General features: G+C 31.7%; 9 protein-coding genes and 1 non-coding gene across 11 annotated transcripts; 8 read left to right on the top strand and 2 right to left on the bottom strand.

Moving 5' to 3' along the window:
* Positions 1 to 5,077: 5,077 nt before the first annotated feature.
* On the top strand, positions 5,078 to 8,395 carry LOC107920751 (GDSL esterase/lipase CPRD49). The gene is made up of 6 exons (XM_016850594.2): positions 5,078 to 5,409; positions 6,041 to 6,118; positions 6,309 to 6,449; positions 6,746 to 6,822; positions 6,914 to 7,063; positions 7,959 to 8,395. The coding sequence occupies exons 1-6, from the start codon at positions 5,299 to 5,301 to the stop codon at positions 8,170 to 8,172; spliced, it is 771 nt and encodes a 256-aa protein (XP_016706083.1). The 5' UTR covers positions 5,078 to 5,298; the 3' UTR covers positions 8,173 to 8,395.
* Positions 8,396 to 12,085: 3,690 nt separating this feature from the next.
* On the top strand, positions 12,086 to 12,439 carry LOC121225463 (B3 domain-containing transcription factor NGA4). The gene has a single exon (XM_041109780.1). The coding sequence runs from the start codon at positions 12,086 to 12,088 to the stop codon at positions 12,437 to 12,439; it is 354 nt and encodes a 117-aa protein (XP_040965714.1).
* Positions 12,440 to 16,344: 3,905 nt separating this feature from the next.
* On the top strand, positions 16,345 to 17,676 carry LOC121225541 (uncharacterized). Its single transcript, XM_041109883.1, has 3 exons — positions 16,345 to 16,664; positions 16,754 to 16,939; positions 17,017 to 17,676. Exons 1-3 carry the CDS (start codon positions 16,575 to 16,577, stop codon positions 17,143 to 17,145), a joined length of 405 nt encoding a protein of 134 aa, XP_040965817.1. The 5' UTR covers positions 16,345 to 16,574; the 3' UTR covers positions 17,146 to 17,676.
* A 2,638-nt stretch (positions 17,677 to 20,314) lies between these two features.
* Positions 20,315 to 22,970, bottom strand: LOC107920679 (putative serine/threonine-protein kinase-like protein CCR3). The gene has a single exon (XM_016850493.2). It carries the CDS (start codon positions 22,821 to 22,823, stop codon positions 20,409 to 20,411), a length of 2,415 nt encoding a protein of 804 aa, XP_016705982.2. The 5' UTR covers positions 22,824 to 22,970; the 3' UTR covers positions 20,315 to 20,408.
* Positions 22,971 to 35,474: 12,504 nt separating this feature from the next.
* On the bottom strand, positions 35,475 to 38,530 carry LOC107918365 (CTD nuclear envelope phosphatase 1). The gene is made up of 6 exons (XM_016847905.2): positions 38,065 to 38,530; positions 37,262 to 37,390; positions 37,066 to 37,186; positions 36,881 to 36,962; positions 36,062 to 36,215; positions 35,475 to 35,957 (listed from the first exon to the last, which is right to left on the bottom strand). The coding sequence occupies exons 1-6, from the start codon at positions 38,350 to 38,352 to the stop codon at positions 35,823 to 35,825; spliced, it is 909 nt and encodes a 302-aa protein (XP_016703394.1). The 5' UTR covers positions 38,353 to 38,530; the 3' UTR covers positions 35,475 to 35,822.
* Positions 38,531 to 45,784: 7,254 nt separating this feature from the next.
* On the top strand, positions 45,785 to 50,507 carry LOC107920459 (PHD finger protein ALFIN-LIKE 2). Its single transcript, XM_016850190.2, has 5 exons — positions 45,785 to 46,173; positions 46,267 to 46,299; positions 46,915 to 47,137; positions 49,611 to 49,731; positions 49,860 to 50,507. The coding sequence occupies exons 1-5, from the start codon at positions 46,086 to 46,088 to the stop codon at positions 50,106 to 50,108; spliced, it is 714 nt and encodes a 237-aa protein (XP_016705679.1). The 5' UTR covers positions 45,785 to 46,085; the 3' UTR covers positions 50,109 to 50,507.
* Positions 50,508 to 53,245: 2,738 nt separating this feature from the next.
* On the top strand, positions 53,246 to 56,253 carry LOC107919997 (zinc finger CCCH domain-containing protein 29). Of its 2 annotated transcripts, none has more exons than XM_016849468.2 (2): positions 53,246 to 53,669; positions 53,948 to 56,253. In XM_016849468.2, exon 2 carries the CDS (start codon positions 53,949 to 53,951, stop codon positions 55,989 to 55,991), a length of 2,043 nt encoding a protein of 680 aa, XP_016704957.1. In that variant the 5' UTR covers positions 53,246 to 53,669; position 53,948; the 3' UTR covers positions 55,992 to 56,253. The 2 variants fall into 2 exon arrangements, with proteins under 2 accessions (XP_016704957.1, XP_016704958.1); XM_016849469.2 differs by having other exon boundaries at positions 53,258 to 53,669; positions 53,955 to 56,253.
* A 4,399-nt stretch (positions 56,254 to 60,652) lies between these two features.
* Positions 60,653 to 62,465, top strand: LOC107918498 (uncharacterized). The gene is made up of 2 exons (XM_016848069.2): positions 60,653 to 61,528; positions 61,923 to 62,465. Exons 1-2 carry the CDS (start codon positions 60,701 to 60,703, stop codon positions 62,232 to 62,234), a joined length of 1,140 nt encoding a protein of 379 aa, XP_016703558.2. The 5' UTR covers positions 60,653 to 60,700; the 3' UTR covers positions 62,235 to 62,465.
* Positions 62,466 to 66,966: 4,501 nt separating this feature from the next.
* On the top strand, positions 66,967 to 69,027 carry LOC107918894 (protein ESKIMO 1). Its single transcript, XM_016848470.2, has 5 exons — positions 66,967 to 67,538; positions 67,621 to 67,792; positions 67,884 to 68,083; positions 68,173 to 68,331; positions 68,413 to 69,027. Exons 1-5 carry the CDS (start codon positions 67,021 to 67,023, stop codon positions 68,759 to 68,761), a joined length of 1,398 nt encoding a protein of 465 aa, XP_016703959.1. The 5' UTR covers positions 66,967 to 67,020; the 3' UTR covers positions 68,762 to 69,027.
* A 1,145-nt stretch (positions 69,028 to 70,172) lies between these two features.
* On the top strand, positions 70,173 to 70,245 carry TRNAA-AGC (transfer RNA alanine (anticodon AGC)). The gene has a single exon. It is a non-coding gene; the product is annotated as a tRNA-Ala (tRNA).
* Positions 70,246 to 70,881: the final 636 nt, after the last annotated feature.

Below are 70,881 nucleotides of genomic sequence, written 5' to 3'. Positions count from 1 at the left end.
TAGTTGTTATATTTTTTGAATTTTAAAATTCCGGTATTAATGCAAATAAAAGTAGTTAAATTTGTTAATTATTATTTTTAGTAATATATGAAAATAGTAAATTAACGTGACATTACACATATGATAATGTGTTTGCTACATCAAATTTTGAAAATAGCAGAATTGAATGAATTTAAAAGTTATCATTTTGTTGGAACTAAAATTTTGAAATTCTAAAAGTATAGGGACTGAAAATGACCATATTAAAGTGCAATGACTAAACTCGCAATCTATCTTTGGGTGTTTCTATTTTTATATTAGCTAGTTGGTGATAAGAAAAAAACAATTAAATAGTTGAGTGACCATGTTGTACATTTTCATAATTGAGTGACAAAAAAATATATAATTAGCTTACCATTATATTTAATATTTATATATCAAATTATATTTTAATTAATCCAATTGATTAAAACTATAATTCAAAGGTTTTGCCTTGGGTATTACTTTCCATTCAATGGCTAATAACTGGTGAATGTATTTGAGAGGTCCCTTTAACTATTAAATGGTTCAATTTAATCCTTGTATTGTTAAAAAAATAAAATAAAATAAAACCAAGTTGGAATAGAGCTAACATTTACTATTTTACAAAAAATCATTAACTATTTAGCAAAGTTAATATTTTTAAGTTTTTATGGTTGTGTAATGAATAATCTTGTTTGAAATTGAACTGCAATTAAAAAAAATTCAAGTTATTTTTTAGATCGTAAATGTTAACTCTGTTACAATTTGGACTGATTAATTCTTTTTAATAGTATAATGACTAAATTGATTCATTTAATAATAGAGAAACTATTGAATACAATCTCTACAATTAATGCAAAGTAACATTATTCAAAATAATAACTAATTAGCATAATTAATTCTAATACTAATTAAGTGATAATTAAGATGCTTTGAATTTTATTAAGTAATAACTTTATTTTAAATCAACAAAATTAGCCCAGCTTTTTTTTTACATCAAAATTTTTAACAAATAGTTGTAATTTAAATTATAATTATCAATTGTTTTTCTATATTTTATGATTAGAATATCCAAGTAATAATTCTATTTTAAAATTAGCACTAACTTTTTAACTAATAAGTGTAAATTAAATTATAATTATTTTTAAATGCGTAATTATTACAACTTATATCAAATTATAATTATTTTTAAATGTATAATTAGCAAAAAAATTATTTTTATTTCAAGTTTTTTTTATTTTTAAATGTGAATTTAATAATATAATAGAAAATAAAAGGTATTCTCGTTAGTTTAATTTTTTTTCTAAATTCATGATTATATATATTAGTTCCAATGTTACGCTTAATCACAATCAATTCCTTTTTTCAAATTCGGCTGCGGCTGCGGAGCTCTTCCCGTGTGCCATAAATGGCCCACAAATAGGAAGAATCCTAGAACAAAATGAGAGGTAGCTAACCAACTTCTCGGAGAGACATAATTAATTGCATTGATCTCAGTAGCTACGCCACCTGCAGAATTTAAAGACCCTAAAGGAGCATGCATCATATATTCCGCAAAGTGCCATTCTTGCCAAGGTTGTATGTCTTTTTTCAACCTACTTAAGTCCAAACTATTGGGACCTCTTAGAGGTTCTAACCAAGGAGCACACAGATCCCAAAAGCACATAGTTTCCCCTCCAAAAACGACTTCTCTGGTCGGGAACGCATTAGATATTTACCTAACTCAATAAGTCCTTAAGCGAATCCCACGTTAACCTCAAGACGTTGGTCTCTAACTAGAAAAGTAAATGCTTGAACTTGAGAATCTTCTGGTCCAGTGGGCCCGTAAAACTCATTAGGATAAGCGGTATTATTGAACCAGACAAAGCAACAAGCAATGAAACCAAAAATGGATGAAGCACCTAAACTATAAGACAAGAAGATTCTCTGTGTTTACTTTTTAATCATTAAATGACATGTTTTTATAATTAAAAATACTACTAATTAAATTAAAGTTTGTCTAATTCATAATAAAAGTTTATTAATTTTGAAAATAATTGAGAAAATAAAATAATATTTTAAAAGCAATGAGAATGAACAGGTGGAAAACAACTGATAAAAAAATATTAAATAATTAAATAAAATGACTTGTCATACAAATTTATTAAAATCAAATAACAATTAAACTATTAAATATCAGCTAAACTTTTCAAATAATAATGAAAATCATATCTTTTTTGGTGATCGAAATAGAACCCTAAAATATGATTTTTATTAATACTTCTTTAGATGTTATTTGAATGAAAATGTTTTTCTAATGCGTATATTTATAGTGTTAAATATTAGTTTTAACTGTTACATAACTTAACAATAATTAAGTGATAATTAATCTAGAATAATAAGTGTAATTTAATATGTGTTCGAAGTATAATTAAGTGATAATAACTATTGGGCAAAGTAAGGCCTATAGGCCGTTTTTTTAATTAATTAGGCATTTAGGCCCGTTTTAAAATTAATTAGGGAAATAGGCCAATTTAAATGGAAAGCGTGTCTAACTTGGCGAGTTTTCTGTATAGGTGTCAGGAAAGTTCTCCTCGCTGGATGCGCTTTCCAAAAAAGTAAAAAAATAAATATACCAACAGTTAAATTTTTTTTACCCTATAAATACTCCCAAATTTCATTTTTTTTATTTACATCCATCTCTTAACTCTCTCGACTCTCCCAAACCCTCTCAACTCTTTCAACTCTCTCGTTTCAAATTTTTTTATATTTTAATTTAAATATATATTTTTTAATTATCTCATTTTTATTCGTTCAAATCGATTTCTCACAAATGGCTGCCTCTCTAATCCACTTCGATTGCAAGCATATTTTCTCCGCTCAATTAGCAATGGTAAGCTGAAAATTTAAATTTTGTTAATTTCAATAATGTTAAATTTATTATTTTTTAATTTTAAATTGTTTTTATTGTGTAAATAGGTGGATGATCATGTTTCGGAGGGCTTCATTCATGATATGGGAAAGTCTGTGATCCTTGAAATTTGTGGCCACTTGCAAGCGATTGGATTCTTACATACGTCTCGCATGTCCAGGGGCTACAAACTCGATTTGACACTAATCAGCACATTGGTGGAAAGATGGAGGCCCAAAACATACACTTTCCACCTTCCATGCAACGAGTGTACAATTACACTCGAAGACGTATCACTACAAATCGGTCTGTTAGTGGATGGGCCAGCCATCACGGGATCAACGATTGTTCCAGGCAAAGTGGGCCTCTACAAATCATTGTTGGGCAAAGTCCCAGACAAGTTTGAAGGTGGTCGGATATTGATGAATTGGTTAAAGGATAATTTCAATGAGCTCCCTGAAGATCTTGAAGATAGAACGGAAGAGGTCATAACACAATGCACCCAGCTAGACGCGCTTTTCATTTCTCTCTCCTAAAATCGGCCTATTTCCTTAATTAATTTTAAAACTAGCCTAATTAATTAAATTAAACGGCCTATAGGCATTATTTTGCCTAACTATTACACTAAAAATCAAAACACTATTAATAAAATAATTATAATTATTAATAATTTATTATGAATGTAAAACCTATTTACTAGTTTCATATTCAATATTTAATAGATACATTATTAATAAAAAAATTACTATCATATTAAAATAAAATCATACTTATAGATTTAATTTTTATTAATTATAAAAAATATTTTAACTTGATATTTAAAATAAAACCATATCTACAGAAATTATATTTATTTAATTAAAACTTATAACTAAAAAACTAGGGTTTTATTATTTTTATTTTATTCGATTATATTCAATAATTTTATAGATTTACATTTTTATTAATTAATAATATATTATATTATTTTTATTTAGAAAATTTAAAAGATATGACCTAAATAATTAATTTCACATTTATTAATGTACTATTATATTAATTAATATTACATTTTTATTATCATATAACACTAATAAATGATCTTTAATGTCAATTTAGGATATGCTTGAACAACTCAAAGTGATTGAATAAAAATGTAATTATTAGATATGTTGGTTGACAGAGTGTAATTATATCGTAATTCCTTATGTCATGTTTGATAATACAAATTGTAATTACACAATTACATAATTTATATTTTACAGAAAATGTTAATTACTATAAAAATTATCAGTATGGTAAAAACAATTTCTAAATAAGTAACAAAAATTAAAATAAAATCATCATATATATTATGTTAGCCTAAAAAGTATGTAGTTAATAATATAATTACTAATAAAAATTAAAAGAAAAATGAACCTCATATGCAATTTTATCTAATTGTTTTAGTGCATATTTGTTGGGTTATCCCCTCTTTAATATTTAACATATGCTCATTATCCTCATTTGTTGGTCCCTGACTAAATTCATCATCATTTGAATTTGAATCCGTATCATTAAGATTATCAAGATATTTTTCTTCCATATACCCTTCGAAGTATGAATAATTTCAATTCCACCTATGATTCAAGTTTTGAAATATACGCTATGCTAGTACGATTCACCTTGGTTTTTTTATGTTATACTGAGATGATATTGTTAATATGGAAAATATGTTTTTTAAAACAATAAATATTTTTCCAATCACATTTCGAAGCCTTGAATATCTCAAATTAAAGAGTTCACGAGTTGTCTATTGTGGTTATGTTTGACATAGTTCTCTCAAATAGTATCATACCCCATGATATAGTGCAAGAAAGCTTTTCGTATTTGTATAATTAGGATCGACTTTATAATATTTGGATTCAGATCCAAATAGTCAGTAACTTTAATTATAAAAGCTTATATAAATTTAATTTAGAGAAAGATCCTTTTTTATAATACGTAAAAATTGAGTAAAAAATAATATAAATTTTATAATATATAACATTTATAGAAAAATATATTAAGGGTATTCTCATCAGTTTAAATTTTTTTTGAATCCGTGTTTTTATATATATTATAAATAGAGATTATAAATATCACATAATATTTATTTTTTAAATTTTATAATTTAAATTGAATGGTTGATTTTTATTATTATTATTTAATTTTTCAGCTTCTTAAAACAGTAAAAATCAAAGAGGAAAAAAAAAAAGGAAGGTGGGTGTAGTTGGTTTTCCAACTACCGAAGCAAAGCTGAAATATAGTCATAAATATATGGCAGAGAGGAGATTGGGGGCAAAAGCCTGATATCATTATAGTCTCCAATTTGATCTCCATTGACATTCTAAGGGATTGTCAAAGAGAAACCTCAAAAAGAAAGGGTGTTCAAAGAGAAGAGAAGAGAAATGGTGGGTCCAGTTAGGCCACAGTTCGTCCTCTTTGGTTCATCCATTGTTCAACTTAGTTTCAGCAATGGTGGATGGGGTGCTATTCTTGCTGACGTCTATGCCCGCAAAGTACTTTTTTTCTCTATACTTGCCCCCTTTTTTTCTGGGTTTTTTTCAGTGTCTTTGTTGAGCTATGTTTTGTTAGCATACGGATTAATTGATTCACTGTTTATGTGTATATTTAATGATAAATGATAATATGGGTCATTTGATTCTAAAATAAGAAAAAAGAAAGTTTCTTTATTGACGAGTGATCTGCTTTGTGTGCTTGTTTTAGTGTGTGTTCTTGTTTTATGTTTGGTTAGAGAGAAAAAAGAGAAAGAAAGTATCTTTTTCCTTTCTTTCTTTCTTTCTTTCATATGAGGGAAACATGGGAGAGAGTTTAATGCCAGTGATGATTTTTTTTTATGCTTTAATGCATTATAATTAGCAATTCTATAATTTTGGATGAATTGAAGGAGGGAAATTGTGAATTGTTAGTATGGATAGTGATTTTTGAGAGTGGTAGAATGGAAAATGAACATGATCTAGAAATAAAATTCCAAAATTTATGATGCTAAGTGCATTTTGTTTAATTATTTTATTTCCTCATGAAATTCAGCCCTCAAATTATTTGATCTCATTATTTTCCAGTCTCTTAATTGTGTGTGTGTGGGTTGTGTTCTACGGGAATCATGCTTTATTTGCTATCCTCTCGCAGGCCGACATACTTTTACGAGGATATTTCGGATGGAATTCACGACGTGCCATACAGGTTCTCGATCATGTTTTCCCAAAGGTACTAAAGTTTTAATAGTTATTACATCAAACTTGTTGAAATAGTGATTGATGCTTATGGAACAGCAGTGTATTGTCTAATTTGATTCACTAGGATGCTGCTTTTTCGTTATACGAATCGATTCTTAATCTGTATCGTCTATGTATGATTTGATATTAACATCATGGTTCTGTTCTTTCGCACGTTACAGGATGCTTCTAGACAGCCTGAATTGATAATAACTTATTTTGGCGGTAATGACTCGATGGGGGCTCATCCATCTGGCCTTGGCCCCCATGTTCCACTTCCTGAATATATCGAGAACATGAAGCAAATAGTGAATTATCTGAAGGTATTTTTCTCAAATCTCTGCATATCTCCGATTGAGGTTGATACATCAATGTAGGATTTACAAGAAACTGACTGTTCTACGAGTAGTAAAGCAATACTTGCAATATAAGACCTGAATCCTGTAGCTGTAAGCACGGTTGAGTGTTTATTTTCGCAAGTAGTTGGAGATAATGAGAAAATGGCTTCTAATGCATCGGATTTTCAGTTCTTCCTTTATTTGCTTGTATTTCTTATAGCAGGTCTTGGTAAACAAGCAATGGTCATTTCTATTTTTTGTTCTTTTTTTCTGAAAACCAGGGCCTTTCAGATTCGACGCGTCTCATATTTCTTACTAGTCCTCCGGTCAATGAAGAAAGAGTAAATAAATACGCAAGGTGCTGTAATGCATTTTTTTCTGTGCCCTTTTTTCCCCACCTTATTTCTTATTACAAAATGTCAATCTAAGACGTCCTTGTGGTAAATCAGTGAACATTTTAGCCACCTTGTTCGAACAAACGAGTTATGCCAGACATATGCTGATGCTTGTGTAAAGCTCTGCCAGGAACTGGACGTAAAGGTAGTCAATCTTTTTACTGCTTTTCAACAAAGAGAGAATTGGATGACCGATTGCTTCACGTAAGTTTTCTCGTCTGTGTTTTAATCTTTTTTCTTGATGCAATCACATTTTTAAAGTTCATTGGCTTTATTTGTGAATCATCTATGTGCTTCACTTTCCACTTTAGGGAACTTTCTTTTTGATACAGTACCTTGTCGTCCACTTGTGTTCTAAAGTTATGAGAACTTTGATTTTTCCTTATTCACATGAAAAATATTATTCGATGAAAGAGTCATTCGATGAAAGAGTTGAGGATTTTGCTGTTGTTAAAAGATAATAAAAGGGTAAAAGTACCATGTAGGTCTTTGTAAGAGTTGGATTGCATTTTGCCCCCTCTAGTAAAAAAATGGACAAATTAGTCCCTGTACGTTAGATCAAAGAGCGAATTGGTTTTCCTGCTAAAAATTGGTCCTTATATGTCAGAATGAGGTATACGTGACACGTCACGTATAACTGTTTGGTTATTTTGCCAACCACGCCAGTTTTTAACTGTAGAAATGGATGAAAGTTTTAATAGAAGGACCAGTTTGCTCTTTATTCTAATGTACAGGGACTAATTTGTTCATTTTTTGAGTAAATGGGGTAAAAATACAATCTGGCTTCTAGTACAAGAATTTTCATGATACTTTCGCCTAATAAAAGAAGGGAACATGAGGACATTAAGAATATGTAGAGTGATCCATGACTGAGAACTGAGTCCAAAGTAGAAGGAGAGGCTGAAACCAAAATTCTTAGTCAGTGTACTCGAATGAAGCTTAATGGTGCTCGAATGTAAATCTTAGGGAGACCAAAATCGAACTGTAACTACAGTAGCAGTAGGTTTGTTTCTTTTAAAGTTTGTCTGTTCATTAATTTTCGGAAATGAAAGTGAAGCTTATATCGAAATTGAATTATTGAATTTATGCTTTTCGACAGAGATGGAGTTCATCTATCTGCTGAGGGGAGCAAAATAGTGGTGGCAGAGATACTAAAAGTACTGAAAGAAGCTGAATGGAAGCCATCTCTGCATTGGAAATCCATGCCAACTGAATTCGCCGAGGACTCGCCTTATGATATTGTTGGCGCTGATGGGAAAACCACGTTGAATCCGTCCGAATGGACTTTTCACCGAGAGATTCAATGGGATTAGAGTTCAGAGTTCTGTTTAAGATCATGATCTCCAAATCCCATGGAAATTAAAGGAAGACAGAGTTCAATAGATAAACAAGATTTGTAGGAAGGACTGAACTATAACCATTTTAGTCCTAGTTGCTTCTTGCAAAGCTATCAAGAGTTTAATTCCATTTAGTGCAATATATATACATATGGTTCAATTCCTCATAAATAAACCTAGAAACACCTATTTCAAGCAATACCAAGAATATATATATACACCTTTTTAGATCAATATGATAGAGATATTGAACCGATTTTAAAAATTTCTTTTTAGATCAATATGATGAAGATATTGAACCGATTTTAAAAATTTACATGCATGAAAAATATAATACTTACCTCTTAACCATTTGATTGTTGGCATGAAAAATATACATTATCTTATGTTGCATGTTTATTCATATCATGCATGTTTTTCTAGAGGCATTAAAAAAATATGGTTTTGGAACTGCGCATGAACTTTGGTTTAATATGTAATACTATATATGAATTTTGATTTTGTATAATTTTATACTTAATATTTTGATTTGATTCAATTTCATAAAAATCTAACATCATTATCAATATAATTGGACTTGTTCATGGGCTGGGTTATCCATTTAGGCTTGAAGGCTCACTTAAATTTTGAAAGGGTTTGAGCAAAAAAATTAGACCCATTTAAAATATGGATTAGGCTTGCGCTTGAACATTCAAAACTCGAGCCCGGTCCGGCCTCACCCGTTTTAAGTTTATAATATTTTATATTATGTTATTTTTATATGTTATGTAATTTAGAACAAATAAAAAAATAAACTTATACTAAATATATAATACTACTCTATTGTAAACATTAAAATAATGTTAAGATAACTATATAAAAATTTTCAATAAATAAGGAATGTATAAAGGTATTAAATATTAATATAATATAATATAAATATTTTTTTAAAAAAATAAAAATAATGAGTGGGCTTAAAATGAGCTTAGGTTAGTTTTTTGCAAATATGAGCGGGTTTGAGCAAAATTTCAGGCCCAGATTTTGGGTGAGGCCAGGTTTGAGCAAGCATAAAATATGTTAATATCATATTTAAACTCGACCCGACTCGGCCCATCAGCACCTCTAGATATATCATTTTACATTTACATATTATATACACAAATAATTATATTTATATAAAAAAAATTGATGTATTCATTTCTTTAAATATATAGAGTTAAATCGAAAGCAAATTTCGTGTATCAAATTGTATATTATATCGAAATTCATCCATAACTTTTATATTCATCTCATTTAGATATTAGAAATAAATTTATTAAAATTACTAAAAAAATAAAATCATTATTTACTCATTTTTAATTAATAATTAATCAAATTTTATTTGTATTGCTTAAAAATTCTAATCAATTGATAAACATATACATAACTTTATATTAATTTTTATATTTCTAATAAGTATTTTTATTAAATATATTGACTTTATAATTAATATAATATTTCTCATTCTAATATAAATCATTAAAAAGTAATACAAAAGATAAAATAAATGCAATATAAATAAATATGTTAATATATTCAAATATTAATACAAAAAAAATCAAATAAATTTATTAAAATATTTATAACATAGTAAATATATTATAAACACTAAACAAAAAAAAATTTACTTTTTTTTCTTTTCCTTCTCCATCTCTCCTTTCCCATTCTTTCTCTCCTTACTACCCCAAAAGAAATGTCAAACAACTAAACACTAACATCTATTGTATGTATGAAAGTACATAATGGATACTAAAAATTCATTCCCATGTGTATGTGTGTTAAAACTGCGTATTTAAAATATATAAATGTATTTAAAAATAATATATAATGAATAATAAAATGTACAGTTTAGAATTAATAATAAAAACATACAAATTATAGAACAAATTGAAATGTATTTAGAATACAGGAGTGTATTTAAAAATAACATATGGTTTGAGACTGATTAATAATAACATATGCGCTATGTACGGTATTAAAATAAAAAATTAGATTAAATTATGAGTAAAATGAAATTTAAACACATAAATACACCATATTAAGAATATTAAATGCACGACAATTGTTTATCACAGTGTTGCCATCGATCTTTAGTTGGTGCCGTGTTAACTTATGACACCAAATCAATCGACAATTTAAAATTTTATTTATCCAAATGGTATGGGTTTAAGTCTCATTACATGCAAATTTTTTATCGACTTTTTTTTAAAAAAAAGGTAAAAAGACTGCCCTCAAATAATATAACTTATTTTGAATATGAAAAGGTACTTTTATAATTTTCCTAATTAAATTGATGTTGGATTGACTCATGGCACTAATTCAATCAACAGCTCAAATAAGAGTATTTTACTACATATAATGTAAATTAGTTTATATTTTTATAAAACTAAAATAATTTTATACTTTTGTACGATTAATGTTTTAACGATTTAATCATTGAATTTATCGATATTTTTGTACATATATTACGAATGGGAGGATAGGAGGATATTGCTAGAACTTGAGTTCTAGACTTTAGGGTGTCAAGACTGACTTCTTAACCATTTACTCATGCATGCCATGTATATTTTTCCAGAAGCATTGAAAAAAGGTGGTTTTGAACGAAATAATTAACAACTAAAATGAGGGGAAAAAAGAGTAGGGGTTATCCTGCAAATATTCAGTCCTGCATTTTGGTCAATGGAAATGGGGCCTTCAACATTACTATTTCTCTGTGCTGATTGGATGGGATACCTGGCACCAAACTTTTCAAAGTAGTCTAAGATAGATTCGAAGTAATGGTGTTGTTTTTCTCTCCACAAAATTCAAACAAAGCTAGGTTAACTTTTCCAATATGCATATTTGGACCCACACTAATTGGAGTGAAACATAAACTAGTATTATTCAATTATAGTGTTAGGTTGAGCTATAATTTTCTTTAAAAAAAGTTTAATGGTGATTAAAACGTTAATTTTTTTAACAATGTTGATGTGATAATCAGCATGTATTTCATCTAGACGTGGTACTATTCGTTTTATATAACATGTCAACAAATAATTTAAAAATAACATGAAGTACATGCAGATTTCTTGTCAGTTAACGTTTTAGACAGTGTTTAAGTTTAAATAAAATTTGAATATTAAATTGATAGTAAATTATTTTATAATGAATTATTTGTAATGGAGTTTGGAATAGTGACCCAATGACAAACAAGTTTGCTTTGAAGAAATTATTAAAATAATAAAGAGGAGAAAAATAAAAAAAAGGTTTCCACAAAGAGTGGCCCTTACAAGTGAAATTAAAGAAGAAAACACCCAAAAAGTTAAAAATATTATTTGGAAGTGAAATTTGTAGACCCACTCCAAACCTACCCATTTCAACAAAATATTGGTCTTTAGAGACCAAAAATTGAGTCTTTGCCATCCACTTATATTTATAATTAACTCTTAACTTTTTCAACATCAGCATTTAATTATTTGGATTAACTGATGACATTATAAAATAGAGGTGTTAAATTATGTCAAATTAAAGTAAAAGGACTTCTAAATTACAGATTTGAGTGTAGTAGAAATGTTTAGAGTTCGTAGCTGTCTTTTTTAATAGTATCGTTTTCAGGGTTTCCTTTAAGAGTGTATGGGATTAAGACCGGATGAAAATTTGTTTTATTTTTATTTTTTAAACAAAGAGTATGAAAATGTGTTTCATTTGTTAAACAGTCTTTTAACTTTTATTTTATAAAATAATAAGACAATAAAAAAAAGAAGGAAGAGAATTAAAAGTTGTTCCTTAAAAAACAACCAAAGTATGTAATATATATATATATGTGTGTCACCATATGGAAAGAAAATATGATTCTTTCTAACTATTTTGAAGTGTTTGTAGATATCGGGAAATGAAGCAGCTGTTCTCAAAGGTTCTTTCTCCGACAGACATAGAACATAGGTTGGCGGTTCCATCAGAGATTTTATGGGCATTCGAGTTCGACCAAGCTCGTCGTTGTGCTGATTTTGAAGTGAAAGACAAACATGGACAAACATGGGAGTTTCGTTGCTCAACCAGGAAGAAAGATTTCCATCCAAAACCAGTGGTGTCCAAAGGTTGGCGTAAGTTCGTTAAGGATAAAGGTCTTCAGGCAGGTGATAAAGTTGTCTTTTACAAGGATGTTGAAGGTGATTCCTCTTACAAAATCATAACCATGAAGAAAGTCTTCAAGCTATTTGGTGAAGAAGTCTGGCTTCCCTCGTAATTACCAAAATGAAATAGGATCATTTTGCAGTAATTAAAAGTTAAATAAACTAGCATTTTGTATTTTTTTCCCCCTTCATTTTTGTTGTACCTAGGAGGTCCCTGTATTATAGGGATTGATCAAATTAGTCCCTCTATTATCAAATGACCATTAAAAAGATTAAATATGTCCAAATTGTAACAGAATTAACATTTACTGTATAAAAAATATCTTGAAAATAATAAATGTTAAATCTATTCTGATTGACCTCGTTTGATTCTTTTAATTAATAATACATGGACTAAATTGATCCATTTAATAGTAAAAAGATTAATTTAATCAAATCTCTATAACTCCGATACAAATTTTGTAGTATACGAGTTAATGAATGTTGATTAATTCGTATGTGTGTTTGTACGATACGTTGTCGTTTTCAATAATGTATCAGCTCAGCTTTTATTCAAGAAAAAAAAAAACAATCATTGTGTACTTCCTGGCAATGAGTTGCAGACTTGTGTCCTCTGTATTAGAAAACAAAATTGTTTATTTATTTCAAGTACCAAAATCATTACCAAGTGTTTTTCTTGCTATAGTTACTATTTGGGTGGAATGCATGTTTGAGTCACATCTATATCTAACATATTTTTGAAAGGGTTAATATATTTTGGCCCCTGATTTGTACTTTGTTGGTCTATAAATATTTTTTGGGACCTAGTTGGGTCCCTGAACTTATGTTCCGTCAATCGGGTTGGTAGCTTTGCACTAACACTGTTAATTTGTACTGACATGACACTGCTAGCCAATATGGTGGTGCCATGTAGTAGCCTCTCAGTATGTCATGTGTGAAACATAAATTAAAAAATAAAAATATATAAATTAATTAAAAATATATATACTTTTTTTTTCACATCAAGAATGAACTTGTGTAAATGGTTTTTCACATCTAGATGTGTTTTTGGTATTTTTATTTTTAATTTTTTAATAAAATATCAATTTTTTTAGGTCCTAACCTGGGTGTCTGCCATTGGTAGCAGTGACTAATTTCATTGCCACAAGAAAGTTCATTCCAAAGAGCCAAATGGCTGGCCATAAAATGTGCTCCATCTCTACAAGTGGAGATCGAATCCCCAACCACATGATTAGGGGATAAAGTGAGCAATAGAGGTGATCATGGGCCGGGCCGGGTTCAGGCCAAGCCCAGAACAAAATTTCGGCCCGCATCCTAGGCCCGACCCGAAATATGGGCCTGAAATTTTGTCCAGGCTCGGCCCGGGAAAAATTCCTAAGCCCGAGCCCGGCCCGACCCATTTTTTAATAAACACCACAAATTTATTTTAAAAATAAAAAAGTATTTTAAAAATATTTTAAAATAAAAAATAAATATTTATTATATTCGAGCCAGGCCGGGCCCGGGCCAAAAAAGTGGTGCTTGAGGCCTGGCCCATTTTCTAAACGGGCCTTATTTTTTTTGCCCAAACCCATATTTCGGGCCTATATTTTTACCCAAACCCTCCCATATTTCGAGAGGGCCATCGGGCTGGGTCGGACCGCCCGACCCATGATCACCTCTAGTGAGCAACCACCACACCTCATGTTATTTTAAAAAATATATCAATTATAAATTTATAAAAAAAACATATCTAAATATATAAAGCCTATAATTTTTAGTCATTTGAAATTACCGATTCACTATTTTTATTAAAATAATACATTTTATAAATTTATAATATATATTTTTATAAATTTATATACTATAATTTTTTATAATACATACTTTTATAAAATTATACGTTTTTATATATTTTTTATATATATTATAGGCTTTTATATATTTTTCAAAATAATAATCTAAAAATTTGATATTTTAGAAATAAATTAAATATATATATAAATTACCAAAAACACATCTAGAATGAACCTGGACAAATGGTTTGTCCATATTCATTCCAAATGTGAAAAATATTTTTTAAATTAATTTATATATTTTTAATTTACGTTTTTCATTCGGCGTATTAAGAGGCTACCATGTAGTACCACCAAACTGGCTAGTAATGTCACATCATCACAAACTAATAGTATTAGTGCTGATGTACCAACTTGGTTGACAGGAGATAAGTTTAGGGACCAACTAGGTCCAAATCGACAAGTTCAAGGCCGAAATATATTTAACTCTTTTTGAAATTAGATATAAATGTTAATGCTTCAAATATGTGAATAAATTTTCAAAAAGAAAAACCTTAAATTACTCATGTTTGATGGAGCTAAGGTTAAAAGTTGTGTTTTGACATGTGCCAACAATGGCAACCACAACATTGGTTTAGTTGGCAAATTTTAACTAAGCCCTTGTATTAGTTTATCTTATGTATTTAAGAAGGATTTGAAGTTAAGAGGGCTATTTTGAATAAAAAAATTTATAATACATGTTTAAAATTAAAGATAAGGATAGCAAGGGAGCTCATCAACATTACTACACTTATACAACTTGAGCATGAAAAGGTTGGGCTTAAATCATTATTCTTGTATTGTGTTGACCTAGTGGGTTGGTTCTCTAAGCTAAAATTCGTAAACTTAGGTAAAGTCCGAATTCTTTAAAAATCTTTGTGTTCTAAGTTTTTTTCTTGTTTCAGATGCCATAGTCATAATGCTTAGTAAGTTCAAATGGAAACAATGAAGACCAAAGGATCAACTACCCAACCACCACTCTTAGATGGACCAAACTATTCTTTTTGAAAAGCAATAATGAGGGCATTCATTAAATCTGTTAATGAAAAAGCTCGGAAAGTTGTTCCAACAAAATGGGAGTGTAACCCCGAAATGTTTGGTAAAAAGTAATAATAATATATCAAGAGTAACAAATTCTCAAGAATTGAGGATATTAATCAAATAGTAATCATAGAGATCAATTAAGTACATAAGAAAGTAGGTATCAAAAGAGAATTATCATAAAGGACTAAAATGGAACTTTTGTAAAAGTGCGAGAACTAAAATACAATTTGACCATAAAATAAACGTTGGAAAATTAATTAATCATTGCATATAAAAATAATGTTGAAAATATATTGATATTTACAAAATAAAAATCAGGGTATAGGATAAATTGTAATTGCCAAGAAATCATAGGGACTTATAGTGTAGTTGTCATTAAGAGAAAAGTTATTAAATTGTAATTATACCTTGGAAAAATAATATCAGCATACATAATAATTACATATGTCAAATAAATGAGTGAAATGACTATTTAACCTTTTATGTATTAAATATGACAAAAGAAATTTTGAAGGGTAACTTAGTCATTTTGTCATTAAAGATTATTTTTAAAATTTAAATTAGAAAAAAAAAGAGACATTATTGATGGCATTAATATAAGATATTAAATTAAAATTTTAAATATTAAATTGTAATAATTTATTTAATAATTAAATAAATGAATAAATGATGAAAAGTGTGGAAAATCTAGGGGAAAAAAAAAGAAAATTCATTCTTTTGCTATATATAGAGAGAGAAGGGGGAAAATGGGGTGGAAGAGAGAGAGAAAGAGAAGAGTTTTTACTTGAATTTTTCATGAAAATTTAGTTAGTGTTTTTCTTCATGATTTGAATCAAGAAGCTTGGAGACACAAAAGAAAAGGCAAAAGAAATAAGGAACATGAGGAATTTGGCAGACATGTGAGTGAATCATTATTAGTCTATTGGATTAATAAATGAAAAAAAAATTGAATAAAGTGTTGTTTGATAAATTAAAAGCTATTTGTTGAAAAAATAAGTGTTGAAAAATTAAGTATTAAAAATTAAATTATTAAAAATATTAATTTTTAATTTATTTAAATTTTTCATATCCTAACTTAGGTAGAATAAGATTGTTTAGAGATATAATTCATTAAAAAAAAGTATTTTTGAGGTTGCAAAATGAAGTCCATGCTCACATACATGTGCCATATGGCACATTGGTAAAGAGCCAAATGACTACACTACCACATGGAAACTTACTTGAATGCATATCAGTATGCATTGCAGCCTATCAATGGGTGACATGGGTGGAAGAGAACTGGGGTAAGCCTATTCTGCCTCCAATGGAGAGGGTTATGCCTAGGAGGCCCAAGAAAAATAAGAGAAGGGCCAAGGATGAACCACAGAAGCTTAAACCTGGATAGCTGAGTATGAGGGGATTAGTTATGAACTATAGAAATGGTGGACAGCTAGGGCATAACAAAAGGAAATGCCCTCAAAAGAAATCATCAACTACTCAGGTATTTTATAGTTTATTTATTCAATTTTTGTCATTCCTTTCCTTACTAGTATTGTTCAAGTTAAAATTAATTGCAGTTCTTTGCAACAGACCACAACTCGTTGTGCAGATACTCCACCTACTTCAGAGACACCTCAAAACCCTTCTGCAATTGCCGACAAAGGGAAGGGAAAGATGCCTACAACTGCAGCCAGACCTAACAGAGGAAGAAGACCAAGTAGATTTGAAGGCATTGGTCTCTACACCAATTTGAATACTGGAGAGCAAACATTCCATGTAAGTGATGACAATTTATTACAATAATTTGTAAGCCACCAATCTTGGGGTCTGACATTTGTCTTCTTTTGTTACAGTCTGGGATCAGCACAAGGAGAGGCATTTATGAACTAAATAATTCATCTGATGCACAGTCCTCGAACAAGAAGAGAAAGGCAACTGGAGATGAGATTGGCACTCAAGAATCTGTTGCACCCAAGAAGTGAATATTGCATTATATCATGCATTCTTTTGTTGGATCTTTTTTGTGTTACACTGTTTTGGGGTATATATTTTTTGGTATATAAGCACCTGGTAAAGGCACTTCGGGCACCTTCAATAGGCACCTGCAATTTTTTGGTATAGTCTTAGTTTTGGTATAGCTGACAAACTTGGTACAGACAGCTGGTTAATTGGGTATAGAACAAAAAAAAACAAAGACGCATTAGGGCTTAATTGCAAAAAAAGTTGAAAAGTTAGGGATGAAATTTGCAATTAATTGTTATACATATCTTGCTGTTGTGTTCAAATGTGAGTTTCTTATTACTTTTCCATTCCCTTCTAGACATCATCATGGGTCGGTGACCCGCTTGAAGTTTTGTCTGGAAAGTGAAAGGGTTTGAATAAAAATATAAAGCCGAAAAATAGATTTAAACAAAAAATAAGACTCATTTTCTAAACAGGTGTTCCACTATTTGCTAATATTTTGTTGTTGTTTTACTGCTACTATTTTGTTATTGTTTGGATATTGTATAACTCTTTTTTTATTGTGCTACTATTTTAGAGGCATTTGATTGTTAAGTTGCAACTATCTTAGTGTTATTTAAGTATAATTAATGTATTTTCAATTTGTTAGAAAATATTTATTTTAATGTATTACATTTTTAAAATTTATATATATAATAATATAGAAATTTTAATACAGATCGGGCTGAGCTCGAGTTTAGCATTTTTTATTTGGATCAAGCTTGGACAAAATTTTAAGCCCCATTTTTCAAGTTGGACCTAAACCTACTCTCGATCTTTGCACGAAATGCAAATCAAATATAATAACATCGACCTTACTAAGAAGTGATAGTGAGTATTTTCTTCATACAATTGAACTGAGTTCAAATCTCGAAGTCATCATATTTGAAAGGACTAATATAAATATTATATTTAGATCTCATCTCATACTTAATCAATAATTTGGATTCTTTTAGATTTTGTGCTCTGAAATTTTGTACTAAATATTGTAATTTGTGATTATAACAAAATTTTAATAATTTTTTCTATATCGAATTTGTTATATAAAAAAAATCGATGTGATAATAGAGGTGGATACGACGGTAACACAATTCAAATCTATACCAAACGGGTGAGTCAAGACCAATAAATTAAAATTTTATTTTTTTTGAAGTTCTTAAATAGTCTAAATATTATGTATTCCCCAAAATATATAGCTTATGAAATTAAATAAAGAATTGATTACAAGAGTGATGAACCAAATTCTTGACACCAACAAGAAGGCCCATGAAGAAATATTATTATACTAATCATTTCCCTATTTTATTATTTAAAATCATTAAATATAAATAAATTTAGAAAAGTCAAAATTTACTAGGAGTCCCTACACTGTTATGTGAAGTTTATTTTAATCCCTTTATTTAAAAATTATTCTAATTAATCTCTATACATTAAAAATTTATTCAAATCATGACATCATTAAAAAGTTATCGATAATTTAAACAAGATATAGCATACCCAAATAACTTACTAATGATCTGACGCAACCCATAAAAAATTCAGCCATCCTAAAAAAACCATATATTTTTGAACTCTCGTATGGCTAAAAAGTACGTTAAGTCTATCCTTTTTTAGCCAAACGATAATTCAAAAGTATATGATTTTTTTAAGATAATCAAGTTTTTTATAGGTCAAATCAGATCATGTCTAAATCTGTTAGGTATCAAAGTAAATTTTAATAGAATAACAAGATTCTTAATAGACTTTTGGCAACTTTTGGCAACAAAGAATCACAAGATTAAAATTTAATTCTAGAGTTTATTAGAATGCTAATAATCAAAAACAAAACTTGTCACAATCAAAATGAAACATTTGAAAAAAAATTCAACATATTGAAAACCAAAAAAAAACCTTATGATTTTCCCATTTCCTATAATAAAAAACCTTCCATTGACTAAACATGGATGAGTTGTTTTTATCAATCACCAGAGTTTTCTTTTAATAATCTTATTCTAAGTTCTGATCATGTCTGTTCTTTTTTATACAATGTATAGAATTATCTATAACCCCTCTTCAACCCATAAATAGAGGATAATATGTTTCAACGCATTCGAACCCACATCTTCCCATATTAACAATAATGTCCATGTTAATCGAGTTAAGACTCAATCAGTAGGGTGTTCAAATTTCGGTTAAAACCGAATTAACTGGCTGAACCGATCTAATTCGGTTAATTGGTCAATTAACCGATCTAATTCGATTGGAGGTCGATTAATGATTTTTTGAAAGTTCGGTTATCGGTTAATTCGATTTGAAATCGGGTAATTAACCAAACTTAATAATTAATAATACAAATTATATGTAGTTCTAATTTCGATAATTCGATTAAATGAATATTATCATTTTTTTATACATGTTTATACTTGTTTTAACTGAAGAAAAAAAACATATAAATTTCAGTTCGGTTAATTTTTTAGAAAAAATTTCAATTCGATTAATTCATTTAATATTAATTCAATTCGGTTAACCGTTTGAACACTTTATCAATCAGCATCAATAACCAGAGTTGAAAACATACATTTTTTTCACCACACATTTTTCTTGATTTTGAGAACACTTTCCACTTAAAAGATGGGGAAAAGGAAGAGGTAGGTCACCGGCATAATTCAATAATTTTTCATAATTGTATTGACCAAACTCCAGCTAAACCGTATCCTTTTTTCCTTTCTAAATTCTAAGTCAATTTCCTTTAAAATTAAAACTTCCCTAATATTTCAAAGAACATGTGTCCAATGCATGGACCCAGTTTTTCATTGTGTTTGTTGGACCATTTGAGTTAATGGGTTTTGACAAAATTTAAACAACTTCAAAACCGCATGCAAGTCAAGAAGGGTTACTTTTTAGTCCCTCGACTTAATTCACTTAACAAATTTAGATTAAATCCGAGTTCAATGACCAAAATGGACTTATTTGTAAAGTTTAAAGACCAAAGTGAACCTAATTACCGTGTTCAGAGACTAAAAGTTATATTAACCCATTCAAGAATTCGAAATCAAAGTCTTATTCTTTTTAGCTTTTTAGTGTGAAACGGACCCGAATGGTCAAATTTGAATCCAAAACAATAACAAGATTAAACCATCTAATCTCTTATCCTTTGCTTTCAATGTTCACAAAATCCCTAAAAAAATGAAAAATCTTTACACTACAAAATGATGTATATCTAGATAAATCATTGATAGAAAAACAAAAAAGGGAGGAAAAATTTTCAATCTGAAACAAATGAAAATGCACCACTAGAGATACTGCCATGGCTACCATCACAAACATTGAATGCCCTTTCCAAATTAGAAACAATGTCACCAATTATAGGTCTTTCTTTACCTTCAGAATTCACACAATGCATTGCAGTATATGCCATTAGTTCCACTGCTTCAGTTTCATTAAGCTCTGGTGGTCCAACCCTTTGGTCCAAAACCTTAACCAATTCACCTGCCATAATTGCAGGCACTGCATAATCCACTAAGCTTATTGGGGAGCCACCATTGTCATCATTCTTGAATATAGCTCTCTTTCCTGTAAGTAGTTCTAGCATTACAACTCCAAGTCCATAAACATCACTCTTTGTTGTTAATACATTTAAGCCGTAGTACTCGGGGTCTATGTAACCGACTGTTCCGACGGCCTTCATCGGCTTGTAATTTTGGTCGGATTCCGGATCCATGAGTGAAAGTCCGAAATCTGAAACTCTTGCTGTCCAATTCATATCAAGTAAGATGTTGGATGACTTTATATCTCTATGGATTATAGGTGGAACTGCATAGTTGTGAAGATATTCGATCCCTCGAGCTGCATCCAAAGCGATTTTGATCCTCATTTTCCAAGAATTGATCAAACTACTAGTTTTCACAACATTGTTCTTATCATGTAAATGATCATGAACAGCACCATTCTTCATGTATTCATAAACCAAAAGCCTTTCATCTTTTTCATCACAATACCCAACAAGCCTAACCAAATGTTTATGATGAAGCCTCGATAAAAATGCCAATTCTGATTCAAATGCAGTCTCTTTCTCTTGGAATTTCTTGGTTTTTTGACCTGTTTCGCCTCGTTTAATGGCTACCTCGCGACCATCCCATAACTTACCTTTGTAAACGATACCGAAACTCCCGGCACCGATCTTGTTTTCGGGTGAGAAATCATTTGTGGCAGCAGCAAGTTCAGATAAGGTGAATTCTTCAGCTCTATCAGCATGTTTGGATGATGTTCCACTTCTTTGACGTTTCATTGCTCTTGAGCTATGGCGTCTAATAGTAAATGACCTTGATAAAGAACTGTTGTTTGATCCTGGACCACCATTAGAACCAACTCTTGTGATTCTTGGTTGAACTGAGTTATGTACTTTCTTTCTACCACAACAAACACCAGTCCATAAACAGTAAATAATACTACAAATCCCCATAAAACCTCCTACTGATCCAACTATGACAAAAGCCAATAACCCTCTCCTCAACGGAGAGGACCGCGACGTAACCACTGGAAGTGGAGGTGACGCCGGTAATGGCGGTGATGGAATGGTGAAATTGAAACAGGGTGAAGGTTTACAAATGTTACCATTGCCAAAACAAAGCCTGCTTGATTGAGGATATAATCCACACTCATTACAAGAAGATTGAAGACAAGGCCCTGGTAAAATCTCAGCTCCAAAAGGCAACTCCATTAGAGAAGAATTTGAAGCTGACCCATTGCTTAAAGGCCATCCAGGACCCCAACAAACAATGGAGAAATCCCTAGTGGTTAATCCACAAGTGAAATTTAAACCTGCAACAACGGATTCCATCTCGATACCTTCAATGGCGGATTCATTCATGGAACCCCAACACACAACTGTACCATTTGATCTCCTTATTGCACAACTAAAACCATCACCAAGAGCTAACCCAGAAACAAAGTTTAAACCTTTGTTTAAAGGAACATTTAATTGACCATTTGAGTTATCTCCTTTACAAAGCAAATCACCAACTGAGTTCACTCCACAAACATGGGAAAACCCAGCTTCGATATTTGAAATTGAAATGTTCCCAAATTGTTCTTCAATGGTTTTGCCTATTGAGTTACTTCCCCAACAAGAAACCCTGTTGTTTTCACTCAAAACGATCCCACATGAAAACCCAAACCCGGATGTGATTTTACCCATGGTGTAATTACCATTGGGTAACTCATCGTTGTTATTTCTATTATTTCCGATGGGTCTCCAGCAAGATACAGATGACGTCGCATTCGTCGACGTTGCACAAATCTTTCCGTCGCCGATTGCGAGGGATTTTAGCAAAACGGTATCGTTGTAGTACAAGCGTTTAACTGGAAATGTTGGGTCGTTTGTTTCCCAGCACAGGAGGCTACTACCACTGGAACGGACGGCGCAAATGATCGTTCGGCCACCGGCGACGGTGGAGTAAGAGATGTTAGGGAGGACGGAAACCGCGAACGAGGAAGCGTTGCCGGCGCGGTAACAGACAATGCGCTGAGATGGTTCGGCTGCTACGATGGCGCATACAGTGGCGGTGGCGTAGGCGACGGCGAACGTTGAACCCGAACCCAAAGCATGGGTTAACGGCGGGAAGGAGATAACGGTGAAGAAACTAACGGCGAAAAGGAAAGGGGAGAATGGTTTCGTCATTTAAAACAATCAAGCTTGACGGCGGAAGAAATGGAGTTTCCGTCCGTCGTCAGCTTCATTTGTAAAATAGTTTAAGAGCGTTTTAAGAAGAAAGGGAAAACAAGGCCGTGTTTGGTATCAGAGAAAATTGAATTAAATGAAATGTAACCGCCATTTTTATTTTTTCTGTTCAGGATTTTTTTAAGATTTCTTTCTCATTTTGTTTTTCTCACTAAATTATTAATTTACAATTTTGATTGCCCAATTTTAAAAAGTTACAAAATGATCACTAAACTATTCGAATATTTTTATTTAATCATTAAACTATTCGAAATATTTTATTTAAGTCACTAGGTTGTTAAGCGACTATTGAACGATCAATGCGATAGATCAATACTCATTGATGAGTTAAAAAAACATATATTCAATCAAAGTTGATCTGACGATCAGTGTCAAATATCAAAGAAGAAAGTTGAAGTAGCGATTTTAATATCCCAATGATTTAAATGAAAATATATGAACAATTCAATGACCATTTTATAACTTTTTAAAGTCAAGTAACCAAAATATAAATTTACTAACAATTCAGTCACCTTCTATCTTTATTTTTTAAGAAGATCTTTTTTATTTTTCTTTAGGTCCACTTGAAGTGGAAGATTTTATGAAAATATAAGATTTTTGAGATTTGGTTTCTAAACCTTTTTTTAAAATCTGGGATATTATTAACAAATTATATTATATATAACTAAGGGCTCCTTTGGATTGACGTTTACTTTCAGTGCTGTGAGTTTAGTTTTTTCTTATCTCATGCTACAGTATCGTTACAGTATCTAATATCATCGTTGTTTTTACATTAATTGTAAGTAAATGCATCGTCCATCCAAAGGGGTTTAAGTATACCTACAACAATAAAATCATAAATTTTTTTATCTAAAAAAATTATATACTTGTTTGTTTTAAAATTATATCTTTTTAAAATTAGTTACGCAATATTCATTAATATTATTATATTTTTGTCACTCGACGGTTTAACTTCTATTAAAAAAGTAGTGTTGCACCTTAATTCAAAGGTTAATGGTTAATTTAGTCCCTAAGTTATAGTTAAAAATTCATTTTGATATTTTAAAATTTTTCTTAACAATAATTATAAAAATTTTAAAAATAATCTTTAAAAAATTAATATAAAAAAGCTCTTACGGAAAGGAAAATCTAAGAATTTTACAACTATTTTTTTCATATTTAATCTTATAAATAGGAGAATAATGTATTTTAGTACACTCGAACCCATATCTTTTTGCATTGACAACAATACATATATCAATTGAGTTAAAACTCAATCGACAACTCCTTCTAACTTTTAAATCAAAAGAAAATACGGGCTTAAGTACGCTCAAACTGATACCTTCGTTATTGTTACAATTGATATTTAAATATTCAATTAAAGTAATTATTATCCATTCCTTTTATATAAAATTAAATAAATAAAATACTATTTTTGGATCAAACAAGTTTGGTGAGGTGGAAGATTAATATAAAGCAAACGCGCTACGCTGGCTTATTCGCCTTAGGTAAGCACCACTACTACAAAAGGGGACATCGTTTACGCGCCTCCGCGGTGAATAACACACGCCTCATAATCACGTTAAAATATACCATAAGTGATCGTATTTTTTAAAATTTTGGAATTTAGTCTTTTTATTTTTTTAATTTCATAATTTAGGTTCAATTATTAACACCGTTAAATTTTTCGGTGTTATATTTAAAAAAAAAGAATATTCACTTGATAACCATGTAATTAAAAAAACGACGATGTAGTTAATTTGAATTTAACAGTATTAAACCGTTAAATTCTTAAAAATAAAAATACGAGGATTAAATTCTAAATTTTTAAAAATCTTATTATAATTAATAAACATATTGTTATTGAAGTGTTGTCCACATGTTACCTAATTTAGACCAAATTGTGCTCTCTCTTTTTTTTTTTGTCTTAGGCATGCATTTTTTAAAAGATTATAAAATCCCTAAATTTAATTTAATGGCTAAATTTTGGATAATTATTTTTCAATTTTTAAGCCTTAAACTTAATTTACGAAATGGACATATGAACAAACACTTTGGGTGGGTTTGGATAGACGATTGGGTGCGGTGCGTTTAGCTTACTTTTTGTCTCACACTACAATATCGCTACAATATCTAATCTCACCGCCACCGCTGTTTTTACATTAACCGCAGATAAATGCACCGCCCATCTAAACTCACCCTTCTTCAATAGTATTGAATTTGTAAATCAAAAAAGAAGAGGAGGAAGAAGAAGAAGAAGAATGGCTTCAAATTTTTTATATAATAAATGTTATTCACATAATAATTATTTAATCCACTTATGGACAAGATGTCATGATTTTCACCAAATAAAAAAAGGAACTTATGATGATTTGATGTGAAACATGGGTGTTTTGGGAGATTAAATGATTATCAACTTCCAAATTGTCCTCCACTTAGATAAAAAAGAAAAGGGTAAATTTTATTTTTATTTTTTATTTTTAAATTTTAAATTTTAAATTTTAATAATTAAGTGTTTAACTGTTAATATTATTAAATTTATTTGTATAATAATTTAAAATTAAAGGAATACCCATTCGGTAGTTATATAATTAATATGTAATAAATTTTAATTTAATAATATTAACAATTGGATCTGATTTTTAAAATTCGAAAAACAAAAGGATTAAATTTCAATGTTATAAAAAAGTATAAAAAAATTTACCAAACTTCAACCCTTTGATAAATCATTAAGATTCTATTAGATATTTGATTTTAGAAATGAGAAGCATAAAAATATTATTTAAGTTATTATATATAATAATTTGTTACAATAACAATTCTATTTTAAACTATATATTAATTAAATAAAAATATATATATTAAAATACTTACTAGCAAATTCCAAATATATATTAATTTATTATGATAATTCTTAGAGTTTGTTGTTTAAGTTTACTACTAAAACGGTCCATACGAATGGTACCATCAAGGAAGAGGCCAATTCAAGTCATGATTTTAGGTGTGATCTTTGACTTTCATGATCATCGATACATATGTATTGAACTTTACCAACGACAAAAATTGAGATCATATTTGAATCGATGCCTTATATGACCAGTGGCGAAGCTAAGGGGGGCAAGTAGGGGCACCAGCCTCCCTTAAAATAGAAAAATTTTCATTTAGATCATTTATAATTTATAAAATTTTAAATTAGTAATGATAAAATTACACTTTGGCCCCTTAAAAAATAATAAAAATTTGATCCGTCCTTTAAAAATTATAAAAATATAATCTATTAAAATAATGAAATTATATTTTTACTATCGTAAAAATATATAATTTAATTCCGACCCTCAAAAAAAATTTTCTGGATCTGCCACTTCTTATATCACTTTGCCTCTTTGTGTTTTTCTATCTTTCCGGCTTGTGTTTGACTTTACTTTTAGATGCTTTTATAGAATTTCTTAATATCCTTTTACTTGGGATTAGTGCCATTTAAGAATGTAATTGTGATTTGATGTAAGATTTTTACAGTTACATTAGTGGTCGAATCGATTAGATCATTGATTTATCGATTTAATTATATAAATTATTAAAAAAATTTTAAAAATTCAGTTCAACCGATTTAATAATTTCTCTGAATCGAAAAATAATCGATCTGGATGTAAAAGAGGTCTTTCCAAATTGGCAGTTCATTCAATAGAAAAGGAAGAAATTGAGAGTTGAAGACCCATTTTCAACATGATGAGGTAAGTTGACTAAAAAGCATAACATTATTAGTGGTTTTGAGTGTGAAAGAAGGTAGCCAAATGCAACAAAAGCAATTGATTGTAAATAGGGCCCTATACCTCTTAAAGGTAATCATAGTTGTTTTTCACAAAGACACGGACATTGATTTTTGGGTAATGCATTCCAAATAAACACAAGTGATCCACTTTTATAATCCAAATTAAAAGGATCGTGTGTCGTCATTTGGTTGGAATTTGATAATTGTTTAGTAGAGAATGGGCCGAGCTCAGTTTCGAGATGTTGGGAGACAACCACGTGTCCTTTTAAAGTGCGAATTTTATTATCGGATCTCTTCAATTAGATCAAGTTCCGGTTTGATCTCTGATTTAATTGATTGTTGAGATCTAGGTTAGGTTGCCTTGAGTGTCGAATATGACACAAATGTTAACATGCTAGGTGAGCTTAGCTCCAAGATGTTGAGGGACAACAACGTGTCTTTCAAAGAATTGAATTTTATTAATGGGTCTCTTAAGTTAGATTGATCTCCAATTTGATCATTGATCTAATTGATGGATAAGATCTAGGTTAAGTTGTCTTGAATGTCGAATCTAATATGAATCTTAACGTGCTAGACAAGCTAAACTCTGAGATATTGGGAGACAATCCCGTGTCTTTCTAAAATGTGAATTTTATTATTGGCTCTCTCAATTTAGATAAAGTTGTAATTTAATCCTTCATTTAATTGATTGTTGGGATTTAGATTAGATAAAGTGTATATATATACATATACATATATATATATATTTCTTGGACTTTATTATTTCATCCTTTATTATTGGGTAGCCTACCCGGTTCAATAAATTGGTTTGTTTCATTTAATTTAAACAACGGTTTCTTACTTTAAATTGGTCTAGTTCATATGAATTCACATTAAATCATTTTTAAAATATTTGTATATAAATTTAATTATAAAAATATTAATATCAATATAAAATTATATTTTTAGTATTTTATTATTTTTAGCAATAAAACAAATTACTTGAATGGATTGGGCTTCAATCTTAACCTAAAACATATTTTAGAACCCAACCATAACCCATTCGAAAAATGCATCTAATTAGCATGAGGTAGAAAGGGAAGTCATACCATTTGGAAGCCTAAGGAAAAGTTTGTAATATTTATTTAGCTGACTTACCAGCTGTCGTGTGTTATCATCTGATTGGAGTTTGATAACCATCTAGTGGAGCATGGGCTAATAATGTCTTGAGTATAGGATACGACGTATATTTTAATGTGCTAGTTGAGCTCAGCTCCAAGATGTTGGGAGGCAACCACGTCTATTGAAAAGTAGATTATATTATTGGATTTCTCAAGTTAGATCGATCTCTGATTTAATTCGTAACTTATTTAATGATCGATTCTAGATTCAATATATATATTATTATTATTAAATTAAAAAAAAGTATAAATAAATAATATAATCTAGTTGGTAAAAGTATTAAGGAAGCCATTGTATTAAGAGTCAGACTACATTTTGCCCCTTCTACTCAAAAAATGGGCAAATTAGTCCCTGTATACTGTATAGTAGATCATAGAGCAAATTGGTCATTTGTATTAAAAATTTCATCCATTTCTACTATTAAAATTTGATGTGGTTAACTAGAAAACTAGGTAGTGGCATGTGGCATACTATGTGTATCTCATGCTGACTTACAAGGATCAATTTTCACCAGTATAAATAGATGAAATTTTTAACAAAAGGATCAGTAAGCTCTTTGACCTAATATATAAGGACTAGTTTGTCCATTTTTTAAATAAAGTGAGCAAAATGTAATTTAACTCCTAATACAAGAACCTCCATGATACTTTTACCTAATCAAGTTTTATTTAGAGATCAGAATAATGGGTTTCTGTCTTTTTTGTCTTTTTTTTCTCAAAATGATTCCTCTTCCCCCCATGACCATGTGAGATGTTCCCAAATCAATCTCATTACAGCTTAACCACACTGTCCTGTTGGAAAAAAGGAAGATTGAAACTCAGAAATATGAACAGTTAAATAAACAAGAGGTACCTGTTGTTCCAATAGAGTCGGAAGCGTGTAAATTATTGTACTAAAAAATCACACAAAGTTCAATTCCTAGGGAAGAGAGGTGGATCACATGGATCTCTTAAATACCAAGTCTTTCCTTAGACAGAATATCCCTTCTATAGTAATGTAATAGCACAATTAAATACTACTATTATACCCTCAAATATTGAAAGAAAAATAGGACAAGAAAGAACACAAGAGATTTAACGAGGTTCGATAAATTATACCTACGTCCTCGGGCACTAACACCAGATGATAACTTTACTATCTCCAAAGTATTACAAACAAATAGAATTCCTTAAGAATTCTCAAATGGGAGAAGAGAGAAAACTAAGAGAGAAAGATTGGTTGGGATGAATTGAAATGAGAAATGAGAAGGCCTATTTATAGTTGAGGTTCAAGGACCAAACAATAAATAGCCCATTATCTCAAGGACCAAAAAAAATTATCCCTTGCCACTTTTCCAAAGTTGGTGGTTGTCATTATTGATTGTCTCCCATTAATGTTAATGGCAACCATTATTAATTGTCTTCCATTAATGTTAACAATCTCCACCTTGAAGATTTGATTAGGATAATCACATCTTCACACACTTCCTTCAACTCCCCAAATTCGATAAAGCTATCTTTTGTAGTGCCTACAAGTGCGCTCTCGAGCGCCATACACCTGAAGGTGCTCAAATTCTCAGGATGTTAATCAAGTTCAAACAATGATTAAACTTGATTATTGTTACCACCTTGGTCATCATATCTGCGGGATTATCTGCTGTCGGAATCTTCTGAAGTAGAATTTTTCTTTTTTCAAAGACTTCCCGCACAAAGTGATATCTTACGTCGATATGCTTGGTTCTTGAATGATAGACTTGATTTTTCGCTAAATGAATAGCGCTCTGACTGTCACAATATAAACTTATGTGACTTTGAACAACTCCTAAGTCTTTCAACAATCCATTAAGCCAAATAGCCTCCTTAACAGCTTCTGTAACTGCCATATATTCTGCCTCTATAGTAGACACAGCTACTGTAGACTGTAAGGTAGACTTCCAACTCACTGGGGCTTTCGCAAAAGTAAACAAATACCCCATAGTTGAACGACGTTTATCTAAAATCACCAACAAAGTCAGAATCAACATATCCAACTACAAACTGACCAAGTGCTTCATCCTGTTCAAAAATTAAACCAACATCTACGGTTTTTCGAAGATACCGTAGAATCCATTTCACAGCTTGCCAATGTCTTTTTCCAGGATCATGTATATACCTGCTCACAACTCCAACAGCTTGTGAAATGTCAGGCCTCGTACACATCATCGCATACATCAAACTCCCAACTGCATTAGCATATGAGACTTTTGCCATATATTCTCTTTCTTCTTTAGTTTTCGGAGATAATTGAGCACTAAGTTTCAAATGAGAAGTAAGTGGGGTACTTACATGTTTTGTGTTTTCATTTACACCAAAACATTGTAATACATTTTTCAGATATTGCTTCTGATTCAAACAAAGCTTGCCTCTCTGTCTATCTCTACTTATCTCCATGCCGAGAATCTTCTTGGCCTCACCTAGATCTTTCATCTCGAACTCTTGATTCAACTGAGCCTTCAGCTTATCTATCTCTTTTTGGCTCTTCGAAGCGATTAACATATCATCAACATACAAGAGTAGATAAATGAAAGATCCGTCATGCAGCTTCTGCAAATACACACAATTGTCATATTTGCTTCTTGTGTACTTCTGCCTTCTCATAAAGCTATCAAATCGCTTGTACCACTGCCTCGGGGATTGCTTCAATCCATATAGCAATTTGTTCAGCTTACAAACCCAATTTCTACCACCAGCATCTGTGTATCCTTCGGGCTGAGTCATATAGATCTCCTCTTCTAACTCACCATACAAGAAAGCCGTCTTAACATCAAGTTGAGCTAGCTCCAAATTCAACTGTGCTACCAAGGCCAACAAAATTCTAATAGAGGAATGCTTCACAACAGGGGAAAATACATCATTGTAGTCAATTTCCTCCTTCTGAGCGTAGCCTTTAACTACCAATCTTGCCTTGTAGCGAATATCCTTCTTGCTAGGAGATCCATCTTTCTTTGCGAATACCCACTTGCATCCGATTGCCCTTTTACCTTTCGGTAATTGCGCCAACTCCCAAGTATTGTTCTTCCGGAGAGACTGCATTTCTTCATCCATTGCGCTTTTCCATTTATCACTTTCTAAGCTTTACATTGCTTCTTGATAAGTGATAGGAATATCATCAACAACGGGAAGGGCGTAGGCCATCATATCAGTAAATCGAGCAGGTTTACGAATTTCTCTCGGTGGCCTTACAACTGTAACTGGTTCTGGTGTACTTAGTGGTTCTTGGGTCAGAACCTCTTCAACCTCTAATTCCTCCATTGTGGCTGGAGAATTAGACTTATTAACTGGGCAAATCCCATCTGCTCAAACTCCACCTGTTTTGGAGTACACTCCACCTGCTGTGGAGTATTGCTCATCTGAATATCTTTATCTGCTACCTTTTTCAATGTGGCAGATTCATCAAAGGTAACATCTCTGCTACAGATCATTTTCTTTGTGCTTAAGCACCAAAGACGAAATCCCTTCACTCCAGAAGTGATTCCCATAAAGAGAGCTTTCTTTGCCCTCGGATCTAACTTTGACTCCTTCATATGGTAATATGCAGTGGATCCAAACACATGTAAGGAATCATAATCTGTAGCCGGTTTTCCAGACCATACCTCCATAGGAGTTTTTCTTTCTAATGCAGATGATGGCAAACGATTAACAAGATGGCCAGCGTATGTCACAGCCTCAGCCCAAAATTGCTTGCCCAACCCATCATTGGACAACATACATCGAACTTTCTCCAGCAATGTTCGATTCATACGCTCTGCCAATCCATTCTGTTGTGGTGTATCCCTAACTGTGAAGTGTCGAACAATACCATACTCTTGGCACACATCGAAGAACGGATCACTTTTATATTCCCCTCAATTGTCCGTCCTAAGCCGCTGGATTTTCTTGCCAGTCTGGTTTCCGATCATAGTTTTCCATTTAAGAAAAACTCTAAGCACTTCATCCTTAGTTCTCATGGTATACACCCAAACTCTTCTGGAAAAGTCATCAAAAAAAGTAACAAAGTAGTGTTTTCTTCCCAATGAAGGTGTCTTGGAAGGCCCCCACACATCTGAGTGAACATATTCCAAAATACCTTTTGTATTATGGATAGCAGTACCGAATTTCACTCTCTTTTGCTTTCCCAGAACACAATGCTCGCAAAATTTTAATTTGCAAGCCTTTGCACCTTTCAACAATCCTTACTTTGCCAGAATTTGCAAGGATTTTTCGCTGGCATGTCCCAACTTCATATGCCACAACTGTATTGAGTCAAATTCTTTGTTGCCGGAAACTGCAGCGACTGCTCCAATAACTGTACTACCTTGGTAGTAATACAAGTTATTTTTCCTGATGCCCTTCAATATCACAAGTGTGCCAGATGTCACTTTCAAAACCCCATCTCTCATAGTAACAACTGAACCATTGGATTCCAAGGCTCCCAATGAGATGAGATTTTTCTTCAAACTAGGCACGTACCGAACATCAGTCAGAACTCTGGTTGATCCATCTTTATTCTTTAATTGGATTGAACCTATCCCAACAGTTTTACAGGCATTGTCATTTCCCATATAAACAACTCCTCTATTTAGTTCTACTAAATCAGAGAACCACTCCCGGTTAGGGGACATATGATAGGTACAACCCGAATTCAATATCCACTCATCTGAATGGAACGACGATGATGATGCAACCAGTGATAGTTCAGAGTCACTAGTATCATGCTTAGCAACACAAGCATCTACAGCAGCTTTTCTCTTATTCTTCAGCTTTGGACAATTTTTCTTCCAGTGGCCATTCTCATGACAAAAAGCACATTCATCTTTCCCGAGTCTGGACTTTGACTTTGATCTCCCCTTTTGAGTTTTCTTCCAAGTGTATGAACTACCTCGGACTACTAAAGCTTCTGTATCTCTGATTGAGTTTTTTTGTTTGTCCTTCTTTCTCTGTTCATAACTGTATAAGGCCGCACAGACTTCGCTCAGAGGTATATCACTCCTGCCATGAAGTAGAGTAGTTTCTAGGAACTCAAACTCCTCAGGAAGTGACCCCAACAGCATCAAAGTCAAATCTTCATCTTTGAATGTCTCATCCATATTCAGCAAATCAGTGACTAACTGATTAAATTTGGTGATGTGATCATTCATTGTGGTACTTGGAACGTAAGTGAAGCGAAACAGTCTTTTCTTCAAGTGGAGCTTATTTTGACTGTTTTTCTTCAAAAATTTTTCTTCAAGTGCCACCCACAACTTATTTGCAGAAGTCTCCTTTGAAAAAGCATACCTCTGCTCTCGAGAAAGGCATGATCGAATTGTGCCACATGCCAACCGATTGATCGCCTTCTAATCTTTCTCCTGTACATCATCTGGTTTCTCTTCATCAATGGCAATGTCTAGACCCTGCTGAAAAAGGGCATCTAGAACCTCACTTTGCCACATACCAAAATGGCCCGTGCCATCAAAGATCTCCACGGCCAATCTTGCATTTGCAATTGTCGGTCTTGTCCACATGGACGATGTTGAAACTCCTACACCGACCGTTTTCTCCATAATCTTTCAATATACCTAAGGAAATCTTTTTTGATGTGGAAGATCAGTTTAAACTGCAACCACAGAGCATACTACGATTAACCTTCGGCTCTGATACCACTTGTTGTTCCAATAGAGTCGGAAGCGTGTAAATTATTGTACTAAAAAATCACACAAAGTTCAATTCCCAGGGAAGAGAGGTGGATCACATGGATCTCTTAAATACCAAGTCTTTCCTTAGACAGAATATCCCTTCTATAGTAATTTAATAGCACAATTAAATACTACTATTATACCCTCAAATATTGAAAGAAAAATAGGACAAGAAAGAACACAAGAGATTTAATGAGGTTCGGTAAATTATACCTACGTCCTCGGGCACTAACACCAGATGATAACTTTACTATCTCCAAAGTATTACAAACAAATAGAATTCCTTAAGAATTCTCAAATGGGAGAAGAGAGAAAACTAAGAGAGAAAGATTGGTTGGGATGAATTGAAATGAGAAATGAGAAGGCCTATTTATAGTTGAGGTTCAATGACCAAACAATAAATAGCCCATTATCTCAAGGACCAAAAAAAAATTATCCCTTGCCACTTTTCAAAGTTGGTGGTTGTCATTATTGATTGTCTCCCATTAATGTTAATGGCAACCATTATTAATTGTCTTCCATTAATGTTAACAGTACCAATAAAAAAAATAAACATGTGGTAGGATTTTGTCTTGACAGGCCTCAACCCTTTTCTGAGAAGGAAATAAATGAGAAAATGTGAGTAGAAAGTATGTGTGTGTATGTGTGTGATAGCTTAGGTTCCTAACGTTCTGTGGGGCTGCTGGGCTACCTAATTGTATTCAATTTGCAAACAATTATTATCAGCTAAAAGTGTACAAAAACTGAACAGACAAACCATCTCTCATTCATGTGGCCATTGCTCAATTTGTCCTGGTGATTCCAGTTCCATGATACAAAACATATGCAATGAGTTAAGTGACCCCAAACTTAATACATTGAGTCATTAAGTCAAGTGATGCTTTATAGACATAGATAAAATTGTGTAAGGATTCTTTTGTTAAAATGAAGAGATGATGGAGAAGAAGATCAAAGCAAAGCTTGAAAAGCAAGTACAGTGGCAAGTGGTGGTGATAGAAGTGATAAACAGTCAAAGACAATGAAAACTGTGACAGTTGTAACAATAATAGAGAAAAAACTACAGTGAAAATTTTAGAATGCTCCAAAAGCTCAAAAATCTCTAAATGAAACATTCAAACCACTATTTATAGACCCAAAACGAAGTTATTAACGAATAATTATAGAGGAAAGTGGGAGTGAACATGCTAATGTAGTGATACTGAGAGAAATTAGTGAATGTGTTTCTAAGAAAGTACAATTACGAAATTTAGTAATAACTCTGTATTATTTCTGGTAAACAATGTGATACTTGTATGTTCAAATACTTTACTCAATTTTTTTTTCATTTTTGGTCATCCAATTATGAAAAATTACAAAATGGTCACTCAATTATTAGTAAATTTCCTTTTTGGTCACTCAACTATTCAATTGTCTTTTTTGTCACCTACTGGCTAACATAAAAATGAAAACATCCAAAAATCCAAGATAATTGGATAACCAAAAAAGACAAAATTGAATAGTGGGTGATCATTTTGTAACTTTTCATAGTTGTGTAGCCAAAAAAAAAGAAAAACTATAGCTGGGGTGACTACTAATGTAGTTTACCATTTTCTTTAACTAGGAAACAGAACATTTGTATTTAAGAGAAAAGTTAAAGAAGTGTATTCCTTTATTCTAATCTTTTGAGCTTTCCAGCTTGGGAGATCCCAATTTTGGAGCAATCTAGGAATCCTGTCAACCTTCCAAGGTTAGCTCCAATGCGTTCTCAACATAATATTATTCCAAGGTTAGTTGTTCCCAAGATTACTTCCGCAACTTTTTTAGTACGGAAAGCTGTTCCCAAGAGATAATCCTGCAGAGAATGATATTTTCTAGAACTACTATTGATAGAAGTGGTAGCAACCAAAAACAAGCATCTACAAACTGTAATAGGTAGGAAACAATAAGAGATCAAAATCTAAGAATGCAATCAGGCACTAACAGCCTCACAACCATGGCATATTGTAGAAAGTAGTATAGAAATCAACATGGTAAATAATGTGTAAACAGCAAATAATCATTGATTGAGAGCACATTTACAAAATTCCCAAAGACGCATAAACATCCAACAGAATCGCAAAGCTTATAAACAAAGTTACACTAAGAATCAAGAATTTTTTGGCAGATCTTCATCTAAATACAATAAAAGGTTTACCTAATCAAATAAGTGATATCATCACATTCATCCTTTCGCAGGTCTCTGATGGCATTCATAGACACCTCTAGAATTAAAATGTTATACACAAAGATAATGAATCCTATGATAAGATGCTGCCTTTGGAAGATAAGAGGCTTGCACGAAAAGTACCCAGAAGAACCCAAGGCATTGCCTGCTATATTTTTCCTACAGTGACCAAGAAGAAGAGGGGATACCCTGTTTCTGAAACCATTCAGGCATGCGGAACCTATCATAAAGAACTGGCCTCACATCTTTTTCCTGAGAAAGGTGCTTGAGAAGTGGAAGGAGGACACCGAGAAGCTTTTCAACATAAACCAGATTTAGAAGTAAGTAAACAAACATCTAAGACAAACTGATATCATATAAGGATAACAGATTTATTTTAATGCAAATTGTGATGGTACCTGTGTATCATGTGGCTGCCCAGCAGAAAACGGAATGCATGGAATCCCATTTACCGGTTGCAACAGGAAACTGAAAGGATTGTTGTCGACAATAACAGTTCGGCATAAATCCTTAGATATGCAGGTGAGGTCTTTCACATGCTCCCGGTACTCCCTGTTTATGTCAGAAGTAAAATTTACCAGATGAAACAACAAAGTCTTCGATCAAACTTGACATGTAATCACCAAGAAGTTGATTGCTTACGCATCAAACATTAAGGAAGCTCAAATTTGCTCTAAGGCATCTAAGCTTGGCAAAAAGCATGTTGGCATCTAAGCTCAAATATGCTGCCTAAAAACACCCTTCATATTTCAGATAGAAAATGAAACGACATAATAATGATCTCCTAAATTTTATCAAGCAAAACTGAAAAGATCAAGTCACTAACATCAGCTCCAAAAAATGAACTCATGGAATTCTATATAGAACTCAAAAGGAATTTCCATTTCCATTTTGGAGATCTAAATTGCCTATAAATTTTATTTCATCTTACAACAAGATAAAATGGAAAAAAAGGGAATTTATGCATGTAAACTAAGAACCAGCTTTGGGTTCAAGACAGTCTAAAATAAAGACAGATTCTGGCCCTTATTCATGGATTAGTAGAAGAGCACGCAGATAATAGGCAGTGAAATAGAAAGAACCAACTTCAGTATAATACAGAAGGCAAGAAATGTGTAACACAAAAGATGAAAAGGTTCCGTCATTTTCCATCTAGAAATCACAGAGAGAGTAGGCTGGAAGATTATAAAAGGAGAACACATAGGAAGCATACTTACGTGCTAACTGTAGAAGGCCTATAGAGTCGAAGACTAAACCGGTTTTCAGCATCAATTCTGTCAACAAGTGGTCTAGCATAGCCTGTGGGCAGCCATTAAAAGTCATGAGATAGTGGCGGGGAGAAACATAAGAAGAAAATTGGGTAGTAAGTTGAAAATGAAACAATGTGTTGATATCAGCAAACCTTCAAGGCCAGCAGTAAATAGTACAAGCTCAGCAAATTCACTTAGTTGATTTAGGAAATCTTGCAACCCTGGGCGCTCAAACACCGTAACATAATTGATCTTAGGCTTTCCTTCACATTCCTTCAAAGATCAAAGCATCCAAATGACAACAACCATCATTTAAAATAGAGAATCAAATAATTATTCATAACAAACCTTGTCCGAAGATACACATTCCAGCTCAAACCACTTTAATCCAGCATCCATTGCTTGATTACGAAGGGAAGGAGGCAGACTAGATGTCTCGTATGCACATACTAGAGTTTCATCCAAGTCAAGAACTACCTGCAGGAGCATGAACCAGACCTAGTTAGAACATCGACAATAATAATACACCACACAAACAACAATAATATCTATGATACGCTGTATTTATTTTTAATTTTCACTTTCACCTGTTTGACATCCTTACTTCTTAACAGAACTTAACCATTAATAAAATTGTAGACCTACACCTAACATATTTTTATATTAACTATCCGTGCATTTGATTCAATTCCCAAATTAGTTGATCTACCATATAATCAGACTCTTTATTTTCTTAAGTATCTAAGTTCGACATTTATGTAAACATATTCAAATGAGCATATATATATATTAAATGCATAGCTGTAACTGGCACTCACCTCGAGTTCGGATAATATTGTTGAAACTTCAAATTTTCAACCCAATTGAATTGGCTCAAGTTAATTCCAGTGTTTATTTCAGTTTCATTAATTCCTGCATCTCTCAAAGTAATACTAATAACCCAAAAATTTAAATTGCTTAAATTCCCTATTTATTATTCATGTTTAAATTAAACTAAGTAGAACTATAAGTCTAAGTCAATAACAATGTTTTCATTTCCTTATGAAAATACGTAACAACTTCAAAGAAATTAAGTTCAACAAAGCTAACTATTTATCTTACATAATTGAAAACCCCTATTTTGGGGAAATTTTGAAGAAGAAAAATCATACCCTGAGTTTTTCGATGCGGTCTTCATCAGGTGAGTCCAAAACGGCAGCGATCTCGACCGTAGCGCGAGACTCGGTTCGAGTAGAGTCAGCAACAGGCAAGGGCTTAAAACGGTGCGTTGAAGTCGAAGTGATCGACGACGACGAAGAAGAAGAAAGCAAAGGATATTGACCGACGGCTCTGATGATTTGAGCAAAGATCTGATAGAAAAAAGCCAACCAGTTCAAAAGCGCTCTCCATACTTGTAACGACCGAGGTGAGTACACCTCGGCCTGAGTCAACTCGGCCATCGGAACTCGTACTGTTTACGCTAAAACCGATATAAAACCTTTCTTCTTCCTATTTGGTTAAAAGATTTTATGATCAGAGTGGTGGTGATTCGAGGATGTCGACGAGAGGGAAATGAAAAATGAAAGTGACGTTGATTCACGCGCCAGCATTAAGCGAGTGAGTGTCTAATTTGGGAGTGTTCCAAGGTTTTCTTTCTTTGGATTTATCACAATTAAATTTTGGGTTATAAATTGTCGTTTTTTTTAATGTAATTTATGATTTATTTATTATATTAGTCCCTATACTTCTATAGAATTTGATTTTAGTCCATTACTTTAAAACTTACTTTTTCAATATAAAAAATCCTAGTCCAGTCATTTTATCGTCGGTAGTCTCAACTAAAATTTATTAACATGTTTAGTTTTCATCAATAATGTGACATGTCACATGAGGGCAACATAATCAACATGTCAAATTTAAAAATTTTAATGATTGGACTAAATTTTTTAAATCAAAATAGTTAGAGGACTTAATTTTTAACTTTTTAAGTATAAAGATTAAATCTCAAATTTTTATCAAAATATAGAAACTAACAACATATTTTAACTTTATATTTAGAAAGTTATTTTTATATTTAAATTTTTAATTCAATGGTCGAGGCTATTAATTTATTAGATAAACAACATAAATGGACACAAATTAATGATAGTTAATGAATGAGTGAAGAAAATATTAGAACCTCGTAACTATTATAACATTTAATAGTTAATGTAGAAAAAATAAAAACTTAACCATAGCTTAGCAACCATTTACATAATGTATTTCGTAATTTTTTTCTAATAACATGTATCTTGTCACGTATTTCAACTTGACATATTCTTAAAATTTTGCCAACTTAATATATCATATGTTAATCGAAAAATTTTAAGCACTTTCCATGTTAATAAATATGTCCAAGTTGACAAAATTTAACAATGATTGAATTTCAAATTTTACCGACGACTTATTTTTACCTAAGATTATGTTTCATTTGTAATACTTAATGAACAATTTTTTGACATAATGGCTTATTTGACCCTTCAAATTTATAAATAAATAAATTCATTTTAGCCCTCCATTTAATTCTTCACATCTTTTATCCATTAAACTTGCATTGTTTGTCAGTTCATCCTAAAATGGATAGAAAAGTTAATGTATGTTAACTTTGCTAATATGGTATACACATGAATTGCCTCATTTATACCATGTCAACAATTAATTAATTTTTTGTAAAAGTTAAAATTTTAAATTTTTTAAAATATATAATTATTAAAAAAACACGTATTTTAAAATTTTAAAAAATTAATTAACTGTTAACGTACATGTGGGCTACCAATTTAATAAATTTAATAGACGTTAATTTTTCCATCCATTTTGGGTGATTTGACAAACAATATAAATTCAAAGGCTAAAAAATGCGAAAAATTACATGGCGGGTTAAAATTATTATTTTTGTAAAGTTGAAGGGCCAAATAAATCATTATGACATTGAAACGACAAACTCTTATGAGTTATGACAGTTATATCCTTGTATAATTATAAATATATTTAATATTTTTATAATTTATTTTATTCGAGTTAAGAGTAATATTCAGATAAACCTATGTCGAATTCGGTTTAAATACTTATCAAAGAAGTCTACTACCAATTTTTTTCAACCAATTATTAATTTTGTACTTTTAATATTAAAGCATTTAATAATATGTGGGTGTATTCTATTAAAGGGAAATGAAGTGAGAGTGGATTGCACGCGCTATAAGAGAAAGTGGTGGTGTAAAAGACATGGTAGAATAACATAGTGAAAGTGATCGGTCGGAAACTTCAAATGGATTTGGATGGAATCAGCCAATTAGAAGAGACAAGCTTTGGTTCTTTATGACACTGTTGCTTCTAATTATTACTGTCAGAGTAGGAATCTACTGTCTCTCTCCCTATTCAGCTTTCCCATGATCTCATTTCCCGCGTCATTTAGCAAGCTCAACTTCAAAAGAAAATTACAAAATAGTCCTGAACTATTTAAAAGTTTTCGTTTAAGTAATTAAGCTGTTAAAATTAATATTGTATAGCCTACTTCATTCGTACTGCTTGCACCATTTGAAAGTTCTTTTTTCTTTCTCTTCCACAATTCATTTTTTTCGTGAAATAATTTTGAACGTCACGAATCTGCGAATCAAAATCTAAACAATTTTCTTCTTTGATCTTTAAACATTGACAATCAGATCGACTTTGAGCTAAGGTATATTCTTGTACTCGTCGGTGGATACTGTTCCATTGTACCGATTGTTGAATCGTCGCTTGGAGCTCACTAGTTGAACCTTTTTAATAAAAACTTAACACCCTAATGACTTCAATAAAAACTTTCAAATAACCCAGTGACTTCAATGAAAACTTTTGAATATTTCAATGATCATTTTGTAAATTTTTAAAATCGAGTGACCAAAATATAAACTTACTAATAATTTTGCGATATTGGGTGCGGTTACCATTAAGTATGTTATCATGCATGCTAACTATAGATTTAGTCACTTATATAGTTATATACGGTTTAAATTACGGTTTGGTCACCAATTTTTAAAATGTTAGCTAACATTATCAATTTGTTACATTTTAATTAATAAAATATTAATTGCAATTAATGATATAACAAGTTGATGTAGCATGTTATATCGTCATTTTTTATGAAAATTTCAAGTCCAATTGCACAACTAATCCCTATACTTTTATTTTGAGAGAACTACTTTTTATTTTCTTTGGATTAAATGCACGTTTGATTCCTATATTTGACTCCTTTAAAGTTTGTACTCATGATTTAAAAATTTCTAAAAATATATAAAAGTGCATCGATCGTTATTCATTTTTAACCATTTGTGTAGTTTGACAATTTTCCCATAATTTTTTACTAGTATTTTTCTAAATTTAGAAAATAAAATATTCATTAAAGGAGTATAATTGAATGCATATTACATAATACTGCTTCTTCTTTTTATCATCAATGAATAATTTTGACAAAGGAAAAAGATGAAATAATAGAAACGGGTGAAATGCTGGGTGGGATCAAATTGAGTTCAAGTTTAAATATATTATTCATATTTGAGGTCCAGATAAAATTAAAATAAAATCAGAATTAAATCGAAGCTGAATTTAAATTACATTATGTTGGGTTGACATTGGGGCAGGTAAAAAATCGTCCCGCCTCATTGGCATCTCTAGAAAAGGATTCAGATTATAGAGTGGTGTAATGAAATCGTTATTTGGCAAAAAGAAAAAAAAACTATTTATGTTCCTATAACTTTTTATAGAAATGGTTGTATGAAAACGTCATCCTTATCCCTTTCCAATGGGAGAATGACAAATCTAATTTTTTTCTCTTAATTTTTAGTGTTTTTAGTTGGATTTGATTTTTTTTTTCAGGAGGAAAAAGCTGAAAATTAGGAAGAAAAAATTAAATTTGTCATTCTCTCATTGAAAATGGAAAAAAGAAAGGGAAGAACAAAATATGTGCGGATTCAAAAAAAATCTAGCGGATAGGACCTAAAAAAAGATGTCGAAATAGTTCTGACGATTCAATAATGTTCTCACTTCCGTTCGGAGTTCTTAGTTACTTCGGCAGGTTGAATCTTAGCGACGTAATAATATAATTAAGTCAAAATTCATTGGATGATTGAATCATTAACCATTTCTTTATTTTGGTGTGAGGAACTTATCATGAATCCACTGATTTCTGTTGCTGTCGGGTTGGCTGTCAGGCTTGCTTCTATTGGACCTGGAGTTGGTCAAGGTACTCGCTTTCTTCCTTCCCCTTCTTAGTTCAAGAGAACCCCTTATTTCTTATTTATTGTTTACTTATTTCTTATTTATTATTTAAAGGAGTGTTGCAACAAATGAAGTATTTTGACATTGACATGAAACCTGCCCCTAATTCTAATAAAAAGTATTATTATTGGGAAATTTCAATAGAAAAAAAAATACATTTCTAGCTAACTAGATAAATAGAATATATTTTTGACTCCGTTTAGACATAGGTAAATGAAAATTCATAATCATAATAATGAATAATTTAATAATTTAATAATCACTGTTTCATACAATCATTTCTCAACTTTTTATATTTACTTTCTAAAAAAGTAGGTAGGACGACCGAGGGATAAGGGTTTTGGCTCTCAAAATGGTGAAATGTTAGTTTAGTCCCTCCAAAATTTATAAATTGTATGACAATACAAAGTAAAATTTAGAGAATTTGACCAATAATTTAAACCTAATCCAATCAACTAGCTTGAAACTAAAATGATATGAACAAGTAGTTCGAATAAAGTATTTTTTTAAATAATTTAATAAAATTACATAGAACTTAAATTATTGTAATTTATAATTTACAAATTGTAATTATCATTTTTATATTTTCATAAAACATGAAATTTCAAGATATATCTTATAACATCTATATTAAATTGCAAATACAATAAACATTTAATGGAAAATTTTGTACTATCTCTTTATTTGCAAGCAAAATTAAGATAAACAATTAAAATATACTAAAAAAAAAGAAGAAAACTATCACGGTTTAACACTCAAAATTAACTTAAACTTGAAAATGATTTAATTCAAAACAACTCAAAATGTTTGAAATTCGAATCGACCATATCCAAATTGACCCAACCTACTTAATTGACAGGTCTAGTAAAATTGAATTTTGATCCCAAAATTTATAATTTAATTTTGCCCCGGTGAAATTTTAATCCATTCTTCTATAAAGTATAAAGTTTGTAAGTTAATATAATGAATTTTAACATCTCCTAAATTGTAAATTAATTTTGGCCCACCTAAAAAAAAGAGTTTATGGGGTCATTACCATAAGCAAGCAATTCTCGTCTTGAACTCACGATGTTGGTTGTGAATGAGCAACCATGACCATACAAGCAAGTAATGTTAGGGTGGGTTTGGATGGGCGATTAGGTGCGGTGCGGTGTGTTTAGTTTACTTTTTGTCTCACGCTATAGTGTCGCTACAGTATCTAATCTCACCGCCACCGTTGTTTTTACACTGACCGCAAGTAAACGTACCGCCCATCCAAACTCACCCTTAGACTTGAATTCACGATCTAGGTTGTGAATGAACACCCGTAACCAATAAACTAAATATGTAGTATTGATTCGGTCGAGTATTGATTCGGAGAGAAGTATTAAATTAATTAACTCACGAATTGATGCAGCTCGATTGAACCAAGTTAAAAAAATCAATTGAACGGATATTTTATTTTTACATTTTTTAGTAATTTATTTAATCAAACACTACGAATTAATAATCTGATCAGTTGGTCCACTAATTTAATTTTAAAACTTTTTTTTAAGAAAAAGACAAAATATTAATCAAACTTGTCTACTTTATTTTTGTTGGTCAAATTTGAACCACTAATTTGCAATACGATCCTTTTTGGTTAAGCCAGGGACAAATGTGAAGAGACTTTGAATTTGCAATCATTGGCTGACAAAAACAAAAAAAGGTCAAAATATGTCACAAGTACCTGCACTTTAGAATTTAGTTCATATACTTTAATTTTTAGAAATTTAATCCTTTTACTTATTAGATTTCAAATTGATGTGACATTTTGAAATAAAAAAATTGTAATTAACCTAAATTTAATAAAAAAATTTAACTGTTAGATTTTTAGAACTAAAATCTGAAAAGTAAAAGGACTAAGGGTGAGTTTGGATAGGCGGTGCGTTTACTTGCGGTTAGCGTAAAAACAACGGTGGCGGTGAGATTAGATACTGTAGCAACACTGTAGCATGAGACAAAAAGCAAACTAAACACACCCCAATCGCCCATCCAAACCCACTCTAAATTATTGAGAATTAAAGTATAGAGACTAAATTCTAAATCTTCAAAAGTACAATGACTTGTGGCATAATTTGACCAAAACAAAATTGTGTCCGAATTTCTTTGTCCACAAAGACATGGGGAGGCAGTTTCACATGTCCATCTGAAAAAGAACTGAAAACTTACACATGCATCCACAGATCCATAGGTGCTGTTTTTTTTTTTGTTAACAACTTTCCACGTGTTGAAATAAAATCTACTACATGGTAAAATTCGAATTGTTCAATAGATTTTGAATTAATCCGTCCTAAATGAAGTGGATTTTTTTTTTGAAACAATAAGTTTGGCCCGTATGAAGCAATTTTGGTAATTTCTTACTTCACCCCGCCTTACTTCACTTTACAAAATTACTATTTTATTTTTGTATATATTTAACTATTAAAAGGATAAAAATGTAATAACATATTATACAAAAATCTATATGTTTTATGTTTTTTTTAAAGAATTATGTTTAAATATTTAATTGATTTTTAAAAAATTAAAAATATTAAAGATAAGTAGCAAAAATTAAATTGGGATGGAACTGGGTAGGGTAGGGATGCATGCATGCAACATTCAAGAAAGTGATAATGTTTTTCAAGATTATACACCTATAATGAGCGAGGCGGGTGATGGAGCAAAACTTTGTCAGCAATGGAATAATGATGGGTTTAGCAATATTTGCTCTTGTCCCATTCCATTACCATCATAGCTTGGAATAGATCAACATTTACACAAATGTTACGGGATAAACTTGTTAAATTAGAACTAAATTGAAGAAATATGTAAATTTTGAGGGTTAAATTTATTATTATACCAATCAAAATCATGTACAATTGATTGAAAACATTAACGTTTTGATTACTTGTCTTTAGTTGCTCACTTTCGAAATTGATAATGATTAAATTTCTCTAATTTTGAAATTGGTTACTTGTCTTATTTTTATTTTACTTTAAAAAACATTATTTTATTTTTTATTTAATAAAGTATTCTCATTAGCATTAAATACAATTTAGTTTAAAAATTTTAAAAAATATTTTTAATTTAATATTAAAATCAAGGGCTTTCATGACTAAAAATCATAGGTTGGTATGGCAACTTATTTAACTATAAAAGAAAAATAGTACAAGGGCTTGTTTAAACAAAGTGTAGTAGTTTAAGGGGTTTTTTAGTATATTAACAAAAAAAAATCTCTCTAGAAAATATTTGGGTAAACCACATTAGTAGTCACCCAACTATTTATAAATTTATTTTTTGGTCACCCAACTAATTAAATTTTGTCTTTTTGGTCATCAACTAACTAACGTACAAATGAAAATACTAAAAAATCTAAGATAGTTGGGTGACCCAAAAAGAAATTCACTAATAGTCGAGTGATCATTTTTGTAACTTTTTATAGTTGGATGACCAAAAAAGAAATTTACTAACAGTTGGGTGACTAATACTATAGTTTACCCAAAATATTTTTTCATAGGCCCTATTTTATTTTATTTTGGGCCTAAACCAAACAAGGCCCAATTAATTACCATTAAAAAATCCGCTAAGCCTAAAAAAACCAAATCCGACAAATCTTATTGCCCTTTTTCATCTTTTTTTCTCTCATCTCGTGTCTTTTCTGAGTTCCGTACACTCAGCTTCAAAATTACTCTTTTATTTTTCATGTAATAAAATAAAAATAAAAATAAAAATAAAAATAAAAAAGAAAAAGAAAATCCGTTTCTGGGAATAACCGACCGATCCGTTTCCAAAAATAAGACAGTCTTCTCTTTTTCATTTTTTTTTTCTTTTTATTTACGCACATAAAAAAATATTATAAATTATAATACAATCTTTATTTTGGAGAAAAAGAAAAAAAAGTATGGCTTTTTCTAGTCCTCGCACTGTGGAAGAGATCTTCAAAGACTATAGCGCTCGACGCTCCGGTCTTGTTCGTGCTCTCACTTACGGTGACTTTCTCTTTCTGTAAACCCTAACTTCATTCATCCATTTAAATTTTTTTATTAATTTTTTTGTTATGCTTTCGTTTGGTTTTGATTCAGATGTAGATGATTTCTACTCGCAATGCGATCCAGGTAAGCTTCTTCTTTTCTTTTTCGTTTTTGTTTGTTTTTATTTGAGGAATATAGAGATAAGAATTCTGGTTTGCCTGTGGGAGTGAACTGAGGTTGATAGAATCGATCTGATTCAATTTTGAATCGCGGAGTTCCTTTTGCCTCTGCATGCGATTTTCCGCGATTGTTTCAAGTTTCTGACCTCCGTCGGTCATTGGATTTCAATCTTTATCGTGAGTTTCTTTTTAGGTAAAATTTAAAATGAGTTTTTTTTTTGTTAAAGTGTAGGAAGTTGATTGGAAATTATAGAGGAAATTTTTATCGAAGTTACTTTTATCTTCTTGTTTTAGGTCATTTTTATGCCAGTTGTTTGATTTAGATGCGGAATTGTTTTCTTTTTGTCTTTTTGACTGTTAGAATTTTGGTCTGAGTCTTGAGAAGGGATAGAAAATTTATTCATATGCAGTAAGCAATACATTTTTGGTTTCTGTTTCATTTTCCCCTACCTTTTTTCTTTTAGATGCTAAATTTGGTTGAGCAATGTCCAAGTTGTGTTTCATTGTAGGTTGTAGTATTTGTGGTTTTGAATGTGGATATAATTTTGTTCTTGAAGTATTTTGATTTGTTGCTGCTTAGATAAGGAGAATTTGTGTCTGTATGGACACCCAAATGAGGCTTGGGAGGTAGCTTTACCAGCAGAGGAAGTTCCACCTGAGCTCCCTGAGCCAGCCTTGGGTATCAATTTTGCTAGAGATGGGATGAACCGGAAAGACTGGCTTTCACTGGTTGCTGTGCATAGTGATTGTTGGTTGCTTTCCGTGTCTTTCTACTTTGGAGCTCGGCTTAATCGCAATGAAAGGTACATTGTTCTGGCATCTACCTTTTCCCTACTAGAATTGAAATATTTCATTTGCACTGATATTGTGTTTATGATCTGAGTTTTCTTCTGTTGCTAGTTGGTGCTAAACAATTATTTATCTTAGTCATAGTGGTATATGAATGCCTATGATTTGACATAACATGAAGCTGTGTTGGGCTGAAATTGGGAAAAATAAGCATCAGAATTCTGGTGATGTTGGAATACTTTTATCTATATTGGCCACTCTTAGAAGTAATGTCCCTTATTGAGTAGAATTTATTCTATCAAGGTCATAGTTTTGTTATATTTTCTTCTGGTTTTGTATTGAGCTAGACCAATGAATGTGAGACTGCTAGAATGATGTGGCATATGTTACATATGCTTTCTTTTGTCCTCTTACCTGCTTTGCGGACATTTTATATTTTAGTTTTTAAACTGCTGGCAGTTGTTTCCATGCTGTTTGTGTGATATTTTGAGTGTGTGAAACCGTGATACTCTATAGTCACATGAAGCCATGAATAGTCTTTAGGTGGTTTATTTTCACTGAACTTTAGCTTGTTGAAGATACAGGGTGGTTACAGTATGCTGTTAGGATTGAGGGAGTGTGCAATGTTGATTTGAAATTGAAGCGAGAGTGAAACAATCTAGAAGGAATTTCATTGGGTGGGGATCAGTGAGTGGATGGCCAAGTGCTTGGAGCTGAGAGGTTTATGGCCATTTAAGGAACTTCACCGCAAGCATTTAATTGTCAGCACCAATAGAACTCCTAATTGCACTTTGAGTGCACTACAAAGTGATATTTATATCAGACTAGGAATCCTTTTTTCACATTGTGGGTTTTGGCTTCCGATGCATTGCATGCAATCTCAGTGGATTCTCTGTCTAGCCACCGAGATACTAACCTAGATTTTCAAAATCCACCACCAATGCAGTGCTAAAGACTTTATCTCGTTTATCTAGCGTCATCCACTCTGTTTATGGATAGTTAGATGGGAATCTAGAGGTTTAATACCTTCTGTCCTCTATCTTAGTAACCCTTTAGGTGGAGACCAACATCTCCTTATTTAATGCTTTTATTCTCAATCTTGGGAGGCTACTTTGAAGGTCCTTCCAAAATAATCTGAGAATGATCCCCTGTTTAAATAATTGCCATAACTCTTAATTTAATTGAACTAAGATGCTTTGCACCTAATATTGATGTCATTTGAACATTCATTTAACCTTTCTTGGAGTTTGTGGCAGGATAGGCTTTCTAAGCTTATACTTGGGTAAGATGTGAGTATGTTTTTCTGCCTTTCTTGATTTTTTCCCGAGCTGGTTTTGTCAATTAAGTTCCTGATTGTAGGCATTACTCTTGTTCTTGGATACCTAATATAGTGCTCCAATGATAAAAGAAAAAAAGGGATTCTTTTTTTTGTTCATAAGAGAAATCGTTTCCTTAACTGCAACCTGAACTCATCAAAGACCTCTTTTAGCATTCTTTCTCCTTCTCTGCCCTCTTTTTTTGTCTCAATTTTAGAATCCAAGACAACAGCTTAATGAAAGCCACTAGCTTACAAACTAAAGGTTGTTATGTTGCCCCAAAAATTGTATTGCGAATCCCCCTCCCAACCTTTCCCTCATAAATTTTCATTAATATCTCAAATCAGCTCATCCTAGTTTGTATTAGGTCAATTTGTTGTTTATTTGGGTAAAATTGTATTTTGCTGTTTCATCAATATAACATTAGGTCTGGCAAAATAGGATGTTGATCAAAGAGACTTGTAAGAACTCTTTCTATCATAGATGCTTTATATATTGTACTAAATGATAATATATATACATATGCGCTAAAGTAGATAGAGGTCAGGTTGAGCCAGCACTTTGGATCTTTGAAGCTAGCTATGTACTTGAGAATTTCCACTTTCACCATTTAGGCCTTAAATTGGTAACTCCTTTGTTCTACTTGTGCTAGACAACCTTGACATGCATGCATATTTTAACAAGCATGCATGTTTTTACCTAGAAGGTTACCTTCTCGGGCATGTGTTTCTGGTTGTAGACTAGAAGTTGGTGTGCCCTTTTTTTTTTTCTTTTGGTATGACCAAGGTGTTCTTCATGTCCGTTTTACGGTCCATGAAGACTAATCCTTTCAGGGTTCATGGATGCTCCTCCCGGCAATGGCGTCTCCTGGGTTTAAACATGAGTTTTTTCCTTTGGAGTGCAATGTGCCTTACTACTACACCCAACCCTTGTAGGTGAAGTTGATGTGCCTTTGCATTGATATTTTATTCATTTTTCCTTTTAGAAAAGGTGTCATGTAGGTAAGATCACAAATCAAAATGGACCCAGCCCAGCTATCAGGTTGTTGGTTCCTGTGATGTCAACCTTCTGCTCTCTCTCTCTCTCTCTCTCTCTCTCTATTTATATATATATATATTTATGTATTCAGGAAGTTCTTTGTGACAGAGAGTTTGTGCCTTTTACTCAACAGGAAGCGCTTATTTAGCATGATAAACGATCTTCCAACTGTCTTTGAAGTTGTAACTGGAAGGAAGCCCATAAAAGACAAGCCCACAGTAGAAAGTGGAAGCAAATCGCGAAACAGCACGAAGGTAAATTTGCGATGTCCCCTCCATTCACGAGAATAATGAATGCAATTGAAACTGTTAAATGTGAGCATCATAACATCATTGCTCTTTCACTTGTTTTTGTATTTATAATTTTACCTTTTGCCTCTCAGAGATCAATTGATGGACAGCCAAGAAGCAATCCTAAGTTAGTTGATGAAAATTATGAGGAGGATGAAGAAGAGCAGGGCGATACCTTTTGCGGGATTTGTGGTGGAGGATACAATTCTGATGAGTTTTGGATCGGTTGTGACAACTGTGAACGGTGGTACCATGGAAAGTGCGTGAAGATAACACCAGCCAAGGCCGAATTGATTAAGTTCTACAAGTGTCCATTATGCACAAAAAAGGCGAGACAGTAGCCAGCCGATGGAGGGAAGGACGACTAACCTGATCGGTTTTTATTCACAGATGATGTTTTAAAGCAGCAGCTACAATGAATGCAAATTCTCTTTTTCTTTTTTTTACTGAAAAAATCCTTCCTTAAATTGCAAAACCAAACTACTTTGGTACTTTAGGTTCATGAATGAGATGCAGTGGCATAAAATGCATAGGATTGGTGTAGATTAAAACTGTCCTTTTTTAAAATTTTTACTTACATTATCGTGTCGAGAAGCAGAGAATGCAGTCTTCCAGTTTCCGAATGTTCGGAATCTGGTTTGATACTTAGCTGCTCTTCACTCCTAATGGCTGTTCTGGTGGCCGATGGATTTACTTTTTATGTGCTTATTATTAATTCACATCATGTTCATCAGTTTTCATATGATATCTAGATTTTTTTCCCTAACTTAAAATAGAGTTGTTCAATTGGACTACTTGCTACGATCAAAAGGTTCCTCTGATATTTAGACCAAAATCTTTAAATAGCATTTTTTTTAATGTTGTCTAAAGTTTTTTTTTTTAATATTCAAATATTTTGTTCATTTTTAATTAACAGGATTAAAATTTTCACTTCTTTTATGATTTTTTTTAAATAAATAAAAGGCTGTTTTTGTTTTTGGTAATTTCTGAGGTTTAGGGTCCGAATTTTGTATGCAAACCCATTTCTTATTCTTTAATGTAGACTTTATTTTAGGCCTGTATATTTATCATTTTTTTTAAGTACAATTATTGCCAGGGTATACCAAAGACCATCAATGAAAAATTATATGTGAAACCCATGTCTCAAAACTGGGTATACCAACTACAGAAAGATTACCCCAAAAAAAAAAAACCCTACCAAAAAGATTGCTTCAACTACTTATCATGGCTAAGTTAGTGAACCATGCTCCTATTTTTAGTTATTTTTCATGTATATAAATATGAGTACTTACTCCAACTTCAATGTATCACTTTTCGGTTCAATTCTATCACTTTGTTGTTGTTTTTTCTTTACTTATATTAATTGTGATATTACTCTTGTTTATTATGAAATTCAAGTGAGTCATTAAATTTGATCAAAGAGTTGTTTTACGATGTGCGTGTTAAATTTTGATGCTTGAATATGCTCCTTACTATAAAGATGTGCTAGGTTACTGGGGCCAATGAGATAAGATTATCAAATAATTGTATTTTCAGACGAGGAATGGAGAATATAACTATTCTTTGCAAATTTTTGAAAGTCTTTTATGATGTTACTTGTGTTTTTTTCTGATTCTAATTATCTAACGATTGCTCTTTATTTTAGAGGGGTTTGGAAGGTTCACATGGTCTTGCTTGATGTAGTTAAATGACCTCATTCTTTTTTAACTCTAATAGTTAAGCAAATGCAAGAGAAATTTAATAAATATTAGGCTAAGTATTCTTTGATATTGTCATGTGCTACAATTTTAGACCCTCGTTACAAGTTAAATTATGTGAAATATTGATTTACTACAATTTATGATACTCATGCTTCGGACTTTTTGCAAACCATTCTTAGTAATTTTAAACTCTTATTTGATGAGCATGTTAAGAACTCCAAATTCACAGCTTCCTCTTTGTCCAGGAGTTCCAATATTTCGGATAATGATCCTATAGATTCTAGTTTGCATCAATTCAATGTTAATAGGGCTGATTTGGGAAGAGATTATAATAAGAGTGATGATTATAAACGATATTTAAGTGAATTCAGTACTGAGAGTGAAAAGTCACAGTTGGACATTTACTTGGAAGAACCATAGCTTGAGTTGAATAGCCAAACAGATGTATTGGATTATTAGAGCAAAAGTTCAATTCGATATCATGAGCTATTATTATTGGCTCGTGATCTTTTGACAATTCCGATATCGACTGTAGCTTTTGAGTCAACTTTTAGCATGGGGAAGAAAGTTATCACACCTTTGAGGAATTCACTTAAACAAAAAAACGGTTCAAGCCGTTGTTTGCTTTGATGACTAGATGTGCAAACTAAAGGATTTTCAACAAGTAATTATTATTTTCGTTTTATTGTTATAATTTTATAACATTTTATCAATTCAATTATCTAACTGTTGATTCTCATTTAACTTACAATTTATAGCTTGTTATAAAATCAGATATGTTAATTAGTTGATATGTAGATATTTTGGTTGGTTGATTACATTTTACAAGTTATTTTTGGTGGTGTTTTGGGTACTGCTTTACTATTATTCCACTTTCGCTTTTAATATTGTTTAGATATGGTAGAACATTTATTTTATTGTTAATTTTGTTATTATTTTAATTGTAACTATTTTAATACAATTTTTAAAATATATTTTTAAAATATTTTTGTTTGCTTATATGTAGACTTTTCATCTATACTTAAATACTATGACAACTATATGAAATTTTATTAACCTTAGTCTCTTTATGGTCTGAATCTTTATTATATGTGTCTGCAAGACTAACTCTAATTGTGCTCACATTTTGTAAAGATTTGTTATATAATCCAATTTTTGACCTTTTTAAGTTTATTTTTGTCACTCAATCATGAAAAGTTACAGAAGGATCATCTAACTATTTAATTTTCTCTGTTTTGGTTATCAACGGAGTAATGATGTCAACTTTTAAAATTGACATAATAGCAACTTTAATCCTCAATGTTTACACATTGTGTAATTTGGTCCTTTTTGTAGTTTTGTTTTTCTTTGTGACCCTTTCACTTAAAACACTAAATAAATAAATAAATTTATCAACTAAATTTGATTGAAAATATATAAAAAAATAAAAACACCTAAAAATCTAAGATTATAATTTTCATCTTTTCTCATTCTTTTAAAATGAACCCTCAATGTCACAAAAAAATATTGCAAAAAAAGAGAGAGAGACCAAATTACACAATGTATAATGTTGAGGGTTAATTTTTTTAGAATAAAAACTAAATTGATATAATTTATAAATTTGAAGTGTTAAAGTTGCTATGAAGCTAATTCTAAAAACTACCACCATTAACAACTAATGATTGAAAAAGATAAAATTGAATAGTTAAATGACAAAAAAAAATATTAATAGTTAGATCACTATTAGTTGAATTTACCCTTTAATTTTAATAATGTATTTTATACCTATTGTTTTCATGGGAGAGAGAAAAGGAAATGAACGTTGAAACAGTGGAAAGTGGAAGGCTGAGTCAGTGCAGGGGCATATCTTGTCTGTCTGTCACCCACCTAAATGGAAGTGAAACGCGTAAAAGGGTGGCTTACAACTTGGAATCTCTCATTTTTTTGTGTCATCCTCAATTTCATTCCATTTTTTATTTGTAAATAAGCAAAAAAGCAATACAAAGGGGACCCCTTTAGCCCTTTCCCTTTGAAAATTTGAGCTTTTTTTTTGGTCTTGGAGTTTGACCATAACAGAAAGAGAAGGGAAGATAACTCACACTTTCCTCTCTTCTTCCTCAAAAATCAACACTAACCCATTCTTTAAAAGCCTCTCTACTTTGCTCTTCTTTTCTCCCTCAAAGCTTTTCTTCATATCGAATCCATCTCAAAGACTGCTTTTAGGTAAAAAAAAAAGACTTCGACTTTGGCTTTGGTTCTGATTTTATGTATGTTTTGATATAATCCTTTTTATGAATTCATGAGTTTTAGCTTGTTGGGTTTTTTTTTAGTCAAAAGTAGTGAATTTTACAGTAAAGGGAATTGTATGATTGAATTTTTATGGTATTTGGAATTTTGGAGTTGGGGTTGTTTTGCTTTCAGTCTTTTGGTCTAAGCACGAGTGTTTTGTTCTTGATTTTTGCTTATGGAATGAGACACTGAACTCTTGTTGTTGTAATAAGTATGCAGGTTTGTTGGGGAATGTGCTGTGGTTCAAAATCTGAACTTGTTCCTTCAAATTTCACCATGGAAGGTGAGCTACAAGAGCATAAAATTGGTGCTCTATGTAAATGTTCGCTTTTGCTTGAATTGGCTGCTTCTAATGATCTAGTGGCCTTTAAAAATGAAGTAGAAGAGAAAGGTTTGGATCTTGGCGAAGCAAGTTTGTGGTATGGTAGAAGAATTTGGTCTAGAAAGATGGGATTTGAAGAAAGGACGCCTTTGATAATTGCTGCCATGTTCGGTAGCGTGGATGTTTTGAAATACATCATTGGAAGCGGCAAGATCGATGTGAATGACGCTTGTGGTACCGATGGAGTTACTGCTTTGCATTGTGCTGTTGCTGGTGGTTCGGATTCTTCGGTTGAGATTGTCAAGTTGTTGCTTGATGCATCTGCTGATGCTAATCGTGTTGATGCTAATGGGAGCAAGCCCATCGATCTGGTTGTGCCGGCTTTAAAATCCTTGAGTAGTTCCAAAAGAAAGGTGATCGAGTTGTTGCTGAAAGGTGTTAGTGGCTGTGTTCTTAACGAGAAGGCTGAATCAGAAAAGACGGTGTTGCCTCAGTTGTTTAAAGAAGGGTCTGAGAAGAAAGAGTATCCTATTGATGTATCGTTGCCTGATATCAACAATGGTATCTATGGAACTGATGATTTCAGGATGTATACCTTTAAGGTGAAGCCTTGCTCAAGGGCATACTCCCATGATTGGACCGAGTGTCCTTTTGTTCATCCCGGTGAGAATGCGAGGAGGAGGGACCCAAGGAAGTACCCTTATAGCTGTGTGCCGTGCCTGGAGTTTCGGAAGGGTGCATGTCCTAAGGGTGATGCTTGTGATTATGCACATGGTATTTTCGAATCTTGGTTGCATCCTTCTCAGTATCGAACAAGGCTTTGCAAAGATGAAATTGCCTGCGCACGTAAAGTCTGTTTCTTTGCTCATAAACTCGAAGAATTGCGTCCCGTGAATACTTCCACTGGATCAGCTATGCCTTCACCGAGGTCTGCTGTTATCAATGCAGCGGATATGGCTAATTTGAGCCCTCTAGCACTTGGTTCATCTGCCTTGCCATTGCCTACCACTTCAACGCCGCCCATGTCTCCTTTGGCTGTTGCTTCCTCTCCAAAGTCTGGGGGCTTGTGGCACAAGCAAGTTAACCTCACCCCACCTACGTTGCAGCTACCGGGTAGCCGCTTGAAGACGGCTTTTAATGCCAGAGATTTTGATTTGGAAATGCAACTACTTGCGCTCGAGAATCATGCTAGCCAATTGCAGCAGCAACAATTGATGGATGAGATATCGAGTCTCTCCTCTCCATCTTGTTGGACTAAGGAATACAATAGGCTTGAAGATTTAAAGCCTACCAAACTCGATGATGCTTTTGGATCTCTCGATCCATCTCTGCTATCTCCGTTGAAGGGACTGTCAATAGAATCCGTAACACAAACTCAATCACAATCTCGCCAAAACATGAACCAACTCCGTGCAAGCTACCCAACGAACCTTTCATCATCTCCAGTGAGGAAGCCCTCAGCCTTTGGTTTTGACTCATCTGCTGCTGTAGCTGCAGCAGTAATGAATTCCAGGTCTTCGGGATTTGCAAAACGGAGCCAGAGTTTTATAGACCGTGGAGCAATGATCGGTCGTGCTGGACTTACTACATCTGCTAACTCAAAAACTATGATGTCTTCAAATATTTCTGATTGGAGCTCCCCTGATGGGAAACTGGATTGGGGTATTCAAGGAGATGAGCTGAACAAGCTTAGAAAGTCTGTTTCTTTCGGGTTTCGAAACAACAATCCCACCACTACAGAAACAACGAACATGATGCCAACCGATGCTGATGAGCCAGATGTATCTTGGGTTCATTCCATTGTGAAGGATGCTGCACCTACGGAAGCTCGATTGCATCAACAACAGCGATACAGTCTCGGTAAAGGTGTTCGAGAAACACTTCCACCATGGATGGAGCAAATGTACATAGAGCAGGAGCAGATGGTGGCATAAGAAAAAGATCCCTTTGCTCATTGCCTTATTCTAACTTATATTATTTCATATTGTATCAATCAAGAAGTAAAACCTATATGAGCAGGAAGAATTAAGTGACTGCTCACATTAGAGAATTAGGAGAAAGATGGGATAAGCAACATGGAAATTTATTGATTATTTCATATTTTCTTTAAATAGGAGGGATAAATTCTCTATGTTTTTAACGAGGAATGTGTTCTTATGTATATTTAATACAATTGAAGAAGTTTATTTAACTTAATTTATTTCTTATCTTTGGTAAAGCGAAACGATTCAAGAAGGTTCTATTCAACAAAATGATTCATCATACTTATAAATAAAAAAATTGTTAAGCAACTTTGAAAAATAATTAGTTTGTATATATGATAAAACTATTTTACTAAGCATTTATTGTAACGACGGTTCCAACAAAAACAGACAAAGTAAGAGAAATAAAAATAGAAAAGAAGCGATACAACTGATCTTTGTTTACGTAATTTAAACACAACGATATTACACTATAAGAGTACACTTATTTCCCTACCCACTAAAACTCACAACTCCTTCCCAAGCATGTGCAGCCCCGGTAAAGAATTAATTATCCCACACCACACAATACCCACTCAACAGTGATCCGACTAAGTGTTACAAACTCCATAGTCAACTAAGCAAACACTCAAAAGTAGAAAGAAATAAAAAAAGTTGATCGAAGACAAGATGCACCCACTTTCGGTAGAAAATCAACTCTCAAAACTTGATTTCCTAAGGGAGAATGTCCCCTATTTTCAGGCTCAGAGAGCAGCAAAATATTCTCCTCTAAAGCAACTGATAAGTCGGAGATAATTATCTTTAAAAAAATAGCACTGTAACCATACAGAGATAATAAGATTTCCATGCTTATCGAACCATTTCAAGGAATTCGATTGGGAGACTAAAATCTTTAATCGACCTATGCTACTATTTTGTCAATATGTCATACTTAAATAGGCCAAATTTGTTATAAAGGTACATGGAATGAGTAGCAACAACTTCCCTAAAAATCTCCCCATTGGCACTTTGACAAAACAAAATGACTAAAGCTCCCCCTGCACATATGGCGAAAAACAAAAATGAACACAAAGATATATTTACACAGTTCAGTTTCTCTACATTTGCAGGGCTTTGTTCATAGTGATAATTCATTATCTTTACACCTTGTACAATAGGTGATTACAAGAACTAACACTTACCAGATTAGCAATCTCAATTTTGCACCTAAGATTTAGATTATTCTCCTCGAAGTTTTCCCCTAAAACTAAGTGACTCACTTGATTACTTACAAAATCTACTAAATAATAGGATAAGTGCTAAAATTCTCCTCACCCTTTTACTTACACAAACTTTTGAATATATAAGAGCTTAAGACTTGTTAAGATAAAGATCAATTGCAATCAATTTTTCCATCAACATAGCAAGATAATTAGCATGGATAATATCTTCAATATGACCAGCATAAGCCTTCAAATATTTAGGATATGTTAACAAGTTACCTGATCCAATCCAATCTCCTCAAAATAGGGAAGTCGATTTTCTTAATCGAATCCAAATAGAAAATATTATTATTTTCTAAATAAAAAATTTATCAAATGTTTTAACCACATTTTTTAAATAGAAAATATTATTATTTTTTAAAACAAATGTTTAGACATTTTCTCCCTATACAATACATTATACATCACTAATAAAATTATTAAATATTATATTTAATAAAAAATGTTAATATAAAGATAAAAACATAAAGATAATGTTAACCATATTGCTATTAATCTAATACATGTTAAAATTCTATCTAAAAAAGGTTAAAACATGTTCTAAGTTTTTGTACATTTTTTGTATTCGTGAGAGAATGTCTCTTATTTTGATCAAAGTTTATTTTGGTTTTTTTCTTCTCCCAATTAAACTCTATTTTTAGTTCTCCATTTAAACTCTGATTAACCTAGAGTTGTTGTAATTATATATGCTACGAATTTTAGCTTATAAATAGACCTTAGTTACTCTAAATTTTACACATCAAAAATTATTTAGATTGAGATAGTTTTGTTATTTGTTTTAAGGGGTTTTTCTTTTAATTCTCTCCATCTCTTGTACTCTCCTTTATTATAGTGAAATCTCTTTTTCCCATGTTTTTTATCCTCTTTTGAGGAATTTTTTCACGTAAAATTTGCATGATCTTATTTTATTCACTTTGTTCGTGGCTTAACCGAGTTTATCCCCAACAATATTTGGAATTCAATCTCTTTATTTTATTTATTTTTAAGAATTCAGTCCCCCTACTTTTTAAAATCTAAAAATACAACTCTAATTGTTAATACCATTAGAAATTTTCTGTTCAATTTTTTGCGACATGAATACCAGGTAAATAATTTATTTTTATTTCAAAATATCACACCAACAATATTTAATAAAAGAAATTCATGAACTTAAATCTTTATATTCGAAAATTAGAGAACCCGAATTCCTAAAAATAAAAATAAAAAATCAAAATTTGAATGCAAAAAGAATACATAAACTTAGAGTATATTTAATAATTTAAATTAAAAAAAATCTTGTTTGAGACACTTTATTAACAAAATACATTCTACCTAATACACCAACCAATACCATTGATGGCCACAATTTCCCTAAGAACAAGGCAGCAGGCTGCCACTCCCTGCAAAAAGCTAGGCATAATTTATTGGATTCCCAATATCAGTATGCTGCTTGCCTATTGTCTTCTCTGCCCCCCCCCCCCCCCATTTTATCCTCTTAACCATATATTATTAATGCACTAAAATCCTGAAAAAGGATGAATAAAAAATATTTAAAATTTGAATTTGTGGGTTAATTATTTTTAGATGTCTGGTTATACTGACATTATATACAACTGATTGCAGGCTCAACCATGTGCAACATCTATGACATCAAAACATTTTTAACCTTTTGTTATTCTTTTAATTTCTTTATTTTTAATATTTATGTTTTTGAATTTCGGAAATGTTATATCAATTTATTAGTTTTACGTAATACAAAAAAAGTATGTCATTTTAGTTAATCGATTTAATTAACTATTACGGTTTGAGTCAATCCTAGAATTTAAAATGCACGGTACGAAACGAATAACATATATTTGACTAAACTGATTTAACTATTACAGATAAACTTGATATTAAAATCAAAGCTATATATATTTAAAGTAATTTTTCATTTCCTCAATTCATGCGTGTATGACCTAAAGCTTTTGCACCAATCTTTGACAACAACAAAATGTATACACATTTAATATATACTTTTTTTACAAAGCAAGTTAAGGTCATTGTTTCTTCTTAATGTAGACTTAAATTTTCTTTTATTTAAGCATATGGACAATGTTAAGAAAACCAGAGTTAAATTGGTTCGATTGATTCGTCCGATTCGATTAAATAAAATATTAAGAATTTAAAAAAATAAAAAATATAGATAAAATTAGTTTAACTGATTTTTAAATCCAATTCAATCGATCCATACCAGTTTATGAATCATCTGGTTCAACTTTCTTTTCGAATAAATTTTTTAATCTAACTAATCAAATTTGATTAAGCAAATATTGCGGAAAATATTTTGCACAAATTATCCTAAATTTTCAATCTTCAAAGATCTATATACCTAAATAAAAGTTGTCTCCTAAAAAATATCCTGCTAGAATGATGGCACGTGTGAAAAGGAAAGCAATTATACGATGTGGAGGAATAAGCCACGGGTATATATTTTCTTTAAAATAATTTTTAATAAAAATTTTGACTTAATTAATTCAATATGTCGAAAAATATTTAATTGGTTAAATGGATTGTTTTTTTAATTTAAGAAAATAACCGTTTTTTTAAAGAGAGAGTATGAAAGCGCATTCAACTGGGCATGCTTTCTACACAGTTGGTAGGAAAGCGCGCCCACTTAGACGAACTTTTTTTTTATAATTAACTCTTTTGATATTTTATTTTTTTAATTATTATATTTAAAGAAAGATAATGTAAATTTTATAAAAATAAATAAATTCGTTATCTCATTTAAGATGATGTATTATCATTGGTAAAAGTAGCATGAAAATTTTTATATTGGTAGGCAGATTGTATTTTGTCTATTTTACTCAAAAGTGGATAAACTAGTATTTCTGCATTAAATAAAAGAGCAAATTGGACTCTGTTAAAAATTTCGCCCATTTTTACTATTAAAACTAGTATTTATAAATCAACATGAGGTATATGTGGCATGCTACGTGTAACTGTTTGGTTACTCCGTCAATCACACTAGTTTTTAACAATAGAAATGGATGAAATTTTTAATGGAAACGGCCAAGTTGCTTTTTGATCTAACGTATAAAGATTAATTTGTCCATTTTTTGAGTGAAGGGGACAAAATGCAATCTGACTCCTAATACAGAAGCTTTCATGGTGCTTTTACGTAATTTTATTCACTAACCGTAAATAGAATTATACCGTGTTAATGTATCAAATATAATTTTTTTTAAAGAATCAAATATAAATCTTTGAAATAATTAAATTAAAAATCAAAGATTTGATTTTAATTAGTCCACATGTAAGAAAAAATAATACATACACACGTGTGACACACCCACTTCACTATATATATTCAACAACATTTATATTTCTGATATATACATATTATAGTATACAGCTAAGGGTCCATTTTATCTTTCCATGCCCATGGCATTTTCAACTCACAAGCAACATCAACACCTGCCAAACTTGTACGGCGCCACCGCGGCCCCACCGCCAACCCCTTCCGCCCAACCCAACCATCACACCGTCACGTCATCCGTCGCCGCAGATGAACTTTCCAATCTCCTCCACCGCCTCCCTCCTACTCTTTCCCTCCCTAAACGCCGCTCCTCCACATCCGCCACCTCTCCTCCTCCTCCTACCCTCTCTTTCTCTGACCCTAACTTTAATCATCTCCTTCTCTCCTCCGGTTCAGAACTCGGCTTCCTCCAACTCACAAACCATGACATACCATCCCAACTCGCTAACTCAGCCGAGACTGAGTCTCTGTCTCTCTTTGAACTCACCAGAGACCAAAAAGAATCGTGTTTCCCTAAAAACTGGCCTTTAGGCTTTGATGCTGATGATGATGACGAGGAAGAAGAAGATGGGGATGGAAAGGGTGAGTCCTTTTGCTTTGATACTGAGTGTTCAACTGAGACAACAACCGATTTATCATTGACTTCTCTAAGAGAGTTCACACGGGCTTTAGAGAAACTGGGTTTGAAGATCATTGATAAGTTGGCAGATGCAATGGGGTTTGATAACTCGATAGGAGAGGACCCGACCCGGTTCCGTTCATTGATGTGGATATCAGAGGGTTTACATGGGGACCATGATAAACCATCGGGCGGGTTTTACCCGTATGTGATCGGGTTGCAATACCAAATCAGGTGTCAAAAATATTCCTTGTTGAAGGATTCGGGTTCGGTTTCGGTTTCGCCCCAAGTGGACTCAATCATGGTCACTCTTGGTGACATTGCTCAAGTAACTTTTATTTCACCCTCAACTCATTTATTAGTATTAATTTTTAATTAATATTTGCCAAACTTTTATATATCTTCCTTTTTGGCAATTTACAACTATCATTATCTAACTCATAAATTTAATTTCTTTTCCAATCTCAATTTCTATGGTTGAAATCCGTACCAATCGAGTGTTTAATGAAAAAAATCAAAAAAAAATCATTATGTACTTAATTTAGCCATTATTTTAAATAAAAATTTATAGCTTATTTAGGTATGAATTAAATGTTAGGATTAATCTGGACTAGACCGATTGGATCGAGGATCGAGAATCGATGGGATGATTAAATTAATGATAGTTTTAGTTATGTATTTTGTAAGCTGGTGAATCTAAAATTCAGTATATGTATTGGCAGGTTTGGAGCAACGGGAAACTAAGCAAAGTGAGAGGAAGACCAATGGCATGTTTAGGCGACGGAAACAAGTCTCGTCTCGTATCAATGTCACTATTAGTGACGCTTCCATGTAATAGTAGAGTTACACCTTTGCTTCCGGAGGTCGTCGGTGAAGAGGGAACTGGCGACGAAGATGATGAAAGTCAAGTTTGTGGAAGTAAGGAAGAGCAAGAAAAGAGATTGTTTAATTCATTTTCCTTTGAAGACTATGCATGGAGAGTTTATAATGAATGTTATCTCTTTAATGATCCACTCGATAGATATCGAATTTAATGGGTTTTTTTTTTTTGTAATTTTTCTCGATTTTAGTACTGTTGCTGTTATAACAATTTGAAGATCGTGGATTCGAGTGTGTTTAAAAAATAATATTTTTCGATTTGATTAGTTGGGATTTAAAGAGATATATGGGTAATTTAAGAAATATATTAATTTTTTTCTTTTATCTTTATAAATAATGGAATTTTTGTCAATGAAATAGTAGTGTAATTTTGTTTTGTATTTCAATTATTATATAGTATAAGTTTTTATTATTAAGGGTGTTTAAACGGTTAATCGAATCGAAATATTACGATCAATTTGGTCGGTTAAGAAATGAGTAATTAAATAATAATATTTAAAAAAATTACAGTTTCATGCTTAGGAAACACTATTGGGTGGTGATACGACATTTTTTGGGACTAGGGTTTGTTGTCCCTATTATGTAGATGGGCTTATTGGGCCTTTGTCATGTATTAGGTATAATTATATGTGTTCTTTTGATTTAATCAACCAAATAACCAATTTTTTAATTTCCCAAAATATCAATTAATTAAATTAATTCACCAAATTAAATTATTTTTACAATCCAATTCTAATTCCATTAAAATCATGATGACGTTAGCGTACTAGAATTTATGAGGAAATATATTTAATTTCCGGGTTCAATAAAACTATGATTTTCCATTTCGAATTTTAATTATTTAATTTCAATCAATTAAATAATAGTTTGAAGAAATTGATTTAATCTCTAATTCATTGTTTCTACTTATTGAGAAAATGCATTCAATGATGATAATGATACATGCGACTTATTTCTCTTAACCGTCATTTTCATTCATTTCATAATATTAGTTCTACATGCAATCTATTTTAGGTTTTGTCAAGCTAGCAGAGAGACCGATTGGATATATAATTTGTAATTAAGTTTCGACTCTTCGTCTATTACTTACAACATTGTTTAATCATGGACTCATTCCATTAAAGTACCGTGATTGAACTTTCACTCATTATATATCATTACGAAAACAATTATATAGAAGCTTGCCGAATGACCTTTTCCTAAATGTGTTACCCTCATGGGATATCCTTAATCTCTTCTTTGAGTTAAATCCATTCACCAATATGATCTTATTTTATCTCATGGTAAGCATTATATCTTCCTTCATGAAAAAGTTAATTACTAACAAATAGCAATTAAATCATTCATTTTAGGAAAATGACCCGTGGCCTTGTGGGTTTTCCATCTATCATATAATGCTAAAGACAGAATATCATTTACCCTTAATCGAGCAATGAATTCCACTATTGTAAATAAATTTATGTCATGTAGAAGTTGTATACTGATCTGCCATCAATGAATTTATGTTATTTTAGCATTATGATATGATCACATCCTGTAACTTAGTATAAGTTAAACATTAAGTAATCATTGAGTTAATATTTGCTTACATTTTGTTTTGCGTGCAAAAACACGTTTAGGAAAAATACAAATGATATCAATGTCAATAATGACATTTTATTAAATTAATCTATTAAAAAAATTAAAAGATTATATTTAGGGCACTAGATTCAAACAGGTTCAACTAAGGGGCCAAAGTAAGTTAGGAAGGAGTGTGTTATCCAAAGTGTAAAGGAGTTTTAGAGTGAGGGATCTCACTCTCTAGAATAATGTTTGTATTCTAAGGAATTTATGGTTTTTTTGGATCAAAGCAGGTTCACTACGGGTGGCTTGGACTGAGCGTTATAGGTTGAAAGGATGAAGTATCTTACAAGCACAACCACTTTATGGATAAAAATGTTGAGGCTTAAGCCTTTAATTCTTTTATTTTTAGGGGGAAGAATGATTTTCGGCCAGGCAAGGCCTAAGGTAAGCTTAGATAGAGGAGAGAAAAAGATCCTTAGCATAAGCTGATCTAGGGAAACCTTACCATACCAAGACATACTTTCATTGTTTGGTTGATTATACCAGACAAGCTTTCAGTGAAAACCAAATTGATCCTGGTTGTGTTCCATGCATGGACATCAGTAGGAAACTTGGGACCATCTCTTTGGTAGTTGTCCTTTGTCGAGGCAATTGTGGGAGCTTATTGTACAAGCATGTAGGCTACAACTAGTCCATATCTCTCTGCAAGAAAATTTTGAATGTAAACCCTTCTCATCATCTATCCTCGGAATTGCATGCAATGCCTTCATTTACATGATTTGACACTTATAGATTTTAAAGATCAAACTCGTATTTTAAAAGATCTTTTTTCCAAATATTAGACAAGTTTTTAAGTTTAGACAGATATTTTATCTCTTAAATAGGTGTACTCATCATTTAATTTATCGATAATATATACAATGACATATTAACCCATATAAAATTCATCCAAATTATTTAATGTTTACAACGACGTTGAGTAAGAAAATATATTGTTGAATCAATTATAGAAAGTACATATACCCAAATTGATGTAGATGGACCCTAGTGATAAGGTATTATATTCTATAGCTTCCTTGGCTTGGAATAAAAGTGATGGCCCACCCTTCAAAACTACCACCCCCATGAAGTGAAGTACTCAAACCCAAATATAAATTATAAAATAGATATTAATATTATTGATAGTATAAAAAAATGTGAGTTCGAATGCATTGGACTACATTATCTTCGTATTTAAAAATTGAGAAGGGGTTATGAAAAATTCTAGATATTATATTGAAAGATAAAAAAATTAAAAATCGTGATACTACACTCAAATATGTTGAAGGTTAAATGTGATATTTGAGATTAATATGGTTAATAAAATAAGAAGATGTGGTTGTCACCCAATGTGATATTTACCTATAAAACATCTTTCCACGTGTTGTGGACAAATAAATATCACACAACTTTTATATCATTTATTTATTTAAGATTTTGTTGGGAAAAAGAATATATGTATATATATATATATTAAATATACAATAATTTTTGGTTTGGGGAGGTTTAGTAACAATGCACCAACTAAAAACATTGACATTTGGAAGGATGATTAGGTGAAATATTTTACCATAATTACACTTTAAAGAAAGGAAATTATAGTTATACCCTTTGAAATGAGAAAGTTACTGGATTTGCTCTTTTAATTATTTCTTTTAAAGGGTGAATAGGAGAACTCAAAATCAAGTTTCCAATCATAAGAGTAAGGGTTAATATACTATCTGGTACTTGAGTTTGGTTTTAATATTCAATTTTATGTTTGAGTTTGGCGTTAATGTTCAATTTGATACCTAAATCTAACAATCCAATGAATATTTGACACATGTACTCTAGTTTTAAAAAAACACATGTACTTATTTGAGATAAAAAAAATCTCAAGTACCAAATTGCGCACATTGAAGTCAAATTCGGGTATCAAGTTGAGATAAAAAGAAACTCAAGTATCAAGTTCAATATTGAAGCTAAACTTAGGTACTAAATAGTATATTAACCCTGAGAGTATCAAAGAGTTAAAGATAATAAAAGAATATAAAAAGAGAGGTAATATACTATTTGGTATCTAATTTTGGTTTCAATGTTTAATTTGGTACCTGATTTTTCCCCCCAAATTAGTACATGAGTTGGCTTCAATGTTTAATTTGGGACCTAAGTTTTTTTCGTCCAATCTGATACCTGAGTTTGACTTCAATATTTAATTTGGTACCTGAATTTTTTCAATTTGATATTTGAGTTTCTTTTTGTTCCAATTAAGTATCTATGTTTTTTTATTAGAGCACACTTGTCAAACATTCATCGAGTAACATGGTCTGGATATCAAATTAAACATTGAAGCCAAACTAAAGTACCAAATTGGGACAAAAAGAAACTCAAGTATCAAATTGAACATTAAAACCAAACTTACGTACCAAATAATAGATTATCCCTTAAAAATAGTACTATATCATTTTTTTTATTTGATATAAGCTTTCTTCATGAAACTGATTGAATGATTATTATTATTATTATTATTTTTTGCTTGACCTTCTGCAACATTTGCAAACTAATCCAACCCCACTTGGGAAACAGATTCTGAAATGCATCAGGGCCCTTCATTTAATCTAACCCCACATAAGAATCACACTCAAAATTAACCATCTGATTAGAATACATCATTTTCCTTACATCCTCTATAGGTTGGTTGTTGACCATTTTGAGTTCCAAATCCCAAGGGGGTGAGAACCTGAAGTTTTGGGAGGATAGACAACAGGATTCCATGTCTGATGAAGCTTCCATATCAGTATGTAATGGAGAAAATTGGGTCTACCTGAAAATAGGTTTCAACACCACAACTACCAATATTCAAAGTCTGTACCTTATAGTTTGGATTAAGACCAACCAAGACAAGCTTTGAAATCACTCTTTGAGTTTTCTTTCTGAGGGGGAGATTGTTTTGATTGAAAAAGAAAGAATATATATGAAAACTTGAGAAAGACAACTCTCCCTCCACCAGAATATTTGCTAACCAGTTTTCATTTTGAAGAAAAACACCTTGTCACCACCAACCAACCCTTATTTAAACAAAATACGCAGTGAAGCTACCTGTCAGGTCCTTTTATTATAGGGAATGATTCAAATTAGTCATTAGTCAGTAGATCAATTTAGGCACTGCACCAGTAAATGGACTAATTTGAAGCAATACTTATAATAGAAGGACTTTCCATGGAATTTGACCCAAAATGAACCTAATTATATGGTCTCCTAACATGTGTATTTCTTCATATTTTTTCCCCTCTCTATATATTCTTCTCATGCAACCAGGTCGTGTCGTAAAGTAAGACTCTTTGGAGTGAAAATAGAGCGATGAAGCAACGCAAAACCAACAACAATCTTCCCATATTTGTTGTGGTTTTCACAGTTTTCTTGTTTGGGGTTTTCATGTACGATGAGGACGTCAAGTCCATAGCCGAGTTCCCATTTTCAACCCCTAAAGCTACCCAAATCCAAGACCAACAATCCAAACAAGCCAACAACCCAGAAAATGTGGTACTGCCATTGAACTCGAAAGAAACAACAAAGGAACCTGATGATGATGATCATCATCATGACTTGGAGGAATCCATTAATGTTGTGAAAGATGATGAGCAGCAACAAAAGATTGAAATACCAGTGGTTGAAGAAGGCGATGATGACGTTGAATTACCTCCAGAAGATTGTGATCTCTTCACTGGACAATGGGTTTTCGACAATGAAACATATCCTTTATATAAAGAAGATGAATGTGAGTTTCTTACAGCACAAGTTACTTGCATGAGGAATGGAAGAAAAGATTCTATGTATCAGAATTGGAGATGGCAACCTAGAGATTGTAATTTACCCAAGTAAGACCATTTCTTTATACACTTTTTTTGAAGATACTGATAGATTCTGACAGTTTTTGTTTTGTGATTTGTCTGTTACTAGGTTTAAACCAAGATTTTTCCTTGAGAAGTTGAGGAACAAAAGGCTTATGTTTGTTGGAGATTCATTAAACAGGAACCAATGGGAATCCATGATTTGTCTGGTTCAATCTGCTGTCCCTGCTGGAAATAAGAGCTTGAACAAATCTGGGTCTTTATCTGTGTTCAGAATTGAGGTAAAAGAAATTACCATATGAACAAAGCTTGCAAAACACTTGGTTCCATAGTTCATGATTTTCAGACAATTTTTATTTTTTGTCTTTGAAGGACTATAATGCAACAGTGGAGTTTTATTGGGCTCCTTTTTTGGTTCAATCAAATTCAGATGACCCAAAACGACACAGCATCTTGGATCGTATAATTATGCCTGAATCAATCAAGGAACATGGCAAGAATTGGAAAGATGTGGACTACTTGATCTTCAATACATACATTTGGTGGATGAACACTTTCACTATGAAAGTCTTGTAAGTGGTTGAAAAAACATTAACATCAATGTTTGATTCTTTCTGTTCTTTTTCTTTTTTAATGGATCTGATGTGGGTGTGCGTACCAGACGAGGGTCGTTCGACCGAGGCGACACGGAATACGATGAGATCGAACGTCCAGTAGCGTATAAGAGAGTATTGGAAACTTGGTCTAAATGGGTTGAAAAAAATGTGAATTCGAATCGAACCACCGTCTTCTTCAACAGCATGTCTCCTCTTCATATCAAGTAGTAGATCACTGGTTTTCCTTCTACCCTTCGTTTAACTTTGAACCCGAAGTTTAATTCAATTGGTTCATATATTTGTAGGAGCTTGGATTGGAATAATCCAAATGGGATCAAATGTGCCTTAGAGACTACCTCAATTCTCAACCAGTCAATGTACCTAGATGTGGGCACAGACCGTCGACTATTAGTCATTGCCAACAACATTACTCAAAATATGAATGTTAAGGTTCATTTTGTTAACATTACAAGCCTGTCGGAATACAGAAAAGATGCACATACTTCTGTCTATACAATCCGTCAAGGTAAAATGTTGACACCAGAACAACAAGCTGACCCGGAAAATTTTGCAGATTGTATCCATTGGTGTCTTCCCGGACTACCCGACATATGGAATGAATTCCTTTACACACGCATCATTACTAACTCGTGACTTATAGAAATAATTCATGTTATGCATTTAGTGTTTTTTTTTTCTTTGACTCCATTATTACTTCAGTCATATGGATCATCAAAAAGTTTTGATTTTGTGCCATTGTTGATTTAATGGGGATTGGAGTAGGGAGTCTAAGAATGTCAAATTTTATCACTCATTGAGCAAACTTAGCCCAAGCACACAAAATTGTATAATTAAAGCATATGTTGGAAACTTTGAAAGAGGAAATAAAGGTTAATACACAAGCACTTTTTCTTCTTTAATAATGTCATGTTTGGTTACTTTATGTGTAACTTCTTTCTCTTTTCTTTCCTCCATTTACTTAATTAACCTAATGCACAAAAATGTATTGTAATCTTGTTTTTGAAACATTTAGGGCATTTAAATGTAAGAAGTTTGAAAGAAAATGGAACTGTATCAAATATAAGAACTAATTTAGTTGAGTTAAATATAACTCGATTGAAGGTTGAAGTTAATTGTTTAACCAATACTTCACTCGTAGAGATAAGGGGAGAGATGAACGAGGAAACACAAGCTAATTATACAATTCATTCAATTATGTTCATATAATTAATGATATTGTATGATTAATAGTGTAATTCATTTTATTACATTATACATAGTTCAATTCAACTGGATCAATGATTATATAATTAATGTTATAAAACATTCACTTATGTTCATAACTAGGTAAATGCAAATGTGTGTAATGACATTACACTTGTATAATTATAATTCATGTGATCAAGTTCATAAAATTAATTGTAGAAGTGGCAACTAAGCGATTTGGGTGGGTTCATTAAGTTAGGTTATTTCAGGTTTGGATCTTTTTAGGTTCAGGTTTTTTTTAGTTCAATCTCAGAGTTGGTACACCGATTCGAAATAAGACAATACTTTAGTTGACCGCGAATTGGTAGGGACTGATTGAATTGAATTTTTAATAATTCATAATAATTGTTAAATCGAAAATTTGTTACTTAGTCAATTCAACCATTGGTTCAGTTCCCAAAAGATTGAAATATTATGAGAAAATATAAGTTTAAGATATGGATCATTAATTTAAGTAAGTAGCAAGTATCAAATAAAAATGAGTTAACATATTTAGGATGAGTTTGGATGGACGGTGCGCTTACTTATAGTTAGTATAAAAACAGTGGTGATGATAAGATTTGATACTATAATAACATTGTAGCGTAAGACAAAAAATAAGTTAACATGGTGAAAGTGAAGCAGAAATTCTCCACATTTTTCTTTTTCTAAGGAAAAGACAATTTATTGTAGAGAAGAAATATTATTCTACTCATTTATTTGGCATTGAACTTCTTTCTTGTGGAATCTGATGTCAAGGAAAAGAATTGTTAATTAGTAAAATACAATTTCAAGATTAACCTTTAGGAAAAAAACGAAGGGGGATGTAGCTCAGATGGTAGAGCGCTCGCTTAGCATGCGAGAGGTACGGGGATCGATACCCCGCATCTCCACTTTTTCTGCTTTTTCCCTTCTCAAAATCAAAGCTGCTCGTTGGTTGGGCAATTACAGTAATGCGACGTGCTGATGGTTTTAATTTTTACGGTCTTTGTATTTGTGAGCTCCCTTTCTACTAGTAAAAATGAAACGCTTAATTCAAAAAATAATCCGTAAATTATACCGTATTTTTAAAATGGTACTTAAAATTTCTTTTTTCAAATGTGGCACTCAAATTTAACTTTCGTTACCTATTCTACCTCAAAAGTTAACATCGTTAAGAAAAAGAATTTTTTTGAATAATTTCATTATAGGTTTTTGATCATATTTGTTTTTTTTTGACACAATACTTAGAACTATTTATAGCCCCTCCTCAACCCTTAAATAGAAAGATAATGCATTTCAACGTACTTAAACCCATGTCTTCCTGTACTGATAACAATGTTCATACCAATCAAGTTAAAATTCAATCAGCATACATGAAAATTTTTTAACTTCACTTGTAGAATTTAAAAAAAAAACTCCACCACTAGTGTATCAAATAATGCTCACAAAAATCTTGATATTTTTTAAAAATAATAAAGATTAATTCTATTAAAACCGGAACTTATTTAATTATTTTTAGTAAAAGAAAATTAAATTAATTCTTTCAA

The sequence above is a fragment of the Gossypium hirsutum genome, chromosome D13 (genome assembly GCF_007990345.1).
Source record: "Gossypium hirsutum isolate 1008001.06 chromosome D13, Gossypium_hirsutum_v2.1, whole genome shotgun sequence".
NCBI classification, from domain to species: Eukaryota; Viridiplantae; Streptophyta; class Magnoliopsida; order Malvales; family Malvaceae; genus Gossypium; species Gossypium hirsutum.
Note: the sequence above shows the minus strand (reverse complement) of the source record. Positions and strands in the feature narration are given on the sequence as shown.

Coding starts and splice junctions, on each gene's coding strand:
- LOC107919997 (XM_016849468.2), top strand. CDS start 53,949: ATGCAGGTTTGTTGGGGAATGTGCTGTGGTTCAAAATCTGAACTTGTT.
- LOC121225463 (XM_041109780.1), top strand. CDS start 12,086: ATGAAGCAGCTGTTCTCAAAGGTTCTTTCTCCGACAGACATAGAACAT.
- LOC107920751 (XM_016850594.2), top strand. CDS start 5,299: ATGGTGGGTCCAGTTAGGCCACAGTTCGTCCTCTTTGGTTCATCCATT. Junction 5,410..6,040: donor CTGACGTCTATGCCCGCAAA/GTACTTTTTTTC, acceptor ATCCTCTCGCAG/GCCGACATACTTTTACGAGG. Junction 6,823..6,913: donor AGAGTAAATAAATACGCAAG/GTGCTGTAATGC, acceptor GTGGTAAATCAG/TGAACATTTTAGCCACCTTG.
- LOC107918498 (XM_016848069.2), top strand. CDS start 60,701: ATGCCCATGGCATTTTCAACTCACAAGCAACATCAACACCTGCCAAAC. Junction 61,529..61,922: donor CTCTTGGTGACATTGCTCAA/GTAACTTTTATT, acceptor ATGTATTGGCAG/GTTTGGAGCAACGGGAAACT.
- LOC107920459 (XM_016850190.2), top strand. CDS start 46,086: ATGGCTTTTTCTAGTCCTCGCACTGTGGAAGAGATCTTCAAAGACTAT. Junction 46,300..46,914: donor CTACTCGCAATGCGATCCAG/GTAAGCTTCTTC, acceptor GTTGCTGCTTAG/ATAAGGAGAATTTGTGTCTG. Junction 49,732..49,859: donor AATCGCGAAACAGCACGAAG/GTAAATTTGCGA, acceptor TTTGCCTCTCAG/AGATCAATTGATGGACAGCC.
- LOC107918365 (XM_016847905.2), bottom strand. CDS start 38,352: ATGGCCGAGTTGACTCAGGCCGAGGTGTACTCACCTCGGTCGTTACAA. Junction 37,391..38,064: donor ACCGCATCGAAAAACTCAGG/GTATGATTTTTC, acceptor ATGCTCCTGCAG/GTAGTTCTTGACTTGGATGA. Junction 37,187..37,261: donor AATGTGTATCTTCGGACAAG/GTTTGTTATGAA, acceptor TGATCTTTGAAG/GAATGTGAAGGAAAGCCTAA.
- LOC121225541 (XM_041109883.1), top strand. CDS start 16,575: ATGAGGGGATTAGTTATGAACTATAGAAATGGTGGACAGCTAGGGCAT. Junction 16,665..16,753: donor AGAAATCATCAACTACTCAG/GTATTTTATAGT, acceptor TCTTTGCAACAG/ACCACAACTCGTTGTGCAGA. Junction 16,940..17,016: donor CTGGAGAGCAAACATTCCAT/GTAAGTGATGAC, acceptor CTTTTGTTACAG/TCTGGGATCAGCACAAGGAG.
- LOC107920679 (XM_016850493.2), bottom strand. CDS start 22,823: ATGACGAAACCATTCTCCCCTTTCCTTTTCGCCGTTAGTTTCTTCACC.
- LOC107918894 (XM_016848470.2), top strand. CDS start 67,021: ATGAAGCAACGCAAAACCAACAACAATCTTCCCATATTTGTTGTGGTT. Junction 67,539..67,620: donor AGAGATTGTAATTTACCCAA/GTAAGACCATTT, acceptor GTCTGTTACTAG/GTTTAAACCAAGATTTTTCC. Junction 68,332..68,412: donor ATGTCTCCTCTTCATATCAA/GTAGTAGATCAC, acceptor ATATATTTGTAG/GAGCTTGGATTGGAATAATC.